Consider the following 70,627-nt stretch of genomic DNA (forward strand, 5'->3'; position numbering starts at 1 on the left):
CCCCCCAGGAGTCCTGGAAAGAAAGGCATTGGAGTCTTCCGTTGCAGGCCAAAGGGTGAAGAAAGACGTGTTTGAGTGTATGTGTTTGTGTTGGCGAGTTGGCGGGTGTGGAGAGAGGAGTGAAGTGGGACCTGTGGAAGTGCACTGTCTCTCATTTTATACTAACTCACAGCTACATGCCCAGTGGCTGACACCTGGGGGCGCTCAAGAAATATTTCGGGGACGATTCAGATTCTACGTCCGGACACGCGGGCTGTGATTTGAGGTGGAAAAGTACTCAGACAGTGCCCACGTGCGAAGATAGCCGCTCCCCAGCGTGGAAGCAAGTTCTCGGGGGCCGGAAGGCCACAGCGCATCCCACAGTAGCCTGCAGAGCTCCGCTTTGAAGAAGGTAATTTACGCCGACGTGTGTGCCGAGCCCCCGGGAGGGCGCGATCTGCACAGACTGGGATCAGGGGTCCGTCTGCGGAAGAGCTGTAAGGCTGTGAGAACTGGGCCCTAGAACTGGTGCAAAGGCCCAAGTCGAAGTGTACACTGCGGGGGTGGGGCGCAGCGGAAAGGGGGCGTAATGGGGGGTAGGCTCTGAGCAGCACCTCCCACCCCATCTTTGAGCTACAGGAAGCCTGCCGGACACACTCGGCTGCTGGCGCGACTCGGGACGCTGCGTTGGAGCTCTGGCAGATCTGCAGGACTTGCTCTCCTCTCCTCGCGGCTGTAAGCGGGGCGGCCGGATCTCATAGACCTCTACAGACTTGACCCCGACCGCTCACCGGTACGCCCGGCATCTTTGCGGAGGGAGCACTATGGGCACTGTGCGCGCGGTGGAGCGGACCATTTTGCGGGCGGCCTACTTTGCAAAGGCGTGTTCTCTCTGGATCGGTGCACGCGACCAACTTTGCGAAACGCGCGACCCATTTTACATTGGGCCCCCGGGGTCTCCGGCCCGGAGACAGTGCGCGGGACAGTTGGTCGCAGCCAACTGCAGGGTGCTCTGTTCCGCGACGGTGCGCTTCTCCACTTCGGAGAGCGCATCGAGCCGGGGGCGGTACGAGTAGCCGGGCCGGGCCCCGCGAACTGTCCCGCGCGACTCCGCCCAATACCGTGCCGCAGCTTTTACTTTCGTTCTGTACAGGGGCCTCAGACGCTAGCTACGGAGGGACAGCGGCGGCCGGGAGCTCTGTCCACTGAAGAACGGTAACTTCGGCCCCCGCTTCGGCTTTCGTTTTTCCCGCTCAGCGGCGGCGCGCCTCCTCTGCCCCCAGCCCCGCTTCCGTCCTTCCGCTTATCCCGCGCGTTGTTCCTTCCGCCGCGAGCACTCTGCCAGTCTGCCAGGAGCCGGTCCCTTGCAGCTCGTCGGCCCGATCGCTTGCACTGAAACTTTGGGGAGAGGGCTCTCCGCGCCCCCAGCATCTCTTGCTTTGAGCTGCTTGACCTCCCTTCCCTCCCAGCCAGTGGACTTGAGTCATCAGTTACTATTGGAAAAGGAGAGGTGGGTTTAGAAGAGAAGGAGCGGATCTCTATCTCTCAGGGCTGACAGCGAGGACTCCCGTGCCAAACAGCCGTAGGTTCCAGTCCCCGCGTCCCTGCTTACCAACCGTGGGGCCTGGCTCACGGTTGCAGCCGGAATGGAGGGAGCTGATCATGGTGCCTAGCAGTGCCTCTGTCAGGGCTTATGCTGCCTGTGAGCTGAGGTCTTTATTGTTAGGGCAGCCTTGTGCTGGACCCTAGGAGATCCCTTGAGGAAGTAAAAAAAGTCAGGCCTCTCAGGCTACCAAGTGACCTTATAACCTTTGACCATTGTATTCAAGGTTGCCATTTATGGGGCAGTAAAATTACTGGTAGGTGATTGTGTGTCATTTCCAGGCCTTTCCCTTGAACTTCTGGACTGGCAGACATCTTGGCCCTAGCTTTTGTTTACTCACTGTCTGCTACCTCCGTAAGGATCTACCTACAGCCTGACCTTCATCCTCAATAGACAGGTGCTGCCCAGGTCCATGTCTGTCTTGTCTTAGCTGTGTGGCTTTGGGCAGGTGACAACTTCTCTGAAGAAACCTAAGTTTCTTGTGCAGTGAGGGTAAAGGCTCCAGTCACCTAGCAACGCGCTGAGAGCATCAGGTGCCAGTGCAGGGCTTGAGCGCCCAGCAGAGGCCCTCTTCTCCCAGCACCAGAGGAGAGAGGTGCAGGTCCTCAGGGCTGCTTCTCTTGGAGCCTTTAAGAAGATTGTCTTCATTGGGTCTAGAGTGGAGTGCAAGTTGTACTACATCACTTTTTTGAGGAAGTAGCTGCATTCCCTCCCCCCATTAAACAAGTTCAGACAGTAGCTGGGAAGCTACTTCCTACCAGATGTGTACCCAGTGGCCTGTGAAGCTTGTAGAGAAATAATGACTAAAGGGTTTTCATTTGCAGTCTCCATAAAAGCTGCTTAAAATATGAATATAATTTTCAAATACCAGTGAAGGTTGGCAGTTGAATGTTTTCTTAGTCTTGAGCGCAGCAGACAGTGGTGATAATAGGGAATATTTATTGAGCGTTTAGAATGGGCTACACAGTGCTTAGCATTTATATGCATTGTTCCTTTCAGCCTCATTTTACAGATGAGGAAACTGAGGCTTGGAGAGGTTGAATATTTTGTTCAAGGTTCTACGGCTAATGGGTGGAGTAGCCAATTTAACCTTTGATCTGCTGTTCACTGTGACTCAGCTCTCTATGGCCTCCCTGGGTCCCTTTGGTCCTGTTGTGTATCCTATATCAACAGTTTATTTAGGACACTGAATAATTTCAAAGTTTGAAGTACATTTCAAGTATAACATTTTTAAGGAAATATTTATTGAGTTCCTGCTGTGTACCTGGCACTTTTCTGTGACTAGAACAAAAATAATAATAATAATGATTAAGATAAGCTCTCAATCTGCAAATAGAGTCGTGGTGGATAATGGCAATCGTTAATACTCAATAATAACTAACCTTGAGTGCCTGGTACTTTTAATACTTTATGCACATTAAATATGAATTTATTTAAGAGAAGGTAGACGTATTTAACCATGGAGTATGCAGTATCCCGTGAATGGCTGACTGCTCTTTGAGCCTGCGCCCCACAAAGGGGACACATACAGGAAAGCAAGGCCAGATGTGGCCTCTCCAGGCACGAGAGAGCTGAGATGGGGCTGGGTTTTTTTGATGGGCTGAGGATACAGGGAAAAAAAGGGGTCAACACCAAGTCTTGGCTTGACTGAGATGATGTGGCCGAGGTCAGGCGCCCCGCTCGGTCCCTGCCCTCATTCTGGGGGAACTTGATTTCACTCAGAAGTCAAACCCAGCTTCACAGGCATGAGAGAGTCACTGAGTGTTTAGCTTTATAGACTTAAAAGAGTCCAGTCCCACCACGCTGGCTTGTTTTAGACATATACTCTGGCCGGTTGTTAGAAGGGATGTTTGCTGTTCCCGTTCCCTGCCGCCTACTCTCCCACCCCCACGCCAACAGTGTTTTGCATTAACCCAGAAATATGCTATAGGTTTCACACAGGCCCTTCAGGGAAAGCTCTGGAAAGCCTCCCACTGCTGAGCCATAGGAATTGGCCTGAACTTCACCCCTCCATAGCCGAGGCCGAAGGTCCCTCCCAGTGGCCACGGAGGAATATGAGCTACACCTCTCCTTTGATGGAGTAGGTTAGGCGTTTGCGAAGCGTGCAGTTTCTTCAGCCTTCATCAGCCCCGCCCCCCCCACTTCCCCTTCTCAGATCCCAGGTCAGACATTTCCTCCCCTGAGAACCTTCCTGAACGCCTCTGAGGCCCAGTGCCCTGGTCTTCACACACACCGCAACAGCAGCCTGACATTTATAGCACGCTTTTATGGGGAACAGCGTCTCCTCCCCAACAAGGCCGGACCAGGTCAGTTTGCTACAAAGTATAGTCACACGTCCTAGCAGGCAGCCTGGTGCAGTAGACATCGCGTAAACATTGATCTAATGACTCTTCTTAGCAGTCCCAACAATATTAAAGAGCCACTTTGCTGAGCCCCACCCCCGCCGTGTGTGTCTATATATATAGATAATGGTCACATCATTTTATCTTCATACTGCCTAGATTCAGCCTCTAAGATTAGTGATACCAAAAGGCTCAAGGCTTACACACCATGTGTTGAAGTTAGTGTCTTTTTCTGGTGGATCTTCTATAACTCAAACTTGCTAATTTTGAAAATATTTCAGTGCTTTGCTAAATACTAATCCACAATGAAAGGTAATTAAGTCAATATAAAGGAGATGAAATAAAAACTATTGAGCATTTCTGTGTGCCTGGATTTACCTTTATCTCTGGGGACGGGCTTATCTCTTTTTTTGAGAAACATTTTGAGTCCGAATCGGAAAAACCTAACTGCCTCCAAACTGGAAACACACTGGCGGTGATGGCGGGGCATTTGTGATGTGCTGAGAAACAGGAAGGCCACCGGATCTCCGATGGCCTCTGTACAGATTGGGTGTGGAACTGTCCCTCCCCCCCAGTCCTCTCCTCACGGCCCAGTACAGCCCTGAGGTGAGCTGGAAGGTGACATGACAGTGCTACTTGGAGCTCAAGGCCACTAGGTGGATGCTTTGGCGCCTTGGTCACCTCCCGGCTAAGCTGGACTCCTTCTCCCCCTCACCTTCCAAAATCCGTTACTTGTGCTCTGGGACATAATATCTTCTGTCAAATCAGTGCCTTCTTGTTTTCTGATCAAGTGAGGATGTGCCTGAGGGAGCCCAGTCAGAAGGCAGGCCTACACGTGTCCCCTTGGGTGTGCCCTGTGCGATGGCTCAGAGGTTGACACCAGTGGAAATTAGAGCCTGGAGAGTTGTCCCTTCATTTTTGAGAGGCGATCCCTTCACGGGAAAGGAAACAGATCTTGATGTAGGGGAAGTGACTCTAGAATAGGCTCTGCTTCTGACGAGCTGCATCACTTTTAGCTTTCTCTTCTAGCTTTTTGTTCAATCAATATTTATTTAATAATCACCTCTGTGTGCCAGGCACCTGCGCCACGATGAACTTACGTTGTCATGTTTGAGCTGAGCAATAAGCCAAGTGCAAATGAACAAGACAAATGCGAGGGCTGTGAAGGGAATGGGGATTGGGTGGGTGGGCGGTGTTGATGGAACAGGAGTAATCAAGGAGGACCTCTCTGCAGAGGTGCCATTTACACCGAATTCTGAAGATGGAGAATTAGCCGCCAGGGCAAAGATGGCATGTTCAGCAAATATGTGGGTGACAACTCCTAGAAACAGAACCAACCATGAGCCCAGACAGAACCTGACACAAGCCTGGTGTGGCCCAAGGACACTAGGGAACGGGGAGCTGATGGTGGGATGGTGAGGCAGGGCCCTGGGGTGCTTGTTGCTGGCCTCAGGTCTGAGTCCTACTATATTCGAGTTATGTGGCCTGGGACAAGTTATTAACTTTTTTCAGCCACAACTTCCTTATCTAACAGTGTTATTAGTCATAAGGATGATCTAACAGTATGAGTGGGAGTATTGAAAATATAATGTTGATAAAACAATAATGAATCTGAGTTTCTATTCCTATATTGTCATTTTTATGTCTTAAGAGTAGGGGGAGTATTAGGTGAGTAGGGGATCCTATGGGCTGATAGATTTCCCAGATCAGGGGTCAGCTTGCCTGTTTTGGAAAGGGCCAGCTAGTAAATCTTTTAGGCTTAATGGGCCTGTTATCTGTTGTCACAATTACTCAACTCTGATTGTGGTGGGAAAAGCAGCCACAGACAATTCATAAATGAAGGGGTGTGGCCATGTTCCAATAAAACTTTATTTGCAAAAATAGGTGGTGGGCCATAGTTCAAAGGGCCTTAAAATCCAAGCAGATGGGGTTAGATTTGAACTTTTAGATCATAGGGGTCTCTTGAAGATGACTGAGCATCAGATAGATTTGAGGAAATCTGTTTTTGGTAAAACCAGGCAAAGTCCTGTGAAATAAGAAGTGAGCTTTACACTGCAAGTTGTTCCTTTCCTGAACTGGGCCTGGGCAGTGCAGGCAAAGGATGAACACCTTATCACCTGTCAGGAATCGAGGGGAGTTGCTTGTTGTTACAAACCTTGATGGACCTTCCCCAGCTCCTCGTACACAGGGAACATTTAACAAAATTGTGGATGCTGGATTTTGCGGGGGCTTGGTTTGCTTCCCCGCTGTACGCCCCTCCCTGGAACAGTGCCTGAAACAGAGCTGGCATTCAAGCATCTGAATGAGTTGATGGGGCGGGGGCCCAGCCCTGGAGTCTCAGTGTTCAAGACTGCTCATCCCTAGGCTTAAGTGAAAACCATGTCACCTGATGAGTGCCATTTAAAGACATCACACTGGATTCCAATTTTCTCTTTTGTTTTTCTTCTCTCAGATGGCAGACGATCAAGATCAAGGCTCTGTGGAGAGGCAGGGAGCTGGGGATTCGGGAAACGGTGATGCCGTTGACGCCAAGCCAGACCGGTCCTCGTTTGCCTCGCTCCTCAGGTGAGTTTCCTTCCTGCCTGGGTTAAGCGGGGGCCCTGCCACTCGCCCTGACACGCCTCTGCCACCTCCAGCCACCCGTGGGGAGGGGGATATTCAGAAACGGGGGTTTAGGCTGTGCACGGGAGGTTGGCAAGGACCCTGCTGGCCCCGTGTGACAGTGCTAGCGTCCCCTGTGTATACGTCTGTGTTTCTGGGACAAGCCCAGGTGTGGGGGCAAACCAAGCCACGGGGGTCCCCTGTGCAGTGGCTGTGTGTCTGGGTGGCAGCTGCCCAGGAGTGAGGGGCTGTCCTGGCCAGAGGTGATCTGCAGCCACAGCCCTGGGAGCGGAGGCTGGGCTCCCTCCCACCCTGCGCCTTCCGAGGCAACTCCACTGAAGCGGGAGCATCCTGCCGCCTGAGTCCCCCTTTTTCCTTTATTGAGTTCACTTTTAAATTCTAAATCTTACAATTAACGATAGTAATAATCATGATCCCCGTCTTTATTAAACTCTTGTACGCCAGCTCAATAACGCCTGTAATGCTTACAACCCCAGGAGATGGTTCTGTTGTTATCACCATTTAACAAGTAGGGAAACCGAGGGGCTAAGAGGATTCATAGCTTGCCTTCTGATGACAGTTAATGAATGGTAGAGCTGGGATTAGAACCCTGTTGGTGCCAGTTCTGCTCACCCAACGGCTCTGCTGTGCTCTCCGTTTAGAAGTAGGGGGTCACAGAGGGGCAAGTGAGTGGGGCTTCCTGACAAGAGGCAGGAGCAGTCTGTGGGTCAGAAGCATCAGACTTCTTGATAACTCCCCTGCCAGGCCCCCTGGCGGGGGACAGCCAGGGGGGTTAAGGTTAAGGTCAGAGAGTACTCCCAGGCAGTGCTCAGGAGGGGAAGCCCAGAGAGAGCCTGGGGTCAACCATCCCAGAAAAAACTCAGAAGGAGGGAAGACCCCAGCATTCTGGACCCAAATTCCATTGGCATTGACTGCCATTGAGGGTCAAGAACGTCCAGTGAAATGACCAGGAAACACAGTTCCAACTTCTGAAAACTTTTCCAAGCCATTAGGTCAATTGGTCCAGGCTATACCATTCCCCACGGCAAGCCCCTTCAAGCAGGGGCCTTTCAATGTTTTTGCTCACAGACACCTCCAAATAATGTAAAACTACATACCCCCCTTACACACTTTCAAGGTAATGCATAAATTACATGACAAAGTAGTTGCAAAAAATGTAATACTATTTCAGTTTCCCAACTCTTTTGAGTATTTGGGTTAAGCAGGTTGCCTCTAAATGAAAGAGAAGCAGAAATTGTGTAATAATATTTCATAAGTCTTAGTAAAGTCGTTTGGTGTACTTCCTAGAAATTACAAAAAAAGGAATGGTGTATTGTCAGTATTAACATTTAAAAGTCATTCCTGTAAATGTATTCATTAGAATCTAATCCATACTATTACTTTCTTCTAGACTAAGTTACTTTTTCAGCTATTAATTAACAGTTGATCTGAACAAATAAATGTTGATAAATGATCAGTATTATGGTCAAGAGAAGAAATGTTGACAATAGAGAATTTCTATGTTTATTTGAGACAAACTGACGACATATGCCAAGGTGCAAGACCTCAGGTTCTCCAGAAAATAACAGTTTTACAGCTTCTTTTACACATTTGAAATTAAGGGAAACACATAGAGGTGGAGAAAGCAAGGCAAGGATTGGGTTACAGGATAGTTAACAGGATTATGCGTTCTCTTGGGGGTTAATGCCTGCTTCGGAGGGGTATTACTTCTGGCATTTCAAAGACGTGTTAACCCAGATGCACAAGAACACTGGAAGGGCTGGCTTAAAACCTCCCACTGAAGAAGCTATAGGCCTGGATACTTCTGGTCAAGATGGCACCATAGGTAAACGTAGTACTCACAATCTCCCACAAGCACGTCAAAATTACAATTAAACTACAGAACAGCCATCACCTGAAATCTAGCTGAACAGAAGTCCTATAACTAAGGATATGAAAAAGAAGCCACATTGAGATGTGTAGGAGGGACAGAGATGCGGAACAGGGCGGTCCCACACCTACAGGTGGCAGTTAAGAAGCAGGAGGGATATCGTGGCTGGAATGTGCCCTCTGAGGGGCGAGGGCTTCTAGGCCCGTGGAACACCAATGCAGGAAGAGGAGTCCTCACAACATCTGGCTGTGAAAATCAGTGGGGACTCCGTCTGGGTAAAACGGGGCGCTGCTGGCGTCCCAGGTGTCCCCTTAAAGGGCTGAGTACAGACTCACTCACTCTGAGCGCCAGAATAGGGACAGCAGCCCGGAAAGCACCCGGGAAAGCACCCAGGAAAGCACCAGGGACACGCAGGGAGGGACTGAGTTGTCTGGCTTCGGGATGAGAACTGGAGGGACAGCTATCTGGGGACAGCAGGCACCACCGTTCCTTTGTTGAGCCCTCCCTGACCTAGCCTGCCTGTCTGAGTCTCTGTTAACCAGGCTAACACTGCTCTCGCCCCATCCTGGTGATTCCTAGGGGTTCCGGGGAATTGCCTGAGGCCCAGTTTACTCACAGGCCAGAACCTTTCTCAGCAGCTTTTTTTCACAGCCAGCTGGCCTGAGCCAGTGCTGAGGACTTTCATAAAATCTCTGAAAAGTCCACAACCCTCAAATAAGCAGTGTCTGGCTTCAGCGTGCCCTGTACCTCTTGCCAGGTGACCCCAAACTTGACAGTAGTGGCAGCTGGCCTCAGTTGGCAGCAGAGCCTCTCTCAGGTGCCTACAAACCCAGTACAGGCAGCTAACAACCACTGATAACTTTGTAGCTCCTGCCAAGTGGTTCTGGGCTGGGCAAGGGCACCTCCCAAGAGGCCCCAGAACCAACACATCCAGTGGCTGGCTTCATACTACACCAGAGCACCACCCAATTAGCCCCACAAACAACATGTCCACAGGGTAGACTCAGCACGCACTAGAGCCATGCAAAAGTGACTCCCGCACCATGGGGTCCACCCCCACACAACAGTTGGCCAACCACTGTAGCCAAAGCCAGTTTTCACAGTCGGTCAGCCTGTGGGTTAGTCCTACCCATTGACAAACCACAAGCAATCAAGGCTTATCTACAACAGGAGGACGCATACAACCCACACAAGGACACCCTTGGAGCACTTGGCTCAGGTGGCCAGGGAGACTGTATCACTGGACCCCACAGGACACCTCTTATCTAAGGTCACTCTATCAAGATTGGGAGATGTAGCAGCTCTCCATAATGCATAGAAAAAAACACAGGGAAGCAGCCAAAATGAGACAAAGAAACACGTCCCATATGAAAAGACAGTCCAAAACTCCAGAAAAACGAAACAAATTGGAGACAAGCAGTCTACCAGGTGCAGAATTCAAAACAGTGGTTATAAGGATGCTCAATGAACTTAGGGAAAGAGTTGATGAACTCAGTGAGAACTTCAACAAGGAGATAGACAACATAAAAATGGAGATAGAAAACATAAAAAAGAACCAGTCAGAAGTGAAGGATATATTAGCAGGAATCAACAATAGATTAGATGAAGCAGAGGATCGAATCAATGATTTGGAAGACAAGGTAGTAGAAAATACCCAATCAGAAGAGCAAAAAGAGAAAAGAATAAAAAAAAAAATGAGGATAGTATAAGGGGCTTCTGGGACAACATGAAATGTACCAACATTTGCCTCATGGGGTCCCAGAAGGAGGAGAGAGAGAGCAAGGAATTGCAAACCTTTTTGAAGAAATAATGACAGAAAACTTCCATAATATGGTTGAAGAAATAGACATACAAATCCAGGATGCACAGAGTGTCTTAAACAAGATGAACCCGAAGAGGTCCATGCCAAGACACATCATAGGTAAACTAGCAAATGTTAAAGACAAAGAGAGAGCCTTAAAAGCCGCAAGAGAAAGACAGCTGCCTAAAAGGGAGCATCCATAAGACTGTCAGCTGAGTTCTCAGCAGATACTGTGCAGATCAGAAGGGACTGGCACAAAATATTTTAAAAAATGAAAAGCAAGGGTCTACAATGAAGATTATCCGGGAAAGCTATCATTTAGAAGTGAAAGACAAAGAACTTCCCAGACAATAGAAAAACTAAAGGAGTTCATCACCATCAAACCAGTATTACAAGAAATGTTAAAGGGCCTTCTTTAATAAGACAAAAATATGAATAATAAAATGGCAATAACTACATACCTATCAATAATTACCTTAAACGTAAATGGATTAAATGCTCCCATCAAAAGAGAGGGTAGCACAAGACTCACACAGACTGAAAATAAAATGATGTAAAAAGATATTTCATGCAATGAAAATGGAAAAAAATGAACTTATGAGGGGAGACCCCAAAAACCCCAGAATTTATTTATAAAAAAATTGTGTATTTATTCTTACATGTTTAAATTTCAGTCACCTCCCAAGTACTCTCTATTTGATGCAATAAACCTATCAAGACATTTTTTCTACTGCTCAAAACAGTTTTGGAACTTGTCAATTTTGATGCTTTTTAGTGTTCTGCTTCTTTTTTTTTTTTCACCTCTTCCACATCATGACAACTTTTCCTTTTGACAACCTTTTTCATCCAGGGAAACAAATAAACAAAAATGTCCCTTGGGGTGAACAGGGAGGGTAGGGCATAGGGCATGCTGTTTTTAATCAAAAACTGCTGAACGCTCAGCGCGGTGTGAGCAGGTGGTGCTGATAAATCACCCATGATGAAATGGGGAAACATGTTGAAAGGGTCTTCAAAAAAAATTCACTGGAGCTGAACACAGCCTCTCATAACAACGCCAGCTGGTACACCGATACAGATGGGTTCCTAAAACACTCACCTAGTGGAGGAAGCCTGTACTACAAGGGGCCTGCCCTCCAGAAGGTAATTCCTGTTTTCTTTGGGTCCCCCGGTATACCAGACAAAACAGACTTTAAAACAAAGACACAGCAATTCTTATTCCAGCTATTTATCCGAAGAAACCCAAAACACTAATTCAAAAAGACATATCCATTCTGTGTTCATTGCAGCTTTATTTACGATAGCCAAAAATATGTAAGCAACCTAAGTGTCCATCAATAGTTAAATGAATAGAGGAGATGTGGTGCATATATACAATGGAGTATTACAGCCATATAAAAGAATGAAGGCTTGCCAGGGCAGTAGCAGGGATGGACCTAGAAGGTATTATGCTAAGTGAAGTCAGACAAAGACAGGCACCACTTGATTTCACTTAAAAAAAATATAAAGGAACAAAGAAAACTGAAAGAAACTCAGATACAGAGAGCATTTTGGTGGTTTGTGTGGGAGGGGTGTTGGGGGAATGGGTGAAAAAGTGGAAGAGATTAAGATATGCAAATTGCCAGTTATAAAAATGGCCACAGGGATGTAAAGTACAGCGTAGGGAATATAGTCAATAATAGTGTAATAACTGTGTATGGTGCCAGCCTCATTAGGGTGATCTCTTTGTAAGTTATAGAAATGTCTAATCACTATATTGTACACCGAAAATAAAGTAATGTAATATTGTACATCAACTGTAATGGAAAAATAAAAATTTTTAAAAACAGAAAAGAAGTTATAGACCTGAGGTGTGACTACCCACCATGACCTGCCTGGTTTAGAATTTATGATCAGATCACCCTGTGAGGTTGCTTTCCGTAGGACCACTTTTATTCATCCACATTATTACATTGTTAAGCACCAAAGTGATTGTTAAATGGAAATGTCATTGAAATTGCAACTTACAATGGAGTGGGTTGGCTTTTAAAGTTAGCTTATGAATAAATGGACAAATAATACTTATTGCTAGAAAGATAGAGTGTAGTATCACCTCTTTTTTCTATTTTTTATTTTTAGAGGTAGAAGTGTTGAAAAACAATGAATAAATACATGGGATGGCAATTTTATTATAATAGTGTCACTTAGTTCTTTGAATTCCTTCCAAGTTCTCTGCCAAAAAATGACAACTCAATTAGCTCTTCCTTCAGTTGTTTTGAAAATTAAGAACTGAAAATTACCTGACTTTCAAAGAATTGTTACTCAGCCCTTAGAGACATTTATATTTTCAGTTTCTGGGACTTAAACCAAAAAGGCTTTATCAAAACTTCTCAAACAACTGTTGGTCAAACCTGTTTCTCTTTTACTTTGAGGCAACATGTTTAACCTAAAGACTCCAACAAAGATAAGATAATTACAATAGCATTAACAAACATTTGTTAGTGTCCCTTTTCTGAAAATGCTTTTAAACTAATGCATATATATATATATATATACACACACACATATATATGTATGTATTCAGTATTTATTTATTGTTAAAACCTTGGTGCTGCAAATGCAGCTCATTCATTTATGGAAAATATCTGCTGTGTAATCTAGTTAACAAAGCCAGTTCTTATGAAACCAGTCTGCCACACCAGACTTGCTTTCAGTCATTAAAGGTCTGATACCATTATTTTTTCCTGTCAATAAATGGGCATCCCTGTGACAGCTATCTTGTTTCTGAATTCCAGTTCTTGGATGGAGGGTTGGCGGGGAGGGATGGATGGAGGGATGGATTCTAATTCTTGGATGGATGGATGATGGGGAGGGAAAGGGGGAGGAAGGGCACCCAGCCCAGTGCTGTGTTTTCCTCCTTGAATCAGTGTTTGCTTTAGCTGAACAGCGATACTGTCTTTGGGTATAATCAGGGGTTGAAAGAGGGAACATTATTATGTAAGAGTCATGCCACTCCCATTCTATTCTACTATGTACATGTTTTTCAACATACAATAGAATTGGGAACAGCCCGGTGTGCCCCCAGATGGCCCCACTTCTGAGGCCATCCTCGGCCCTTATCACACCCTTGGGTAAGTAGGGAGCCCCACCGCAGTGCCTGCCTGATCCAAGGAGACTCACGGACACTGGAATCTGAATTGGCCCTTTGTCAGAGGACATGGAGGTTTTCACATCGTCTCAGGTTCAGGGTGGGTGAGAAGTCTGCCCTTCTTTTATGTAGGGGGAGGTGGGAGACTGGGAGAGGGGAGGTGGTGTCTTATCCGGGCCAGTTTTTGGAAAAATACAAATGGAAGTTGAGGTTCTGGTAATTCATTCCCTCAAAACTATCTGCCTGATGCCTTGGAAAGTCTTCTAGCACCCGATTTAAAGACTTCTGCCTTAAAAACTTACCATTTTGCAAAAATAGATGTATTCCGTGGTATGGGTTTTTCTTGTTGTTGTTTTTTTTCTCTTAAGTCCTTTGGAAAGGTAAATAAGCCTGGATAATTTTCTATATTCTAGTTCACTATGCCTTTTTCATAGCATGGTTGATGTTGACATCAAGCTTCAGATTATCAAAGTAAGCAGTAAGCAAAATATTTAAATTAAATGTCCTTTTCTGAACTGCTTATTTTGTTTTTTACAATAGAGGAAATTTCAATAATATTTAAAATAAGCAAATGAGAACTGTATGCAGGGCATAATGGCATAGGCAGTAACTACGGAACAGTGCCAGAACCCTGTGTTGCCAGATATTCACGTGTAAGCGAGATCAGAATTTTTCCCATGGGGACGTTGTGTAGCTCCAAGCACCTGCAGCACTTGTTCCTTCTGCTTCAACAGAGCTATCAGTGCAATAAATTGCTTACTTTAGTGGCATGAAGAGTAGGACATGATTATTGGGTTATTAAGCAATACTGAGCTACACTAAATGGCAGTCTAATGTGCTACTCTTCCCAAGAGTGAAATGCTTGTTGCTTATTTTCTCTACCTTCACTGAGCCCGCTCAGAACACCTGCTAAGGAGGCAGTTTGAATAAAATTCAATCAGGATTTATCACATACCCTTAACATTTAGATTTTTCCATCTGTGTTCTTCAGAAGGGGAAAGTTTCTTTCATCTAGGAAAGTATTACTGGCTTTAAAATTAGCCACTTGGGATGCCATTTTTGGTTATTAGTTTATCACTTTATTCATTCGTTAAATAGTTAAGGAGTGACAGAGTGAGAGTAGTCCCTCACATCAAGTCCCATAGTTGGTTAGTGGCATGGCCAGGATTTGAACCTGCATGCGCCTGCCTCTCAAACCTTCAGTCACCACAATCTACTGCCGCCTCTATGCGTCAGGCTCTGTGTCAGTCTCTGGGACTGCAGCCGTGGACAAGGTCAGCAGGGCCGCTGCCTCAGACACTCCTGGTCTTGCCAAGAAGGCAGACATGGAGCCGGGGGTGGAGGCGCGATGCCTCTAGGACAGGGCAGAGCAGGGCACTGGAGAACTAAGATTAAAAAGAGCACCCAGCCTGATCTTGGTGGCCAGAGAAGGCCCCCTGGAGACATGGCATGCGTGCTGAGACTTGATGGCAACGGGGAGGTTGTGGCGGGGAGGGGACATGTGAGATCTGGGGTCATTCCAGCTGGCAGGAATGTGGGACGTGGAGGAATGGCAGAGAGGACATGGGGGATACGGGCAGGGACCAGATTTTAGAAGGGCTTGTCTGCAGGCCACACTAAGGACTTGGAATCAATCCTAAGGACAGAGAAGTCACTAAGGGGTTTTAGTGACGCGATCCGTGACACACACACTCGTGTGCACGCACACACACAGATGGGAACATGTGAGCTGCGCTGTGCAGAGTGCTCTGAAGAGGGGCCTTGTGGGAGGGGAAGCAAGGTAGGGGGCTGTCACAGTTTTCCAGGTGAGAGTGGGTGCTCCTGATGGGAGAGGGACTGGGCAGGGGGCTGGGGGCAGCCAGACTCCAGGGGTGCCTGGGAGGTAGAAACTGAAGGAGACACAATGAGAAGAGTGGCACCCAGACCCAGGGGTGGTTGAAGTCACCTAGCAATCACTGAGTCCTCTTACTAGGAAAGGGGGCGAAGACCTTTCTATTCTCCTGTCACGATGACAGAACTGCACCAGCATTTGCCCCCTTTCATCATTCCCCTGAGTAGCTTTGCTGAGCGAGACCTCCTGAGAAACGTGGGTGGTGTCAAGAGACTTCATATGTTATGGATGAGATGTCATTGTGTCTAAACAGTATCCGTTATCACACCTGTGCCATCAACGCCTCCTATGGAACCTCTGTGCCTTAAGGATTCTAACTGGGATAGTGTATCCCACTCAAATTTAACTCACTGCGGTGGCGTGAATGCAGCATTAAAGGCTGGTTAGTTCCTGCAAATCTGGGAAGTTCGGCAGCCCCTCCCATTGTCCTGTCTGCTGCACGTGGGGCACTTTGTATGCCGCGTGTCCCGGGTGTGGGGGCAGCCCGGGGGAGCGTCACAGGCTATGCCGGGTGCTACCCGCAGCTGATAGCAGGCACCTTCTCCCTCTCATCCCATCCCCAGCTCTTTCCTCCAGGGTCTCAGAAGTACTGCCTGGTAAGGCAGCAGAGGGGGGAGTAACACCCTCCACCCCTCTCTGACTCAGGACAGACTGCCCACCCAACCTTTCTCTGGAGACTTCAAGGATTCTAGGAAAGAGAAAGAAGCCTCCTTTTCTCCCCCAAGCCTGGCAGGTGCCCAGGGCAGGGGTGGGGTTGGGGGGCAGGGGAGGCGTCGCTTGCCCTAGGTTGGTAGTTTCAAGCCCTGTCCCTCCTTGGCTTTTTGTCTCACTGCCACTAGATGGCACCACAGCATCGTTTTATTTCCATTACATTGGGCTTTGCATAATCAACCCAGCCTGTTTTTTACTTTCATTTAAAGTTTCGAGGGTGTCCCACAGCCCATTGCAAAATCGTAAATGTACTTAACACCTTTTTTTTCTGCTCATCAGTTTTTCTTCAGTGTTTGTGTATTTCATGTGTGGCCCAAGACAGCTCTTTTTCCAGTGTGGCCCAGAGACGCCAAAAGTTTGGACGTGCCTGATAGTTGTTTCTAATTTTCTGATTATTGAAGAACAATTGGAAAACATACAAGATCACAAAGAAAACAATATCCAAGGTATTCATGTAAAATTCGTAAAGCGTAGGATTTTTAAAAAATGACTTAGAAGAAATCCATTATATGCAGAGTCAACCAACATTCATTAGGAGCCCATTTTGTGGAGCAAAGCCTAGTGTCACCTGTGAACTTAAAGAAGGCCCCCTTTGATGTAAAGGGGGCCCTAGGACCCAGCACAGGTTACCTGCCACCCAAATTAATGATGCGGTCCCTGCCCTGGATATAAACTCAGGCTCTTATTGAGTGTCTAGGCACAGCTACGGAAAATAGTTAATAACAAAGAATAACTACTTGCAGGATGGTAGGGGGCAGAGTGGTAGCCAGGGGAGGCTGGGGAGAGGGAGGAGCAGGGAGGGCTGAAGGACGAGTTGGGATGTGGGTCGTCAGAGACAAGGCAATGGGTTATCAAGGGACTAAGGAGCCCACCTGCCAGGGGCTGGGAACATGTAGCCCAGGTCCCAGTGGGGTGCCATTGGCCCTCGTGCCACCGCTGGGAGCCATTGCAGGTTCAAACCTAACCTGCTTGTGTGACTGGCATTCCGAAGACAGCCTCACCCAGGAACAGGTTAGCGTGGAAGTCGGATTCCATGCTGAGCTGTGCTCAAGGGCTCAAGGGCACATCAAAGGAAATTAAAAAGAAAAAAAGTAGCAAATGCCCTCTCAAATTCCATGCACCCCCCGCACCCCACCCCCGCCCCCTGCCTGAGTGGAGCCTGTGTGTCCCTGCCCAGGGCTTAGTTTAGCTTCTGGGTCCTGAGTGAAGAGAGCAGGAAAAAAGGCTCATTTTCAGAACTTGATACATTCTCCTTTTTTGGAGGCACCAGCTTGGATCACATGAGCTCCCTCTTCTGTGTCATCTTTGCGTTCCAACCTTCGTCCACCTGGAGTGTGTTTAATAAATGCCACTTGGCTGGGACTCTTCTTTCTTGGGATGGCAACTTGGGTTTCTCCCCTAGTGAGTGTTATATTGTAAACAAGTCCCTATAAAAAATGTGTTATTTATGTCATTATAAGAAAGACTCAGGTGGCCTGCCTTTTTTGTTTGGAGAAAGAAAAAAATGTTAGAAGCAGCAATGCTTTGGAATTGGAGGGGAAAACAACAAATAAAGCAAACCTTAACTCGTTCCAAAAAAATATTTTCCAAGTGAAAGCCGTTCAGTCACAAGGTTGATTGAAAGAGACCAGATAGATCTGGGCCCCCTAAGAGGAAAGAAACATTAGAACATAGCTGGGGAGTGGTTACTTTTTTAGTAAAGGAGGATTTCCAATCCTGATTCCACAATACTGGATGCCTGTCTCCCAAATCTGTATATAAAGAGTAATAAAAATTTAGTACTATATCTGAGGCAGGGACGATACCACTTGAGTGACAGTGGAGTCAGACAACCCAGTTTCAGATCCTGGCCCTGCCTCCTACTCATCAGTTGAGGGACTGTAGCAAGTCCTGGGGCCTTTCTGTGCCTCAGTTTCCTTGTCTGTATAATAGGGGTGTGAACAGCCGCCCACTGGATGTTGTGAAAATGAAAGTAACTGTCAGCCTGCTGACTTAACCTGATGAAGAAATCGTAGCATCGTAATATTAAAGTTGGAAGACTCCCTAAAGGGTAATTTACCCAATTTCCTTCTATAACAATCAAAGGACGTTAAGACCAGAGAGGTGATGTGCTCTACCCATAGTCACCCAGCAGAGCCAGGACCACGTCCCAGGCCTAAGCTGGAGTCCAGTGTCCCCCCGCCCCCTTACATCAAGTGCCACCCACAACAGCAGTGACATCAAACTAGTCAGCCACATTTTCTTTTTACTGATCACTGTATCTTTTGATGACACCCAATTCTTAAAAAGAAAAAAAATACATGAGTTGGTCTTTTTGAATATTTAAAGTGTCAAAGAGAAGAGGTAAAGAATTGTTGATTTCTTTTAGTACCAGCCTCCTTAGATTAGAACAGCATATTCATGAGATGTAGGTGAATCTTGAAATTTCCGAGCATGTTTCTGTTTATTTATTTTAGTATTTCTTTTATTGTTGTTCAAGTACAGTTGTCTCCCCTTTTCTGTTCAGCCACATCGGTCCACCAGCAGAGCGGTTTTTCCTTTTACCCAAGTGGGCCAGCAAATTTAATTCTTCATTGAAGTGGGGGGGCAGGGTGTGTGGAGAGCGGTTCCCAGGGGACAGGCCGCGGACTTCCTGCACAAAGACGGCCAAGGGCATGTGTCCAGGGCAGCGAGCCACACGTCGGAAACACAGTGACGGGGTGGAGAGCCTTTGAGGCCGTATGATTGTGCAAAGTGTATAGAATACCTCCAGTTATTTTAGGTCCTCGCTGTTCTGGAGGGGACGAAAAGGTAAGCTCTAAGGTTAAAAGACAAAAATGAGGATTGGCAGTAAACGAGGTTTTCATAGTCATAGAAATTTTAAAACACTCATAGTATAAAACAAAATCTACAAGTGGAAAAGGGCTATGAAAATAGGAGCTGTTGCTTCTCAAGGGAACACGTGGCCACAGATAGAAAGCGTGCATAGTGGCCTCACACGTTCCAGCCAGGAGCTTGGGGCTGGAGCTGACGGCTTTGTGCCTGGCCGGCATCTGTTACGGTGCGTGTGCATATGCTCAGGGGACAGTGACAAAGATGGATGAGGTGGCTGTGTAAGAGTGAGGACTGAAGTGTGGCAACTGTTCCCAGTTCGCAGGCACGCAGACCCCACCACATCTTCCACTCTGTTTTAGGCTCTTTAAAGAGAATTCAGTCCTTTTATTTCCCATGAATGATTTTTTTTTTTTTAGAGTCCTCTGTCAATTTTTGTTGTCAGTTAATAAAAATTAACTGGGCCCACTCTGCTTCTTTATTTGGGGGGAAGACGGAAACGTGGAAGAGGAGTACATTCAGGGGGAGAGAATCTTTTTCTTTCCCCGGCCTGTTTTAAACTAACTCTGCTTCCCAGGGTATTTGTGCAAACTGAGTTTCAGAGAAAAATGCACAGAGCCAGTTTTCTCTCTTGGTCACAGGCCTGAGGTGGAAATGATTAGAAGGCCTGCCCGGAGTGGCAGCCATTGGACATTGACTTCATCAGCTTCATACCTTTCACTGATTGTGACCCTGAACCAGGAAATAGAGAAAAGCTTTGCTGAGCTGTTTGTTTTTACCAAGTGTCAGGTTTTTATGTGTTCACATTTCCCCCTTTGCATTTGGAGGGGCGAGATGGGGAACTATGACTTCTGGGTCATTTATTCAAGACCATTGAACAACACTTGAAAACTGAGACACCTGATAGGCCTCTCTAGTCTTTTGTTATTGGCATTAGTACCTTGAGGACTTTTAGAAGGAAAAAAGTAACCTAATGAGTCTAAGCTGTTTGTTTGGTTCACCCGGAACTCACTTCTTGTTTCGTTCATTTACTTACGTATCATTTTCACGTATTCTGCTGTATTCCTGTGTGGGCTGTCTTTCGCCAGCTTTTGTAGAGTGGGCCTTTCGGGGGCCCTGTGGGCTCCTCACTTTCAATAGCTGTATAGCATTTTGTTCTAATTATTGGTCCCTGGCCTAGCCATTCCCCAATTGTTTCCAGCTTTTTGCTCTAAAAGATGGTGCTACTGGCTGCATCTCGGTGGAAATTTGAGTCTTTTTTTCCTTTGGACCTCATGCACAGAGCCAGTCTCTTTGCCCCTGGGGAGCTGTTGCGGGGCGGGGAGGATGCTGCCGTGGGGAGCCTGGGCATTTCTGCAGGGCAGCAGAGAACGGGGAAGCCAATGTGATTTTTTTCAGCCCCCGTGTGAATGGTCCTGTCGAACACTCCAGCGGTTAGCTCACTGCTGATTCCGTTGCAGGCCTTCGGGTCCGGCGGGCTGTGCCAGGCTCCTCTCTCCTACTGAGCTCCAAGCATGTTGAGTTTTTATTATTACAGAGAAGAGGGAAACTCGCTGCCTCTCATCGCAACGGGGAGCCTTGTTCTGATGCCAGTGGGGGTGCTTTGGGATGGAGCCACGAGGTATATGGCCTTGCCCCTTTCCTTTGCTCTCTCTGTCTTGCTCTGTGCCTCCATATGGGTATGTCAGGGCTGTTGGGAATGCCCTCTGTTGAAGTGTTGAAACCATGAATGAATCATCCCGAAAATATTTAGACAAAGCAGCTACGAAAACCAGAGCCCTGGTTCGGAATGAACCAGCCCTGGCGAAATGTGTGCCTGGGGGTGTGTTTACTTTCGAGCTGATGAACGTCTGCACACAGACAGAGCTCCTGGGAATTTTAGTCACGGAGAAGATAAATCGGCAGCGGGCTCGCGTGCAATGTCTGGCGAGGTCCTTCCGAATGCAGAAAGGGATAATTCACGTCTCGAGCAGGCCGGGGCATCTGGGAGAGAACGAAAACTGTACTTATCCACGCCGGTGATGGGGCAAATTACAGTTGCACCCAGAATGGATTAGAAATGTTCACATGCACTTCCTGAGATTGTTCACCATTCACTTCTTGGTAACGAAAGCTGACTGGCTGGTTTTTTCTGCTAATGTTTTCTGACTAGACTTTGCTGTAGACTCTTCAAGGAGGTCTTTTTAGATAAATAACCATCTGAGCGTAGGTTGTCAGTTTTTCCCTCTTGATTTTGTTGAAATGACTGAGTTGGCCTCACACTGTGAAATTTGAGGCCCCCCCAAAATGGCTGTCTACCTATACAGTTAAGATAATCCAGTTCCTTGCTGATAAGCAGTGCTGTGGCCTGATCTGTGTTCCAAGCAGAGATTCGAGCGTGTCTGAACGCATCTGGGAAGGGAAGATAATGGTGCTCGCCCATATTGGGGAGGACATGCAGCCCCAAGAAACAGTAAGGGGGGTCAGGAAGCATCGTAGTGAGCCGGCCTGCTTCTGTAAATGGACTGCCCGTTCGTGCGCACTTAAAATACAGTTACTAAGTCATTGCACCAGGCTCTCATAGTTGTTGCAGTCTTGCTTATCAGGCCCCAAACACAGTGATTTCCTAGCCAGGTTTATTTTTTTAAAACCTGTAGCCCATAGTGGAGCAGATGAGCCTTTAAGAGGATTTAGAACTTTCAGTTCACTGGTCTGGTTTATCGTGAGTGTCACATTTAACAGCAGGTTCCAAAACAAGAACACTGTTTTTCTTTTTAAATTAATAATCTTGGCCAGGGTCTTCACAATGTAAAAAAAAAAAAAAAAAAAGTCAAGATAAAGGGAAGAAAAAAAAGGGAGAAGGAGGTAATATGGGAAGTGAGAGGATCTGGCTTTAAGATAACCCGGCCCACTTTACCGGTTGTGTTTTTTTACGTCTCTCGCCTGGACTTTGCGGGATACATGGGGTGCTGACCACCAAGGCCCTTGGAGAAGCATAAAGCGCTTACACCAGCACTGACTGAAGCGGCCTAGGGGTGCCCAAGTGGTCGCCCTGCCGTGTGCACCATTGGTCAGATTTAGGAGAAGGGCTGCTTTCCATGGATCTAAACGTGAAAGAAGCTCAGCGTGCCCACCTCCTGGGGTCTGTGTTCTCCCTTGTTCCAGCCTCTTCTGCTGAAAGGCCCTGTATAAAGAGGGAACAACAAGAACAGCCACTTTTAGAAAATCTTATCTCGGGGAGATGATGGGCAGCTGAAGAAGTTTCTAATCTGGATCTTTGAAAGCTTCTTATTACCCTTCTCCTTCCCCGCCCAGCTCCCACCCTGGGAGAAACGGCCCCCCAGCGGACCCCTGGACTGCTGTTAGCTTTCTGCTGTTGACCGATTAATTAGCACAATCTCGTTGGAGCCTTTGAGGCCCTTGCTTCTGTCCAATAGCAGTTGTTTATCTGATGACCTGCTTGGCTCTGGCAATTGATTTCCAAACAGACGATAACTCTTCGTGAGAGGCTAGCATCGGGGTCACCCAGTCTTCCTCCCTGGACTGTGCTGAGGGTGAGTGACAGCACCGCCAAGGCCGCGCTGGGCGCTCACCTGCTTCGTGCAAACCAGCGAGAACAAGGATGCCATTGCAGACAACGTGGCATTTCCCAGAAGCATTTTGATTGTGTTGATAATTTCAGTTTAGTGTTCAGCTCCACTGTTACCACGGGAGACCTTGTAGGTTTCACAGGAAGTCGTAAATCTCACACGTGGCCCTAAACACAACCTGCCTGCGGCCCAAGGGTACCTTCCCCAACATGTGCCTCCCAGGGCACATTTCTAGCCAAGAGCCAAGGGCCCACAGGCTGCACCCACATGAAGAGTGTGTTTGATAGGGTAGGGCCAGCTGGTGCTCCTCCCTGGGAGTGGGGATGGCGGGCACGCTCTCTGCCCCTGTGGGCTCTCAGAGCCTCTGGGGACTTGACATAAGAGTGGAGACAGCAATGAAAGGCCAGAGCCAAGAGCGCCCATGCAGTGGGCAGACAGCTTAGTGCTGAGACCCTCAAACTTCTGAGGCTGGGAGCATCTCAGGAAAACGCCTGGCCCAAGATGCTGCTTCTCTAGGTCAAGGGCGAAGCCTGTGAGACTAGGCGGTGCTCAGCGTCAGGCCTCAGAGTAAACCTGGCCATTACCCCTGTCTAGCTTTGTGATCTTGGACAAGCTAGTTTAATATTTTTCTGTGAAACAGGGTTAACGCTTCCGAGATGTAAAGATTACATGAGATATATATGTAAAGTTGTAAGTTTAAAAGGCTAGGGAGCCGGGTAAAACCACATTGGGAAACAGAAAAATGGAGTGTCTAGGGACCCCTTTCAATAATTAGCATAAAACAATCTAGCAGTCCTCAAAATAGGTCAGATCTTGGAATCCATTTGCAGCAAGTGACTTTTTAACTATTAATAATTTTATTTCAGTCTTTTGAAATAATTAACTTACATGTATTAACAGGCATACAGTCAAAATTCTTTTCCCCATTTTTCCTGCTATCCTTCCTGCTCCTGGCCACCCATAACACGGTAATAACAACTTACTACATGCTGCACACCGTTCTGAGTACTTTGTCAACATGAACTTGTTCATAAAGCTCTGAAGCAGATGCTGTATCTCTGTCCTTTTTTTGAATGAGGAAACTGAAGCACAGAGAGGTTAAGTAACTTGCCCTCTGTCACTAAGCTATGTGGTGGAGCAGGGTTTTCGACCTACATGGCCCAGGCCTGGAATCCATAGATGTTTCCATTATATCCTCCTTCAAGAGTTTATGAAAATGCAAGCAAATATAAAGATATTTATTTTCCCCTTCTTCCCCCCGCAAAAGGTAGCATGTTGTTCTCATTGTTCCGCCCTTTTGTTTTATTTCATGCTTGACACGACTTACTGAAAGTCATCAGAACACAGAACTTCCTTGTTCTTTTTCACAATACTCTGTGGTTTTGATCAAAGACCCTGCTTTTATGGCTCAAGCAAGAAGTAGAGACTGTCCTTGCTGGTCACTGTGGGAGCGAATAAACTGAATAAACGTATGTTTGCCCCAGGTTCTTTAACTGAGGGGTGCTATTACGGCTCAACATTGGAAATGAGAGAAGCAAGGGAAAAAAAGGAAGAAAAATTGTCAAGCCAGAAGCGTCTCCAAATAGTACTGGATGTCACACACAAAAGAAATATTTAAGCAAAAACAGTTGTCCTGTGTTCTTGCAGAATCAGCGACCAGATTCTACCCTAAAGTAGTTGTCTCTCAGCAATCAGCTCCCTTCCTAAATGTGAGACTGTGGGGAATTCAGACCTCGGCATTGAGAATTGGCGAAATGGAAGGAATAGCACAGTTCTCACAAGGGGGTGAAAGAGAGAGAAGCCCTAGAAAATGCCCTGAAGCCTCACAACTGTCGGGTAGCAGGCTCTAATCTCTTTGGACTCTGATCATTACAGGACGCATCTATGAGCGATGGACTTCAGCCCCATTCCCCCCCCCCCCCCCCAGCGCGATCTCCCTGATCCCTTCTTGGTAACCACTTCCTCCTTTTATTTATCTCTCCAGTTACATGCTTGACGCTGATCCTGGGGGTCTGTTCCCCACAGTTCAGCTGCAGATGGGGTTTTCCCAAGGCCAGTACCTCTTAGAGAAATTCAATAGGCATGAATTGACTATCACTTCCTAATACACTTCCGTGGTCTGGGAAGACCTGGGTGTAACAAAAAGCTATTTTGGTTAGAAGGAAAAATTGATATTGGCTGACTCAAACCCAGGAAAAGGAAGCAAATATTAAGTTCATTTTGAAAAATAAGAGTTCAGATGAGGGGCAGAATAGGTAAGGGGAATTTTCCTTACCTCCCTTTTGAGATATTTACCGAGAAGAGTCACATTTCATATTCAGGGGTTTTTTTTGTTTGTTTTTTTTCCCCCATTTATACTAAGTATTTATTTGTATGCCGCTGCCAGTATATATGAAATAATCATCCTTGTGAAGTAGAAATTCATGAAAATTCAGAGAGGTAGATGTTAAGGACTGACAAAAGCCGAAGTTTGTATAGTGTGGCACGTGTGACAAGGATAATAAGCTTTTTGTACAGGCTTCCGATTTAGCTCTCTTTGAATATTCACTGGTTCATGAAAAGTGGTTTAGAATACCTTCAAAGATTCATTTCATTACAAGAAGGAACAAACTTTCTGGGGTCTGAAGGGACTGGTACTTGAAGATACTCCAGTTAGCAGGGGGTCATGTTGGGCATTCTGCGGACAGAATTGTTTCACATCTGCAGCTGCCTGGGAAACCTTCACGCGGCTGAGCCCGGCCTCCAGCCGGAGCTGTTGAACCACTTTCTTCATAGCGGTGACACTTGAGGAACCAGACATGGTGCACGCAACAACTGGGCCTATTTGGCTGTGGGTCCGCGGGACCAGACAGCAGGGCAGCCCATGTTCAGTTTTAAGGCATTTTTCATTAACCATGGAAAGCGTGTTCTTTAAAGTGTATGTGTCTTTATTTCCCTATTGTGTTCCTTTAAAAAAAAAAAACCAACAGTTAATTTTTCCGAATTCTATTTTGATAGAAACCAATTCCTTTTTTTTTTTTTTCCCACCTAACTTACCCAAGCCTGTTTTTCTTTTTCTTTAAGATTTTATTTATTTATTTTTAAAGAGAGGGGAAGGGAGAGAGAAAGAGAGGGAGAGAAACATCAATGTGCATGTGATACATTGATTGGTTGCCTCTCACACTCCCCCAGCTGGGGACCTGGCCCACAACCCAGGCATGTGCCCTGACTGGGAATCAAACTGGCGACCTTTCGGTTTCCAGGCCGGCACTCAACCCACTGAGCCACACCAGCCAGGGTCAACACTATTTTTCTTATAAAAGGTGCTCACTGGTTTTTTTTTGCTCATGATGGAGGACGGACTGATGACAGCTTAAAAGAAATCCCATCTTGTTTATCACTCTGATATCGTAGTATGGTTTGTTTTAAAATACTCCATATTGCCAAAGACGACAGTAGAATTTTATCTCTGAAAGAGCTTTAGTGCATTACCTGCGCCCTCCAGCCTACCAGCTTCAGTGCTACTCTTACTAGGGTCTTTGGGTGGCCTTAAGTGACCTGCAGACCTGCCAGGAGTCAATGGGAAAATGCAGTTGAGAGTACACAATCCCAGCCGTAGTAAGTTGGTGCTTGTCATTGTTAGGACTTACACAATGGATGTGGTGACACTCCCTCCACCTACCTCAGGAGCATCAACTAACGACCAGAGATAGTGTGCCTGTGCGAGGCTGTGTGCAGCTATTTTCACACGCACAAAGGACACTCTTAGTAGGGATCAGGGCAGCAATAAGGAAGTCCATCTCATACGGCAGGTCCTTCCATAGTGCAGAAACGCGATTTGCTGATACTCCTCTGCGATTTTTTAGAGGCCTGGGAGAGGAAAAGGCTTCATGGGACTAGCTGCTCCCACCAATTCCCCATCTAATTTTGGGACAGTCACAGAAGGTTCCATTTTGCAGAAGAAGAGGCTGATGCTCTGGGAAAGGCATCAGGTGCCAGGTCCCAGGGGAGGAGGGACGCAGACCCCTGCCTGACCCCAAGTCCAGTGCCCTCTGGGGGCTGCCTCTGGGGCAAGACGTGGGAAGAGAACCTGGCGTCACCTGTACCTGGACAACAAACAAGGGAGGGAGGCATTAGGAGAACAGATTCAGGAGACTTCTCTATTAAAAATAAACTGCTGTGGGAGAAATTCAGCCTTACAAAAGTGGAGGAATCTGAAGTCTTAACATACAGAGCTCCTCTGTAATCTGGACCAAGGCATAAGGGGGTAAGGGGAAGGCCATGTTCTTTCAGGGATTCTGAGAAACCCCAACAAGTAAGAGTGAAAACCCAGAGTGAAGCGTCCTTGGACCCACAGTTGCCAGGTAATATGCTTAGTTTTCAATTTCACTTCTTCCAACATTGACAAGAGTTTGAGCAGAATGGTGGGTGGATCATTCTAACAAATATTCAAGGACATCTGCCTCTGGAACACGGACTTGCAAGTCTGATGGTCCCACTTTGCCAACCACAAGCTGGGTGACCTTGGACAACCCCCTGCTTCTCTGTGGACTTCAGTTTTCATATCCAAAAAGTGAGGGAATTAGACTCCATTCATTCATTCATTCATTCATTGATATAACACTTTTTTTTAAACCTAATTCCCCTCACTAGAACCTCTTATACAGTATTTAGTAGAAGTAGCAAGAGCGGACATGTGTGATTGTTCCTGACCTTGGTGGGCAAAGCATTCATTCTTTCATCATTAAATGCGACGCTGTGGGTTTTCCATAGACATCCTTCTCAAGTTGAGTTAGTTCCACCGCCATCCTAGTTTCTTTAGTGTTTTTGTTTATAACAGGGTGTTGGATTTTGTCAAATGCTTTTTCTGTATCAATCAAGTTGGTGGTATGGTTTTTGTTCTTTACTAATATGATGTATTACATTCATAGATATTTGGAAGTCCACCCAACCTCATATTCCTGGGATTGATCACATTGGTCCTGGTGCATAATCCCATTTATAGATTGCTGGATTTCACTTGCTCATATTTTGTTAAGGACTTGTTGCATCTATATTCATAAGGGAGATTGACCTGTAGTTTATAAAAAATACTTATTGAGCAACTTATCTGCCAAGCATTGTTCTAGGTAGTAAGGATTCAGCAATTTTTCAGAACAGATTTTTTAAAAGGACCAAGTTTTATATTGTTCAGTTTTGTATTTGTGAGGTTCATTCACGAGGCTTCATGTTGTCATGGTTTTTCTTCATTCTTATTGTTGTCTGATGTGCCTTATATGAACATTCATCAGGTTATCCATTCCATTGCAATTAGACATTTGGATTATTTCCTGTTTGGGGCTATTATTCCACATGCTGTTGTCATGCTATGGCGACATGTTTGCTCACTTTGGGGTACATGCCCAGGAGTAGAATTGCTCTCTCACAGGTTATGTTTAAGCTCAGTTTTCATAGAATTCTGCCAGTGATCACAGTGGATGTATAAAGTAGGCTCTTACCAATATGTGACAATTCTGCGTGCTGCAAATGGTCACCAACACGTTGCAGCCATTCTGGTATTGTGTTGTGATTTTAATTTGCATTCCTCTGGCTTCTAATGAAATTAAGATGCACGTTCCTTTTATTTATTTATTTATTTATTTATTTATTTATTTATTTATTATTCTCACCCAAGGACATGCTTATTGATTTTAGAGAGAGGGAAGAAAGGGAGAGAAACATCAATGTGAGAGAGAAACAGTGATCAGTTGCCTCTCATACGCACTCTGAATGGGAACCAAACCTGCCACCTAGGCATGTGCCCTGAGCTGGAATCGAACCTGCAAACTTTTGGTCCATGAAACAATGCTGCAACCAACTGAGCTACACTCGCCAGAGCAAGACGCACGTTCTTTTTAAATGTGATTATTAAACAGAGCCATCTGTTTAGCCCAGGTCTTTTTGTCACAGATACTGCAGCTTTCTTAGGCAGCTTTCAGGTTGGTAGTGAAAACAACAAGCCACTACTGTTCAGACTTCTCAGAACCACAGCCCCTGACTGGCTTTTTATTCCTCCAGTGTGAAGAAGAAAAGTGGCTCTAGGAAATCAACCAAGACCACCCACGATGGAGGGCCTACCTATGTGTATAGCATGAATTTTGAGAAAGTGGGCAAATGCATCATAATAAACAACAAGAACTTCGACCCATCAACAAGTAGGTGTTCTGGGCATGGGCTAACCTTTCCTGTTCTCTTCCACCTTCTTCAGCTGGGGTTAAGGTTTGTATCAGACCTTCAGAAGAGCATGCTGTGCCCATCTGCTGTGGCAGACAGCCCCTTCGTAGATAGTATTTGCATGTCCAAGAGAAAGGGATGCAGAGAAATCGGGAACTTTTAGTCTGGGGTCCTACCATGTGTGTGAGCTAAGAATCGAAGGCAGCTGTTTGGCCTTGACTGCAGCAGAGAGTTACCATCTGGCTGCATTTGGTGCCTGGCCGAATGATGCCGCATGCAGTACTCAGCCAGGGATTGCTCATCATGAACCGCTGCTTGATTCCCACAGGTATGAGCGTCCGGGACGGAACAGACAGAGACGCCGAGGCTCTTTTCAAGTGCTTCCGAAACCTGGGTTTCGACGTGGTCGTCTATAATGATTGCTCTTGCGCTAAGATGAAAGAGTTGCTGAAAAATGGTGCGTGCCTCCCCCCAACCCCCCCCCCCCGCCCCCCGCCCCGCACCCTGCCCCGTGTTCTTCCTGCTCCTGATAGGGGCGGGGCCCCAGCCAGTCTCTGGAGGATGTTTTGCAGGACACAGGGATTTTAGCAGGGGAAGCCTTTCCTTCCTCCACGCCTCCCATACCTGTCTCCAGGGTAGTGGGTCTCTTTTAGGAAACATACATCTTTCCCTAAAAAGATGAAGTCAGCTTATATAATAGCAAGAGAATAAACAGGATCTGTCTCTACAGAACAGTCTCGATTTCAAAAGGCTAATTCCTAGAGAAGTCACAAACTGACATCATTCTGCCTACCACACAGTTACTCTTAAACTTTTCCCTGGTAGATACAGAAGAATAATCCTCATATACCTCAGAATGACTTTACCCCCTCCCCCAGCCCCTGGCAACCACCATTCTGCTTTCTGCCTGTGAACTTGACTCCTAGGTACCTGCTAAGGTCTTCATCTTTTGGGGACTGGCTTATTTCACTTAACATGATGTTTTATTTACCAAATACTTGCACAACCCTTATTGCGTGGGCTGCCTTACAAATATTAACTCATTTAATAGGTACTGTCGTACCCATTTTATAGACAGGGAAACCAAGGCACAGATTGGCAAAGGAACTTGCCCTGTGTCACAGACCTAAAAAACAGTGGAGTCACCCCCGTCAGCACCCCAAAATGCTGCCTCCCAGCAGCTGCCTGAACCTCCCCCGTGGGTGGGGCTCACTTTCTCAGGAGATAGCTCCGTTCTGGTTTCTGGCTGAGAATTCTAGAATCTTCACTGGACCTCCTTCACTCTGGAGGGCTGTTCCTCCCCACAAACAGCTCTCTGTCAGAGGGAGCTGCCAGGCTGGAAGGGAATCCTACCTCTGAGGTCCCACAGGGCTTGTTTTAACTTTCTGATCTTTGAATTGATTGCTGGCAGCCTCTGAGGAGGACCACAGAAATTCAGCCTGCTTCGCCTGCATCTTACTAAGCCACGGAGAAGAAGAATTAATTTATGGCACCGATGGCATGATCGCAATCAAGGAACTGACGAGCTATTTTCGGGGGGACAGATGCAAAACCCTCTTAGAGAAACCCAAACTCTTCTTCATCCAGGTACTCCCTCGTCAAAGCCAGTCGCACTGAACACGGGCAGAGGTTACAGAGGGACTTGTATTGTCTTTACAGATCTCTGTGCTTTTTCAGTCGGGGGTGTGCCAATTTGGGTTTTGTTTTCCTACCTCTAAATGCTTGGCTTCTGTGTTTGCTGCAGACCACAAATCATGAGGGTTTCTTTAAGACACTGCAACACTTTTATTGGCTCTGCTGACCAATTCAGCACTCATTTAGTTGCTCATCCGATCATGGCAGAGCTCCCAGTACAGGCCAAGCACAGTCCTAGGCACCGGGGCACAGCAGGGGACAGCACACGTTTCTGTTCCCAGCCCCACAGAGTGATCTCTGCTTTGCTGTTTAGGCGTGCCGGGGGACGGAGTTGGATGACGGGATCCAGGCCGACTCGGGGCCTATCAGTGACACAGATGCCACTCCCCAGTACAAGGTCCCAGTTGAGGCCGACTTTCTCTTCGCCTATTCCACAGTTCCAGGTATGAAGTCCCTTGTCTGCTCACAGGACCGTGCCACTCCACTATCAGCGGGTAGGCTTGGGGCTGTATTCGTTTCCCATTCCCGCCGTGATCAGTTACTAAAAACATTGTGGCTTAACACACACAAATGTATGACCTTAAGGTTCTGAAGGTTAGAATTCCAGCATGCGTTGGCCGGGCTGCGTTCCTTCCCACGGCTGTAGGGGATAAAACCCACGTCCTTGCTTTTTCCAGCATGTTGGAACCTCCCACGATCCTTGGCCCTGGCCCCCTCCCTCCAGCTTCAGGGTCAACAGCCCCACATCCCTCTGAACCTTCCCTCCTCACTTCACACCCTGACCACAGCTGGGAAGGGTCATCCTCCTTTAATGACTCCTGTGATTAGATCAGGTCCACTTGGATAGTTCAGGATAATCCCTTAACCTTCGTCACATCTGCACAGTCCTTTTTGCCACGTCAGGTGACACAGGCACAGGTTCCCAGGTGAGAACATGGACATCCCTGGGGCCAGTATTCTGCTCACTGCAGGGATCTATTCACTCTTCTCTCCTAGAAAGCAGGATTCCCTCGTGTATTACTACTGTTATCATCGGCAGTTATAAGAGCAAACATTCCTATAGCACTTTAAATTTAGAGCGTGTTTCATGTCTTTTACCACATATCCGTATAGCAACTGTATAGGTAGTTAGGAAAGGTGTTATCGCTATCCTGATTTTATAGATGAAAAAAATGAGCTTGGGTGAGCTTAAGCGATATGCTGAAGGTCACAAGGAGATTTCAAGACACGATAAAGCTAGATAGCACAGGCCAAGATTACAGGAGTACACCACAAGCTATAAACAAACACCGCAAAATGCCAGTGAAGAGATAACCTGCTCTCTGTTTGCCTGAGTCACTTCAGTGAAAGGTGTTCCTTTGTTTCATCAGCGAGGTAAAAACCATCACTAAGTCAGAATGCTTCCAGCTATCGAGTAATCTGTAAAGGGCTTGATACCAAGGTATTAGTTATAGTAAGTCACCCAGTGTTTGGAAAACCATCTCTGACAGGATCTACAGATCAGGTTTTGTGAGAATGATAACTTCACAAGCTTTAAAGTTTAAGAAAATAATCTGGTCTTCCTGCTCTTGAGAAGGAGGTGGTATAACGGTGACATTTGTCTGTGAGCAGACTCAGAGGTTGGGTGGTAGGTGCTCTGAGCGGGATTGGGGGGCAATCAAGGAAGAAGGGTGAACCCTCAGGAGACAGGTGACAGAGGCTTCCCTAAGAAAAAAGAGAGCCGTTATAACAACTAAGTCTTGAAAAATCAAACAGAGGAAAGAGAAAGATGGCTTACCAAAACGAGTGCTGAGGGGTCATTCATAAAACTCCTGAGACTACACCAAGGGTATGTTAGTCAGCCCAGGCAGACGTAACAAAACACCACAGCCTGGGGCGCTTAAAACAACGGAAGTGTATTTCTGGAGGCTGGGAGGCTCAAGATCAAGGCGCCGGCTGATTTGGTTTGTGATGAGGGCTCTCTTCCTGGCTTGCAGACCGCTGCCTCCTCACTGTGCCCTCACGTGGCAGAGCAATTGAGAGAGAGAGGTGACCACCCAGGATGCAGGGTATGGGCAAGTTCAAACCTGGACAGGTAGACAGGGAGCCCCATTGTGGTAGGCGCTGTGTGCTGTGCTAAGCAGCCTGAACTTCGCCATGATATGGGGTGCAAGGGAACTATTTCAGGTAGGCGAGTCACAGGGTAAGATTTGTGTTAGTACAGTAGGTATCTCAGAGACCACGCAGGACAGGGGTTAGAGGAGACAGACCTGGGGCAGTAATGCAACGAGAGGGGAGTGTATGTCTTAGCCTCAGCAGGTTCCTGTATTGAATGAGATAATTAGGTGGCACCCCCTCGCAAACAAAATGCGTTGTCCTACCGCTAACACCATAGAGAAGTCCACGTGCTGGTAGTTGCTCTATGTACTAAGAATTCTGAGTGCACCTCAGTCACAGTACCAGATAGGTTATTTCTGTTTAGTATACACTTATTTAATAACTGATTATTATAAATGATAATGACAATAACCCAGTTCTCATCAAATCGGTGTAACCAATTGGCTGGAAGGAGCACAGCTCATCACATAAACCAAATACAGCTTACATTTCACCCCACCCTTTTAAATTGGGGTATGGGGGCAGTGGAATCTTCTCTTGCTCCTAAATGAAAACTCCAGCAGATCCATAGCGTTGCTGCTTATGCTAAGCTGCTAGACAATATATAGTCAGAGGCAGTCACAATACTGTAGCTAGTGTGTGCAGGCTGAGAAAATAATTAAAATCCTGCACCTGGCTTGGCTTTCAGTTTCTCCAAATTCCAAATCAGCCCTGCTGTCTGGCCAAGGTGCTAAGGGACCTTGATCCTCCAGCTTTCTCACCTCCTCCTTCACTTACAGATCCCTTTTTTAAATTCTCCTGCGGTCAAAGGTGGGAGGGAGGTAGAGAGGGAGGGTAGTGAGTTAAGGGTAAGACCCAGGTGCCATGTCACTTGGCTTCTTGTGCTCTGGACCAATGACATGCCTTCCTCTTGGGCATTTTCATGAGCCCCTAGGTTCCCTGGGCCGGCTTCTCCTTCACCATTGGATTTGCTTCTCCGTTCTTGGCTCTGCATTGTGATTCTTTCCTCAGCTCCTGATCATCCTCCTGGGTACTTGTCCAGCCTCTTTCTGCTGAGGTCTCCTTGCCCCTACAAGAAACCCTGTTGGATAGAACGCAGGGCAAACCAGCAGCCAGCTTCCTCTGCCATAGACCACGTGTGGTCCACGAGAAACATATGCATGCCTCACAGAGCTGGCCCCTCAGAGCAGCAGACGCTCCTGGCTCTGTCCCTAAGCCACCTCTCACTCCCAGATTTCTTCAGCGGGAACCAGCCTATAATTCTCCCTCATCAGCAGGAACACATCTCAAAATTCCCTGAGGTCCCCTGCTTGGATTAAAAAGCAGCACTCACCCCAAAGGGTGGTCAGGGATTCCAGTTACGGAGCATTTGCCAGCACGTCTTTTGGGAGGCTCCCTGCTCAGCGTGTCTCTGACAGGTATCAGTGCTGACATATATTGTTGAGTGTCTTCAAGCAGCCCTTTAAACCTGAGATGCCTGCTCTCTGACTGCACCAGTGTAATTCTCTTTAGAGACTCGCAGGCAGGATGGAGGGAGATGTTTTCAGAAAAGCTTGTGTGAAAGCCCCAAACACCAAGAGCTACTCTCAGTGGTGAGCAGGGCCGTAATCAACTGATTTGATGATCTTTCTCTCCCTTTGAAGGCTATTACTCCTGGAGGAACCCAAGAAATGGCTCGTGGTTTGTGCAGGCCCTCTGCTCCACCCTGAACGAGCATGGGAGAAGCCTGGACATCCTGCAGATCCTCACCAGAGTGAACTACAGGGTGGCCAGGTACTGCGAGTCTCAGTCCAACGATGCCCGCTTCCATGCGAAGAAGCAGATCCCCTGTGTGGTCTCCATGCTCACCAAGACGCTCATCTTCTCAAAATGACCATTCCAGGGGTGCGATTTAGCTGAAAAGCAATCGATTATTTGTTGATGGATATTTTTTTGATGCTCTTGAAATATCTGTAAATTCTAAAGGATTTTTATTTCAGGAAAATCTGTTGAATCAACGGAAAGAAACTCTGGTGCTGTCTTATGTCCTCTGAATTTCCACGATGTTAATCTATTTGATGACTTTGTAATTTCCTCTGAAGATTCTTTTTTTGTTGTTAAGTATGCTTCCTCCTGTTGTCACACATAGCACATACAACAAAAATGACCTCTGCAGATGCCTCTTGGCTGCGTCCACTGTGACTGGAGGTGACATTGGTGGACAGCCAGAGTCATATTTGTACCTGGCAAAAAGAGTCCCGGTGCTTGACAAAACACAGCCAAGCGGGTATTCACCCCCCTGTATTGCACAAGGTCGGTAGAGAGTGTGATTTGAGTTTTTTTCCGTGGCTTAGGGCAGATTCTCATGCAGATCCCCAACTAAGTTACAGGGGAAAATAATTTAATGACTGTTAAGTATGAGTCAGGATCTGGCCAGGAAAACAAAAGCCGTTGTAGGTGTTTCAATAGAGGGAATTGAATAAAAGAAATTGACTTACAAAGATGATAAAAGAGAAGCCAGATACAAGGAAGCTGTTACCTAGAGCTGTGAGGCAGTGTGTTTCCCTGAGTCCAGAACCGGAGATCACTTATCAGAGCTGGAACCACAGTGAGGGGCTGCCTGGTGGGAGCTGGGACCCACCAACGAGGAGGAGAGGGGCTATGGAAAATGGAGCCACGGCAGGGTGAAGCTGCTGCCTGAGGGGGAAACTCCAGGTGAGGCATGCATGGAGAGGTACCCTGGCGCAGTCTTCTGCCCTGGAGTCTTCCTCCAGCACCTACCCTTCCAGCCCCGCCTGGAAGCCAGTTGACAAGGGCCTTGGGAAGTATATTTCCCTGCAGTGCAGTGAAGCAAGGGAGAGTGAATGAGGCAGGGGAGGAATAGGGAGTGAGTGTAAGCGTGCCCATAATGTGAACAGATCTACTTATATTCCCTGACATCCTGATATTCTGCCGTTCAATCATTCATTCATTCAGTTGTCAGATAATCTATGTATTGCCTGCTATGTGAAAAATAATCTATTTTAGCTTTAATAGATACCTGAAACTTTTTAGCTTTTTTCAAGCCTTATTCTGAGTACATTTTTTTCTTATCTCTAATTCTCTACTTGGAAATTTCATAGCAAAGATTTTTGCACTTTGTTTTCAATATGGCATTATCTTTTGAATTGGTAAATTACTACTTTATTCTGTCTAATAGCTGGTTAACAAATGTTCATATTTATTGATTAAAATATGGTTGCTTAATTTCTAACCTGCTCAGTATCCTTTCCTTTGAAAGTGTTTTTTTGTGTTTTCATGGCAGTGGGAAAAGGAGAAAACAGGAAAAGAATTGCCCTTAATGACTTGACCTCAACACAAAATAAAACTCACATTTTTTTCTGAAGCTGGAACTAATAAAATAATAAGTAAGCACTTAGGAATCACTGAAACTCTTCACATAAAGGGTTAATCAACTTATAAAACTATTTGTGATGGACTGCCATTTATTAATTTGGCAACAAATTACATGGTATAAAACTATCTTCTTCCAATAAGAAAACTAATTTAGGGTCAGCTTATTAGACTCATCCTTGGTTTCCTGCCATCTAAAATATACCAAATGTTCAAAATTTAAGTGGAGATCAGGAATCAAGAATTAACATTCATCTAGTCTACTTTCGCCAGAATTCACAGGCTGTTCTTTGGAAAACAGACAATTCTATTAAAGGTCCTTATACAAGTAAATATGCCTGTGTACATTGTAACTTGAAATAAAAATCATAGCACTCTAGCTATTTGCCTTGGAATCTTTATTGAAGAGAGAAATGATCTCATGTTCGTTTTTTAAGGAGTTAATTTTTTAAAATTCTCTGAGCAGTTCATAAATAATGAGTATTACCTCACGCCCCTTAGATCAGAGCTATAAGTCCTTATTAAGAAAGAGCATTTGTCCTTGACAACTTCATCGGGCAGACACTGATCAAGACTGCAAATCCTATTGCAAGACAGGCATGTGCTCAGTCATCTTTGTTGTTAAACTTGATCTTCTTATTACCTGAAATTATGATGTGTGATGACAAGTTACCCTAAAGGAGCTCTCTCTCCTGGTAAATATACATTGCTAGTTTTTATTCTTATTTAGAACCCAAGCTCCCCCTTGCAAGAGTAGTAGGCAGAGCACGCTTAGCATTCAAGGAGACAATGCCTGTCTGCAGTGACATAATCGGCCCAAATCTGGGTTTCTCTTTGTTTTTTCTCTTGGTGCCACTAACTTAAAGTGTCAGCTTTAGGCCCTGCCCTGAGCTTTCTTTTTTCTTTTAATTAATTTATTTACTTTTTAAATACATTTGTCTCTGCCTTCCCCCCACCTCTTTCCCTTGCCCCCTCCCACCTTCCCTCCCTCAGCTCTTCCCCTTTGGTTTTGTCCATGAGTCCTTGCTATATGTTCCTTGACTTTTCCCTTCCCTTCCCTTTCCCTGCCCCCCCTTCCCTCTTGTCTCTGTTGATTTCTTTTCCTTTCAGTGTTGCTGGTCATATTTTCCTTGCTTCTTTGCATTGTTGGTTAGGTTCCGTTTATAGGTGAGATCATATGGTATTTGTCTTTCGCCCCCTGGCTTATTTCGCTTAGCATGATGCTCTCCAGTTCCATCCATGCTGTCGCAAAGTTTAGTACTTCTTTTTTTCTTTCTGCTGCGTAGTATTCCATTGTGTATATGTACCATAATTTTTTGATCCAGTCATCTACTGATGGGCATTTAGGTTGCTTCCAACACTTGGCTATTGTAAATTGTGCTGCTATGAACATTGGGGTGCATAGGTTCTTTTGTATTGGCGTTTTGGTGTTCTCAGGGTATAGTCCCAGCAGGGGAATCGCTGGATCAAAAGGCAGTTCCATTTTCAGCTTTCTGAGGAAATTCCACACTGCTTTCCATAGTGGCTGCACCAGTCTGCATTCCCACCAACAGTGGACTAGGGTTCCCTTTTCTCCACAGCCTCGCCAGCACCTGTTGTTTGTGGATCTGTTTATGATGGCCATTCTGACCGGTGTGAGGTGGTACCTCATGGTGGTTTTGATCTGCATTTCTCTGATGGCTAGTGATGCAGAGCATCCTTTCAAATGCCTCTGGGCCCTCTGTATCTCCTCCTTAGAAAAGCATCTGCCCAGGTCCTTTGCCCATTTTTTGATTGGATCGTTTGTCTTCTTGGAGTAAAGTCGAGTGAGTTCTTTGTATATCTTGGAGATCAAACCTCTATCTGATGTATCATTAGCAAATATATTTTCCCAAATGGTTGGCTCCCTTTTCATTTTGCTGATGTTTTCTTTAGCCGTGCAGAAGCTTCTTATTTTGATGAGGTCCCACTTGTTTATTCTTTCCTTTATGTCCCTTGCTTTAGGAGACATATCAGTGAAAAAATTGCTGCGTGGGATATCTGAGAGTTTCCTGCCAATATTCTCCTCTAGGACTTTGATGGTGTTGCGACTTATATTTAAGTCTTTTATCCATCTTGAGTTTATTTTTGTGTATGGTGTCAGCTGATGATCCAATTTCAATTTTTTGCATGTAGCCATCCAGCTCTCCCAACACCATTTGTTGAAGAGGCTGTTATTGCTCCATTTTATGCTTCTGCCCCCTTTGTCGAATATTAGATGTCCATAGAGACCTGGGCTTATTTCTGGGCTTTCTATTCTGTTCCACTGGTCTATGGGTCTGTTCTTGTGCCAGTACCAGATTGTTTTGAGTATAGTGGCTTTGTAGTAGAGTTTGATGTCCGGTATTGTGATCCCTCCTACTTTGTGTTTCTCAAAATTGCTGCGGCTATTCGAGGTCGTTTATGGTTCCATATAAATTTTTGAAATGTCTGTTCTATTTCTGTGAAATACGTCATTGGTATCTTAATAGGGATTGCGTTGAATCTATAAATTGCTTTTGGTAGTATGGACATTTTAAGGATATTAATTCTTCCAATCCATGTGCACGGTATATGCTTCCATTTATTTGTGTCTTCCTTAATTTCTTTTTTCAATGTTGTATAGTTTTCTGCATACAGGTCTTTTGTGTCTTTGGTTAAATTTATCCCTAGGTACTTTATCTTTTTTCGTGCTATATCGAATGGTATATTTTTTCTGATTTCTTCTTCTTCTATTGCATTGCTGTGTACCCTTTGATTTATTGTTGTTGTTTCTCCAGTTCTTCAAGTTAGTTAGTGTCTTTTGAGGACTTTGTCTTTGGAAAGTCTTGTTCTTACTTTTTCTTCTCTAAGCAAAGTTTCCATAAATACTCATAAGCTCATTATGTTCATAAACTGCCCAAAATAGTTCTCAAAACAAAGTGCTACAGTTCAGTGATTTCTCGTGGTTTACAACCTAAAAAAAAAAAAGACCCCGCCCCCTAGGTCTTTGGTCACTCCAGGTTCTTTTGCGCCCAGCCACTGTGTTAGGAACTGTGACTCTCAACACCAGAGTTTGGCAAAAAGGAAAGGAATTATTTAATTCAAAGTTATGCAAGTTTAGAATAATGGCGGAATTCTGCCCTTAAATCTCACTCCCTTAAGTAACAAAGATACACCCACAAACACACAGTCCTGCCCCTCCCCGCCGGCTTTGCCCAGCCAGGCCAGTCTCAGAGCATGCCAGTCAGAAGTACTGCCTTCCAGAAGAAAGAAAGAAAACACCCACCAAAACACAGAAGCCTGCTGTTCAGTTCTCCCAATTCCTCGCAGTAATCTGTGCTCAGCTGGGCAGGCCCCCCGCGGTTCTGCGCACCGTCCGCTGTGCCGTCGTGATCTCCAGTTCTTAATCCAAAATCACGTGGCACCTCCTCCTCATGGCCTGCCAACGACAGTCCTTTCACCCCTGTTTTACCTGCATGGTCCCACCAGGTTCCCACATTGTTTCTCATTGTCCCACAAGATGGTCCTCCTTTTTGTCTGAATCCCAGCCTGGACCCTCCTCCGTAACCCCAATTCCGACCCCTGCCACAGTTGGCTACACCTGCTAGCCCTCCCATGCGGTCTGCCTTTCTTGGCTGCCATAGTTAGTTGGGCAGGCGTGGCCCCAGAGCACGGAGTGAACCTTCTCCAAGCTCTCAGGCAGGCACTTCACGGTGGGGTGGGGGGCGGGGAGCGCCTCCCAGCTACATCGCATCGTGGGTCAAAGTCACACAGTCTCCCAGGCCCAGGGAGACCATGAAGCTAGCCTGCTGTTACTGACATGCAAAGTAACTCTCAATCCCTGTGCTGCTGCTCTTCCCAACACCCCAAACTAGGCTTGGTGGGGGGTGCATGGGGTCTCTCAGGCTGCACCCAGCTCTGAACTTCGTTACACACGGACACTGGTTGACAAATCCTTTATTCTGTCCAGTCCTGCTGCGTGTTACCTGAAATCTTTGTTCAGCTGCTCTGGCTTCCAAGGATCGCCTTTCGACTTCCTAGGAGCTGTCTAGCTTTTCATCTTTCAGGCCCTTTTCCAGCAGACATCTGGCCAGGTGAGGAGCTGCCCTGGCCACTATTTGAAAGCAGCAATTCATCTGTGCCATTTGGCGGGAAGACACACAGTGGAACCCAGTTATCACTAATTTCTGAAGGAATGTGATCCTTATCAGTTCTTCAAAGATATGCAGATCGCAGATTAAAGCTTCCTGTTTACCTTGTGAATAATTTGGTGTATTCAATGCAGAGTGTGTGTGTGGGAGCTTGGCCCTGCCCCAGGTCTACTCAACAAGAATCCGACTCTCCACCAGATCCCCAGAGGGTCTGCGTGCGCATTACAGTTTGAGAGCAAAGATCACTTATTTACACACTTTTGCTTCCCATGGACACTGAACATAGAGCTGATCAAGCATATGCCTACAAAGAATTAGTGAAAGGGCGTCTGTTTGGGGGCTGTCATGGAAGATATGTTTTCAAGTATCTCTTAACCTTCAGCAAATCCTCTTGTAAAAATACAGGATGCCCTTGATTTGCATGGTATACTTTCTATGCCTGTCTCCATGTTATAATAAATGAGCCTTCTGCTGAGTGATGTAATAGGAATGTTTATGTTCTCAAAATGTCTGCGAATGTGAATCGTGGCCTTTAAAATGTCTTCATAAACAGAACAGGACTAAGGGAGCCTTCTTGCGTGGTTTTGCTGGCGGTCAGAGTTGTTGTGCCTTGAAGCCACAGTCTGTCCCTTCCCACCCTATCCTTGCAGCCCCTGGGCCACCAAGAGAATTCTCTCTCCCTGCCAGCGTGCCCTCAGGCCATAGATTGCAGAGTTGATAGACCTCAGGGCTTTGTTTTGCATCAGAGGGCAAGTCATTCTTTTTGATTTATAAATCATTAACACAAACACACCAAGCACATGTTTGGAAGGCCCCGCAACACCGCAGCAGTACTGATGTGGCCACAGAAACTCCGCCAGCTTGCAGGACCATGCGTGAATAGCCCTCTGAAAGTACGTGATCAACCTTTGAAAACACAAAAGCCAAAAATGATGAATTAGCTTTAGTGTGACTTTTGTTTTATGTGTCATTATAAATATTTATGGTACTACAATTTTCTAATAAATTTGTTTTATGTATTTAAAGCCAATCCATACCAACAGATTTAAGTTTGGGAGGGTCATGGGATGAAGATACACAGGCTGAGCATTTTTTAAGCTTTGAGGGTGGATGGCATGAAGTTCGGGAAGGATTTGAGAGAGAGAAGTAAGTGTGAACAGCTTGATAGGTTTAGTCTGTATTGAGTTGTCGAAGGCATGTCTCAGTTGGCACAGCGACAAACTTTTATCTCAGGATCCAGGGTGAGCAGGGGGGTTTTAACCATTAGTACTTAGAAATTTGAGTTCCCTCTGAGTTCCAATCGTAGCCTGTCATTTGACCATTTAATACCATTTCACCTGAGGTTATCCTTCAGTTTCCCTGTCAAACATGATGTTAGTAATGTTGTGAATGTTAAATGATATAGTGTATGTGAAGTGCTTAGCACAATGCCTAGCACATACCACCCAAAATGTAGGTATCAAAGACAATGAGGATGGCTATGATGACAATCTATAAGATGACATGAAGCTTCTGGAAAGGGCAAGGATAGAAGATATTCCCCTGCACCCTCCGTTCACTCTTTCTGCTTTGAAGACTGTTTTCTTAATCACATCTTCTAGTCTGTGCCTTTCAAAGTGAGGCTTCTCAGAAGTCTGGGAATCACACCAAAGACTGCTGTATGGCGCAAACATTTAAAGAGTCCTACTAAATGTCAGATGTTGTGTTGGGGTGGAACTAAAATGATGGCCAAGAAATGATGCTTTCCCCTAGGAAGGTAAACACATCACGCCTGTGAAACAGTAACCGTTGTGTGTGTTACTCTAGAATACAGATGCGGGGACATCCTTTTGCTTGGAACCCAGAGAGGGGTTCCCAGAGGATTTCTCTAATCCTCTTCTATTCCAGTCTCCCAAGGAGGCTGAGAAGAAGCAACAGAGAAGGGGAAATGAAGGTCAGCAGGTAGATGGTTCCTTTGATTCTCAAAAGCTTGAGGGTGCCTGAGAATCCTAGAGGATCGGTTTATGAAGCGGACTCCTGTGCCCAATTTCACCCCCATTGTAATTCATTACTCCTCTAGTGGAGACCAGGGGTCTGCACATTTAACAAATCTGCCTGAAGGTTCTGATGTAGGTGGTCCTAGGACGACTTGCTTTATACTGATGCCAGAGGCTCCCTTGCAGATCAGCATGAGCAGCAGCAAAGCCTGGATTAAACATCTGGAAAAGACCACCACGGGGCCAGCAATGCACCGGCTACTCACAGACCCCATGTCTTAATCAGTTTGGGCTGTTATATAGCATTTTACCATGGACTGGGTGGCTGAAAGGACAAACATTTATATCTCACAGTTCTGGAGGGTGGGAAGTTTAAGATCAAGGTGTTGGCAGATTCCGTGGACAGTGAGAGTCTGCTTTCTGGTTCATAGACTTTACCTCTTTGCTATATTCTCACATGACAGAAGGGGCGAGGGAGCTCTCTGCGGCTTCTTGTATAGGGTCCCTAATCCTGTTCAGGAGGGTTTTACCCTCATGACTTAATCATCTCCCAAAGGCCTCACTTCCAAATACCATCCTGTTGGGGGTTCGGTTTCAACATATGAATTTGAGAGGGGATACTAACATTCAGCCTACAATACTCAATGAGCCATCCTACCTCCAGTTTGAACGGCAAAGGAGTCAAGGCTCAAAGGATTCTACTTCTCAGAACTAGAGGACCCTTGCCCAGGAACTTTCACAGGCTGAACAGTAACTTCAAGCCCAGGGCAACCTTTGAGGAAGCCTGTGAAGTGTGAGGGAGGAGCGGCCCAGCAGACGGTTTGCCATGAATGGGTGCAGGTGCCCTGGCTGCTCCAGCTGGTGTCCGCAGGCGCGCCTCCTCTTTTTCCCTTCAGATCATTCAGGCAATCGTTTCTAGATGAGAAGAGCTGCTCGTGTTTTCCCTTTGCTCCAGCACCTCGTAGGTCCCACAATGCGACGTGCTTCCTTGAACGACCTTACCGACATTTTTCAAAGAACTTTCCTCTACAAACACCTTTCCTAATTAATAGTAACTAGATTACTGTTGAGTAGGGAAGGACAAAAATAATTCTCAAGTGGGCGTTTTTTGTACTAGAGTATAGGACCAGCTCTTAGAAGTTTAGGAACATTGGCTTTTGCAAATTATCTTTTCTGAAGCTTCCAGCTGTATTTATTAAGTGCTGACCGTTTGTTAGCACAGAGATAAAAGAAACAAAATCTTTTCCTTTGGTGTTACTAATTGCAATTTTCCTTGACATTAGGACCCCACTTTCCTCTCAAGACATTTGCCAGCATACATTAATTGCACAAATATTTACAGACTGCTAAAGCACAGGGGCAGCTTATACCTAAAAAGATATGGAATGCTTGGGGGAAGAAAAGCCTCTTTGACACATTATATTTGTGGCCGGTTACCCAGAATCAGCATAAACCATCTGCCCCTCAGACTCATTAAAAGTGTTTAAAGAACATTGTCCCTGGTTGATTTAGTAGTTCCTTGGCTGGCAGTGGCTGCTGAAGCCTTTCTTTAAGAGCCTGTAGGTGACCTTTCTTCTTTTATTTTTTTCTTCAAGGTTAAAAATAAGGTTTCCAAAAATACGTGTGCCTCTTATGAATTGTTATATTGTCAACACCTTAAATCTTCGAGGCCACCCACAGGGCATGAGGGAGGCTTGCCCGATGGTTGTTCCAGATCCCAGGAGCTTCCGAAAGCTACGGTGAGCGCGCGGGGGTACTCGAAGCGCCCAGTCCCAGGCTCTCAGCGCCATCCCGTTTTCCTAGCTCGCCCCTCAAGGACGAGGGCACCAGTCAGACAGCCCTGCCCACATCCCGGCTTTGGCACTTCCAAGTTGTATGGTCTTGAGGCATCTCTCAAGCTCTCAAAGCCTCTGTTTCTCCACCTTAAAATGGGAAGGGTCCTAGGGAGGAAAAATGGGAAGGAAAGGGTACTAACCTGCAAGGGTCTGGTGAAGAGTAAATGAAACACTGAGAGCAAAGCACTGAGCACAATACCTGGTGCACAGAAAGTACTGGAAAAGTGTTTGTTGGTGTCTTTAAAACCAGCCTGACCTAATATATCATTTAGGCCACCGAAAGATTAGGAAGGGGGAGAAAAGGAAATGCAAGAAGATTCCCATACACAGAAGAGGCTCTTTCTGAGGGTCCTGGCTACTCCCGTGAAGGAGAGGGGGATGTCAGGTTGCTGGGAGGTCAGAGGAAGGCAGGAGAATGGCGGAGCTGGGAGGACAACAGAGGAGAGGCCCTGAGTGTAGGCATGTCCCATAAAAATGGGTGCCCAGTTAGGCATTTGAGAAAGAACAACTTTCTCAATGTAAGTTTGTCTCTAATACGGCTCAGTTTAGCTGAGCATTCTGTTTTGGGTTTTTTTCAATATTGTTTTGTTTTGTTGTTGTTACTGTTTTGTCTTTGTTGGCTTGTCTTGCTCGGTCTGGCCACCGCAGCCCTAGCTCTGCAGACCGCTGCTCCAGCTCCACCGCCCCCTCTGGCCCTGAAGGCCCACCTCCCGGGGATGCTGGGAGGAGCCAAAAATACTGTGTGGAAAAGTCTTCGCAAACTCTAAGGAACTGTAAAATCGAATCAAGTTTCCTTGGGTGGGTGTTGTTACGAACACTGAGTCATCAAGCAAAAGCCAGGCCTCTGTGAATTTAAGGACATGTATGGCAAATTCCAAGCAGTCTGGGGAGTTTGCTTATTCTCGAGAGTCCAGTGAGAGGGACTAGATGGGATGGTTCTCCATTGTGGCTACATCTGGAATCACCTGAGATCTATTCCAGTCCCAGTACCCAGGCAACAGCCCAGACCAACTGAGTCAGGCACCCCGAGGGTGGGACCAGGAATCAGTGTTGTTAAACCTCTCCATGTTATTCCAGTTTGCAGCTAAGCACCATCAGCAGTGGGATACACCTGAGAAGGGGTAGGTTGAACAGTCTAGAAACTCTGGAGCCCGGGGAGGGGCCTAAGAGATAGATACTCTTAGGAGGGAATCTGTAAAGATAGATACATTCCATCTGCTTACAAAACTTAAATTTTAAAGCATTTTAAAGTTACATAAGGGCAAAGGAGCAGGGCTATTTTTAAAACCAGGAGATTTTAATGTGAGCTAGAAGCAGTGGGTTAGGTCAGAACACCAGGCAAGAAATTTCTATAATTAATCCAACTAGCAGTGAATAGCCACATACCTACGGAACAGTGGTCCCTCTTATTTGCGAGGGGGAAAGATCTATTTGTGATTGAAAAGGGCTGTGTTGGAGGACTTGTACTTTCAGCGAAGTCACAGTCGCTTCACAATTTCTCTTCTAAGTTATGACAGGATTAGTGGGAGCTGAAGATCAGTTTCTCTTTCAGGCATAAAGACATAGAAGGTGTGGGTGGTTATATAAAAATGCACTAATTAGTGTTCTGAGTAAAAGACACCTACGTGAGAAGCTACCACCAGTCTTTGACTAACTGTGACAGACACCTACAAGGAAACAACCATATGTATGAACACAGCAGGTAATAAAGCAGTCTTAGTCCTCATAGGATTTCTATTTTCCCAGAGAAGACAAATAATATAATTTCATAGAGTGAGAAGTGTGATGAAGAAAGATAAAGCAGGATAAGTAGCTCAGGAATGGTAAGGAAGGGCAGGTTAGAGTAGGTAGAATGGCAGGGAAAGGGGAGGCCTCTCTGAGGCCCACGTTGTAGTAGAGGGAAGGGGTGACTCTGTGAAGAAGGAGGGTTCTATGCAGAGCAAGTAGCAGGTGCAACAGCTCAGAGGCAGCTACCACCTGGGCATGTCAGAGACTTCAAGACAGGCAGTGCTGTAGAGCAGGATGATAGGACAGAAGGTGAAAGGCAGGCAGGGCCAGATCATGCAGGGCTTTCAACTACGGTGAGCACCTTGTATTTCATCCCCATGCCATGGGAAGATATTGCAGGGATTTGGGCAGAGAAGCGACAGGATCCAGTAAGCTCTTAGAAAAGAGACTCTGGAGAATGGATTTGAGAGGAAGTGTAGAAGCAGCAGCAGGGAGCCCCGGTAAGAAGCTGTTGCAGCAGTGGCCCAGGCGAGACCGACGGGCTGGAATGGCCGGGAGGGCGTGGGAGGTGGTTAGACATGGGCTTTATCTCGAAAGTAGAGCCAGCGGATTTGCTGACAGATGTGAAGTGGGAATGTGAGAAAGGGCTAGAAATCGAGGGTGTCTTCTAGGTTTATGGCTGAAGCAGGTGGATGACATGGTTCTGTTTCTTGAGACTGGGGAGAGGTTTGGGGGAGGGGTGAGAATGGTAGAAATCAAGATTTCTGTTTCGCACAAGTTGTTTGAGTTACCCACTAGACATCTATGGTAGACCTTTATGTTAATGCATCCAATATACATTCTCTCTGTATGATTTTCCTATTGCTACCATAACAAATTATCACAAATTTAGTGGCTTAATACTAACTTACTCTCTTAGATTTTTGGAGGTCAGAAATGTGAAGTCAAGGCACTGGCAGCGCTGTGTTTCTTCTAGAGGCTTCAGGGGAGATCTGTTTCTTTGCTTTTTCCAGCTTCTACAGGATGCCCACACTGTTTGGTCTTTGACCCCTTCCTTCATCCTCAAAGCCAGCAGAATGGCAACTTCTCTCTTCCCTCTTACAAGGACCTTTGTGATTTTATCAGGTCCATCCGGATGAGCCAGCGGAATCTCCCAACTCAATAGCCTGAATTGTCTCACATCTGCAAAGTCCTTTTGCCACGTGAGGTAACATATTCACAGGTCCCAGGGACTAGGATGTGGCCGTCTTGGGGTGGGGGGTCATTAGTTAGTTTACCATATGTCTCTATTTCCTTATCTTCAAAACCTTGACTGAGATGAAAATAGCAATGTACCCAAGTTAAAAACTACATTTCACGGACCTATTTGCAAGTAAAGGTGACAAGAGCATTTTTCCCGAAGGAGACTATAACAGATGCTGGTAGCGACCACCCATTCCCCCTCATGCTAATCACGTCAGTGCAGGACCCTACCCCCAAGTGCCAATACCCACATGTCCCTCTGGATCCCTCTGGCCGTCTCACATGCACGAGAGGCCAAAAGTGCCAGGAATTAATGTCCCCATGATGACTGGCAGGAGTTTGTCTATAAATACCCGTCATCCTTGGATGGAGGAAGCAAGGCAGGTGTTGTAAACTGGCTTCCAGAGTTTCCCAGTGAGACTCAGCTGCACTTACCCTCAGCAGTGACTTACCGGGTACCAAACCCTGTATCAGCTGGCTTCCCTTCTCCACTGTGAACCAGGAAAAAGCATATTTGGCCTGCTTCCCTCACAGAGTTTCTGTGTGAACCAATGCTTTGTAAAAGGTAAACTTGCAGACTTCATTGAGATGGTGTTATTATGAGACCCACAAACTATGAGGCCTTGTTAGGAGGTCACCTGGTTACTCTCCACCCCTTCAGGGGCGAAAGGAGACACACCCAAGTGTCCCAGTGAGTTCACACAGATGAGAAACAAACTGGGTGTTCTGGTTCTAGACCTGGTCAGTTTCAACTCCATCGTGACGCTGATGGCCAGGTTCCCTTTAGATGGTTTCTGAGCCTTCTGTGGCTTCTACACACTCCTGTGAAACTCGGAAAGAATGACCTGACACGCACATTGTCACTTCATAAAGTACGTTGGAGAGTCTTCAAACTCAGAAGGGAGCTCACTCCCTCCCATCAGAGGTGGGCTAGCGCACAAACTCCTGTGCAAATCACAGGCAGGATGCCCTTGAGTTATTTGACAAACACTTATAAAGTGCTTACTACCTGCCAAGCACTGTTCTAAATTTACAAATATCTGCTCATTTGATCCTCTTCACAATTCTACCAAGGAGGTTCCATGCATATCTCCATTTTAAAGATGCGGAAACTGAGACGTAGAAAGGTTGCGTGAGTTCCCCGAGATCATAGAGCACAATAATGACCTGGCTGACTCCATGCTTGAAAATACTATGCTGTGCTGAACCCTCCTCTTCCCTTCTCTTCTAGCCTTCCTCCTTTCTCTCCTCCCAAACTCCCTCCCCTATCTCTATCCCTGGACCAATTCCTAAGGCTTAAGCCATAGCATCTTTCAATCGCAATGATTTCCATCTACACAAAACCAGCAATATAATGCAAACTGACTTAAACAGTCAAGAGAATTTTTTTTCTCCTAACAGGAAAAGATGGGATTCAAGCTCTTGCCTTGCTTCCCTTAGGTGCCTTGTTCCAGAGAAGAGGTCCCAGGGATGCCTAGCAGTGATGTCATTGTTGTTGCTCCTTCCTTGGTGACACTGATAAAGGCATATTCACTGATCATGTGGAGAATGAATATACAATGTGTGGGGAGACAGCCTCCATGTTGATAAGTCTTCGGCTGTGCTGCAAGGGCATAATCAAAATCAGAGTTCAATGGGTACTTTGAGATCTTTTACAAAGGGGCAGAAATGAAATTATGAGACCCAAGAAAATGGCAATCTATCCAGGGTCACACAAATGGCGGCAGAGCCATTCAAGACCCACTGACCCCAGCCCAGGACTCAACACAGTATAGGGTACGGAAGGGCACGTGCAGGTTTTAGAGTCAAGAAAGATCAGAATTTGATTTCTGTTGGTCACATTCTAGCTATGTGACTTGGAGCAAGTTTTTCTCTCTAAATTTCAGTTTTCTACTTCTAAAATTAAGAAGTCATAATTTTTATCCTGCCAAATTGTTGGGATTAAATGAGATATTATGTGTAAAAGAAAAATTCCCAATAACTGTTGGGTATCATCATGTAATAGTAACCATTTGGTTTGTTTTGGTTAAGACACAAATACAGCTAAAGAGCCCTGTCTTCCTTTTGTATTAAATACTTTATTGTTGTTCTATTACAACTGTATCAATTTTCCCCCCTTCGCTCTCCTCAACCCAGCCCACCTCCCGTGTCCACCGTCAGTCCCCACCCTACTGTCCACCTCCGTGGGTCATTCATACATGCCCCTTGACTAGTTCCTTCCCCTTCAAGAAGCACAATTAGCAAGCTCATGGAATAGTTCATCTGATATTTCTTTTTAAAATGTTCATTTATTTTTTTAGAGAGAGGGAAAAAGGAAGGAGAGAAATACCAATGCGAGAGAGAAACATCAGTTGGTTGCCTCCCACATGTGCCTCGCCAAGGGTCTGAACCCACAACCCATGCATGTGCCTTGCCTGGGAATCAAAGCAATGGCCCTTTGCTTTGCAGGATGGTGCCCAGCCAACTGAGTCACTCCAGCCAGGGTGCTCCTTTCATATTTCAAATGAACAACTGATTGCTTTTTTGCAATAAGTATTATACTGATACAGTGTTTACAGGTCACTGGAGATAGTCATAGTAACAATGCTTGCATTGCATAGGTATGTTTACTTTTCACAAGCCTAGTATTTGGAATCTATGCCAATTTTTGGTGGATTGAAATTTCTTATATTATAGGTGGCATCTACAACACAAATAGCTTTCCTAGGCACCTACAGAATATATTAAGCTTCTTCCTCAAAAAGCTTTGTAATACTATTAGGAAAATGCAACCAAAAAGCCTAGAACAAGTGGGCTGAGCAAGTGAGTGTGTAGGTGAATGGACACATGCATGGATGGATGGATGGATGGATGGAAAGTTCATCTGTTTTTCTTACTGATTTATAGATATCCTTTCCAAAGAGACACAATGTTAAAGTAATTTTCTCTCTCCCACTTTTTGGTTAGGTCTCTGGATTATAATAAGAGGCTGTTGGTAGGATTCTAGTTCCCAGGTAATTGGAGATGAGCATAAGATTATTATGAACTACTTAGAGCAATAGCTAGTAATATCTGGTTCAAAACCAAATGTGAAAATACCAAAGGCTATTTCCACAAGAGTCCAAAGCTGACCTAAAGAAACATACAAGGAAATGTATCCCAAGAAATTCTTTCTCTTCAACAACCTGTCTTGTGCAGGAAGTCAATGATAAACTAATCATATCTGAATGTCTGAAGTTGAGCTATGTTTTCTAAATAAAGGAGCTTGTACCCTGTACCCTGTGTAGGATACAAAAGGGAAAAACGAAGAAATGATCTTCATTCTATCCTTACAGTGGATCAAACACTGTGCCACATGATTTTAAAATATATATAAAATCTTACTTAACTTTTAAAGAGATCCTGAGGTCAACACTATCCACCCCGTTTTGAAGGCAAGAAGCCTTCAACTAACCAAGGCCACTCAATGAACACCTGGCAGAGCTGGTCCAGACTCAGTTACACTAGTAAAGAAAATAATTAAAATTCTGTGCATTCACTTCTACAGGTGATCAAAGAAGATAAAATTTATTAGCCACTTCCCCTTCCCACTCCAAAAAAATTTAGTATAAATGAAAATATACCAAAGTCCCAGATACCACGCGGCGGGTCTAAGAGTGGCCATTCCCATTAGCCTGCCTAGTTCTAAGGACTGTTGGGTGGCTCTGCAGAATCTCCCTGGTGTCATCCTGTTGATGACAACTTCATTATGGTTAAGTAAGCAAATCTTCCTGTAGTTCCTTGGAGTGTACAGATGTGTTGGAGAAGCCAGGCTTTTGGTTCCCTATCCAGCGCAGAGGACTCTTTCCTGTCATCGCCAGGCAGATACTGGGGGGATACAGGTGGGTAGGAAACAAGGGAATTGTTTTCATGGAAGTCGCTGCAGGAGGTCAAGGCTGGACTGGCACTATTATCAGTCACTATGAGTCATTGTGACTACGATCCAAAGTGTGGCAGGGATTTTTTAAAATGATTTCTTTGGTGGTTGTTGCTGCTGTTGCAAGACAGCTGGAATGCCAAGGGCAGTTCTGTCCAAGGCACAGGAAGAAGCATTTGGGCCACCAGCCCCCATTTCAACGTGCGACAAGAGTCAATCCTGCCCTAAGACAGACGTCAGGGAACTTCCTGTTGGTTCACATTTCAAACAGAGCTTGTGCTTCAGTCCTCCCCTGGCACTCAGTGCAGAGTGAGCAGGAACAAACTCCAGAGACCCAAGGAGAGAGCACTTCGCTGAGAGCTGAACCAGTGACCTCCTGGCTTCCGGTAAGTACTGTTTGGTGTGATTAGTTTGGGTTCTCAGGGCAGTGGTGATCTGGAAGCTTAACTGAACAAAACTGCTTTTATGGGCTCTTTCTTCATTGCCTTTGTGGGCTGTACCTTCGGAGAGAAACGGGACCTCTTGCTATCACATTCATCGAACCCCAAATGACAGTCCAGTGACCGGATCAGGCAACATTCAATGATCCTGAATGAGATCAAAGAGCTAAATCTGAGAGGCTTTTTTTTGTTTGCAGGCAATGACAAGAAATGCAAGCAGACCTATGAAATGACTGAATTCTTCTTTTTTAGCTAGGAGGGAAAGGGGTTCAGACACCAACTCTCGAGTTAGAATTCTGACTCTGCTGCTTTTTAGTTATGTGATCAAAGACAAATTGCTTAATCTCTGGCAAGTGCCCTTATCTGTAAAATGGGTATTGTATCATTGTAAAAATAGTGTAAGACTTATAGTATTGTTATGTGATATATACATAATGAGATTTCATATACATGAGTTTGCTTATGTCATATAAGTATTGATATGATACATTGCATACATATGTATATAATGGATTTCATATATATGTGGATATATACTAGATCTCATATATATAATATAGAATTTATATAAATAATACGAAATATCTGTTTTCTGTGACTGAGCATTGGTGTGAGGCAGTGTGGGGCTTTGCTGGGGCAAATGTAGGTTCATTTGTAAAACAAGCTCCCATAGCAAAGTTCTGTGACACAAAAACAATAGCGTATGCAAACACGTTTATAATTTGTAAAGGCTATACAAGTTGTTGTCTTACTGAGAAAAGGGATTTAAGATTTTTGGCTTTTTTAACCAAGAGCTTGTGGTAAACACACTGCTTGAAAGTATCTTACTCTCAGCTAATTACTCTTGCACAGTCCCCTCACCTGACCTTTGAACTCCAGCACTCACTAGGCTACATGCTCCGTGGGAGAGGTGGCCAAGCCCCGCGTACATGGATGGGAAAGGGGTGGGCTGAAAACCCCTGGTCCCCAATTCTGCTTCAGGCAGGGAAATTCCTAAAACTGGAAAGAACCTAATGGATTGGATGCAAAATCTCCGGGGTAACTTTTTTTTAAATGTCCATGTTTTTTAGGGAGGAGGGGGTGTGGACAGAATTGAGGCATGTTATATTCCTCTTCCTTGTGCAGAATTGCTGTCCCAGGGAATGGGGGACTTGGCCTTGGTGGCCTGGTGCCTTTCTCAGGCATTTCAGCTCATTGCACAGAACTATGTGGCCCCCTTGCTCCAGCGCAGGGCCCGGAGAACCAATGCCTCAACGTACACCTCAAGACGCCCCAGAAAGGCCTTATTTGCTATTTCACTTGTTAGTTGTTCGTTATCTGTTTGCATAGTCATTATCATTAGTATATAGGGATACCTCACTCAACAGAGAAAACATTTTCTCTGGTTTTGCAAGGTGTGAGCTCAGGGTCCAGGAAAACCCCACAGGTCTTCAAACAGCTCTCACGCACTTCTGGCAAGCCCCCTGAAGTAGGCTTTGAGAACTTGTGCTTTTAACCTGGAGACTGTTATCTATGTTTCTAAAAAACAGAGAGATAAAAGTCTATAACTATATAAATGTATATGATTAAGGAATTGCTCTGAGTCATTTATGCCTAGGAGGAAAGAATGAATTGGTGCAGAATAAAAAGAGAAATCGGGAGGGAGGAATGATAACATGCCAACGGAGGGCAAAAGTCCCTTGGCCTCCTCCCAGTTCACTGGGGCTGTCCCAGCACTGCCCTGTTCAGTGCTTCCTTCTATTATGAGAGTCTTATTCATACAAGACTTAAAAAAAAAAAAAAATGGTCACTAACACAGTCCTGTTCTAAAGACCTCACGTGCCCTGGGGCCCTTTCTCCTGTGGGGTTCCCCTTCTCCCAGGGCCCCATAGTGATCGTGGGGCCGCTGGCAGCACTGTCCCGAAACGCTGCCTCCCCTCAGCGTCAGTGTCACAGTGTCAGCCTCCGTCCCCAGAGTCAGGCAGCCTTGGGAACGGGCCACCCAGGAAGCTGAGGCATTTACGCATATATGCCCTGGTCCTCGCTCTTAGGTTCCCCCTGGAGGAAGTGAGTTCCTGGCATGGAGAAGGGCTTGTCTTGGGCTTCCTCTTGGCCAGAAAGGCTTTCTCAAGCATATTGGTTCCAATGCATCCTGTTCTTATCCGTCCTTCTTGGTGTTGCTTCCTGCCAGGGGCTCTCTTATCAGAGCAGGAGCAAAGTGCAGGGAAGACAGTTCCTTTACATCCTAATGACATTTCCACAGAATTGCCACTTGGTGAGCCCTGCTTGGACATGTCCTTGTTGCCATGGCTACCATCAGTGCTGGGCATTTGCAGGGAGGAGGCAGATAACCCATCTCATCTACATGCATGGGCACCATCCTGATACTTGACAATCAAGTGGCTAATCAGCGAAATGTACAGTTTGGGGACTAACAACTATTTAATTCTTCATTTTGTCAGGTGAGAACAGACCACCACAATGGAACCCAAACCTCAGAAGAGTCCAGGTACCCAAGGGGCATACTCTCAGAAGGAAAAACCTTTCTATTGAAAATGGTGAACAATTCCCATCAACCTAACTGGGATACAGAAGATGGTTTGGGCAGGGATAACAGGGAGCATCCTGGGACAATGGTTCTTAGTTTGGAGAATGTAGCCGAGGCTATTGGATTCAGTTAACTATGTTGTAAGAGCTCACCTATCTAGAAACTTGGCATTTTCTGATTTTCGTGGGCCAATTTGTTCCATTTGTTTCTTGTTACATTGATGCTTGGAGATGATACTAACAACAAACCAGAGCCTAGAGAAGACTGGGGAAAGATTTCCTTAATTTTATATGAAATTTCTCACTTGGAGAACCTGCCTAAATTGTCATCAGGTCTTATTATGATGGTAGCTCAAGGTGTATTATTCTAATGCTCATATTTGAGTAGTTATTTGCAGATGAGTGATTAAAAGACCTGAGTTCAGGATGAAATAATTTAGAAATCAAATTCTCTAATTCAATTCAAAAATATTTTTGAATATTTATTCAATGCACCTATCACTAGCAAGTTACTGTGCTTCACGTTGCAGAGGACATACAGATTAACTAACGAGTCATTGTTCTCAGTGAGTTTATAATTTGTTGAGAAGTCAAGAATACATGTGCACGTAACTGTATTGGGAGGTTAAGGTAAGCACACACAAGCAGGCTGTGCCAGGAGCCATGATATATGAGCACAGTGCTATGAGAGTCTGAAGAAGAAAAAGCGTGCAAGTGGCTGTGGGAATCTGGAGAGGGATGAGGGAGAAGGCATTTAGGTGGATGCTAAAGGATGGGCAGGGTTTTAAAAGAGACTGAATAAGAGAGTTAATCTCAGCAGAAAAGGATGGCATGAGTGGGTTGAGGTGGGAGGTGGTAAAAGGAGAATGTAGCTATTAGATAGGACAGGAGAGAGTAGACGATGAGGCTGAGGAAATGTCGCACTATACTGGGCCAGACTTTGACCTCACGTGGCCAGGAACCCTTGAGACATCTTAAGCACAAGAGTGGTGTGATCAGATTCGCATTTTTTTATTTTTATTCTTTTTATTTTCTATTTTCAACTACAGTTTACATTCAGTGTCACCCTCATAAATTCAAATTAAGTCACATTATAACACTAAAGTGTATATAATGCTGGGCGGGTCTTGGAACTATCAGGAAAGCACATTGTAAAATATATGATTACCTAACCACTATGCATACACCTGAAAGATTCATATTTTAGATTGGTTGTTTTTTTTTTTTTTTACAAATTGTGGTGTAATTGATATATAATAAACTGTACATATTTCAAGTGTACAGTTTGATACATTTTTATATGTGTATGTGACTGGGAAACCAGCACCACAGTCAAGAGAGTGAAAGTGGCCATGATTCCGGGAAGTTTTCTTGTGCTTGTTTACGATCGCTCCCTCCAGCACGCAACCCCTATTGCTCTATTTCTGTGGCTCTAAGTTCATTTCCTAGAGTTTTATATACATGAATCACACAGCATGTGCTCTTTTTTTTCTGGCTTCTTTCACTCAGCATAATTCTTTTGAGAGTCATCCCTTTTGGTGCATGTATCAGTAATTTGTGCCTTTTTGTACAGAAGAGTATTTTACTGAATAGTATTATATGGATATGCCACAATTTGTTGATTTACTCACTTGCTGCTTCCAGTCTTTGCCTGATTACACAAGGAAAAGTGGTATAAACTTCTGTGTAATGTTTTTTTCCTAAGAGTATATTCTCTTACCTAGGAGTAAAGGGGCTGGGTATGGTAAGAGTATGGTTGACTTTCTTTTACAAATTTGTTTCTTTCATTTTTTTAAACTGTTGTCAAGGTATAATTGGCATACAATAGGCTGACATGTTTAAGGTCTACCATTTGATAAATTTTGACATATGTATACACCCAAAAACCATCAACAAAATCAAGATAATGAACATATCCATCAGCCCACAAGTTTTCTTTTCCCTTCTCTTCCACCATTCTTTGCACCCACACTTCCTCAGACAACCACCAATCTGCTTTCTGTCTATAAATTACTTTGCATTTTATATATTTTTATATAAGTAGAATCACACAGTATGCACACTCTTGCCTAGCTTCTTTCACTCAACCTAATGCTTTTCAGATTCATCTATGTTGTTGCATGTATCAAGAGTTCATTCCATTTTATTTCTGAGTAGTATTCCATGTTATGAATATATCACAATTTATTAATTCATTCACCTGTTGATGAACACTTGGGTCACTTCTAGTTTTGGCTAGTTCAAATAAAGCTACTATGAACATTCATGACAAAATTTTGTATGGTCTTATAGCCCTTTACTTAAGAGTTTAATAGGTCTTTAACTTTTTTCAGAAAAAAAATTAATTAAGCATTTTAAAGTGAACAATTTAGTGGCATTTAGTACATTCACAGTGTTGTGAAACCATCACTTCCAACCAGTTCCAAACATTACCATCGCTCCACAGTAAAAGTCCTTACCCATTAAGTAGTTTCTCCCCCTTCCACTCTCCTTGTTCCCCAGCCTCCATCAACCAACAATCTGTATTCTATCTCTGTGGTTTTATTTATTCTAGATATTTTATATAAATGAAATCATGCAATATGAGACCGGCTTCTTTCACTAAGTATATTTTTAAGGTTCATCCACGTTATAGCATATATAACTACTTCATTCCTTTTTAATGGCTGAATAATGTTCCATTATATGTATAGACCACAATACTTTATCCATTTAGCTGTGATAAACATTGGGATGTTTCTACTTTTAGGCTATTGTGAATAATGCTACTATGAACATGCTGTATATATACTTGTTCAAATGTTTGTTTCCAGTTCTTTGGGTTTTATACCTAGGATTGGAGTTGAGGGATCCTATGGCAATTCTACGTTTAACTTTGAAGATCCACCAATTTTTTTTTTACATTCTGCCAGCAGTGTATGAGGTTTTCAAATTCTTTATATCCTCACCAACATTTACTATTTTCCATGTTTTGAAGTATAGCCATTCTGGTGGGCATGAAGCTGTTTCTCAAGGAGGTTTGGATCTGCATTTCCCTAGTGACTAATGTTGCTGCATAACTTTTCACATGTTTATTGGACATTTATATATCTTCATTGGAAAAATGTCTATTCAAGCTCTTTGCCCATTTTTTAATTGGGTCATTTGTCTTTTTGTTATTGCATTGTAAGAATTCTTTATATATTCTGGATACTAGAATCTTATTAGATATATGATTTGTAAATATTTTTCTCTCATTCTGTAGATTGCCCTTTTCCTTTCCTTATAATGTTCTTTGGTGCACAAACATTTTCAATTTTGGTGAACTCCCATTTACTATTGTTTCTTTTGGTGCTCGTGTTTGATGTCATATCTAAGGATTCACTGTTAAATCCAAGATCATAAAAACTTGCCCCTATGTTTTCTACTACAAGTTTTGTGGTTTTAGCTCATATAGTAAGGCCATTGATTAATTTTAAGTAATTTTTGTATATAGTATGATAGATATAGGGCTCCAGCTTCTTTTTTTTTTTTTTTTTTTTTTGCATGTGGATACCCAATCATTCCAGCACCATTTGTTGAAGGGACTAGTCTTTCCTCAATGAATGGCCTTGGTGTCCATATTGAAAACCAGCCACTGATATATGGGTGTATTTCTGGACTCTCAATTCTATGTCATCAGCCTATGTACTAGCATCATGTTCTTTGATCACCTTATAGTTTTCTAGTAAGTTTTGAAATTGGGAAGTATGAGTATTCTAATTTTGTTCTTCCTTTTCTAAATTGTTTTGGCTTTTCAGAGCCCCTTGCAATTTTATACAAATTTGAGGTCAGGCTTATCCACTTTGGCAAACCAGTCATTGCAGTTTAAATGGGAATTACATTGAATCTCTGTGGATCCAAGAGGCATTGCCTTTACATCTCTGTCAAAAAATCAGTTGCCCATGTATACATGGGCTTATTCTTTGAGTATCTATTTTGTTCTACTGATATATTTGTTATCTTTATGCCATGTTGTTTTGATTGTTATAGTTTTATAGTAGTTCTTGAAATCAGGTACTGTTAGTGTTCTAATTTTGTCTTTTTTCAGAATTATTTTGGCTATTCTAAATAGGGAGCATTTTCATATAAATTTTAGAATCAGCTTGTCAATTTTAAGATTCTGCTAATTCTACAGAATGTCATTAGAGGCCTCTAAGACAAAATTTTCATAAAATATTGATATTTACTGAACCTTCTAAATTTAATACTACCATAAAGCACCTCTATTATAGGCAGATTGAAGACTGGTTTATGAGGGGGGACTCAATAAACCAGAATGATCTTCGGGAGGGCGGGCCCCTTGTGGTACAGGCTTCCCCGCTCAGTGAGTGTTCTGGGAACCCATCTCTATCAGTGGACCAGCTGGCATTGCTATGAGAGGCTGTGTTCAGCTTCAGTGGATTTTTTCTGAAGACTCTCCCAATACATTTGCCCATCTCATAAAGGGTGATTTATGAGTGCACCTGCCCACACCATGTGTACAGCAGTTATTGACCAAAAATGGCATGACTGGTCCCTCTCTCCACCCACCTCATCCTCCCTATTTACCCAATTTTGCCCCGAGGTACTTTTGTTTTTTGTTTCCCCAGATGAAAAAAGTCCTCAGAGGGAAACATTTTGCCGACATGGAAGAAGTGGGAAAAAAAACACTAAAAGGCATCAAAATCAAATTCAAAAACTATTTTGAGCAGTGGAATGAAGGCCTTGATAGGTGCATTGCGTCTAATGGAGCGCACTTTGCAGGCGCGACAAAAGAAAGGGAGGGAAGTGATGGCGGCTGCCCTGGAATCCCTGATTCTGCTTTCATTGGATAGAAAAACTCTAATTCTTTAGGAAAGGCTGCCTTTTCCTAAACCAAGAACAAACTAGGACTGTTGTCTGATGTGAAAGCGAAACCAAACTTTTTTGAATTTTTAAAAAAATTTTAACATTAGCTGTGTTTTCTAAATATGAAAGTAGTTTATGTTTCTTGCAGACATTTTGGAAAACAGAAAAAAATCAAAACTGCATGTAATTTCCACACTTACAAAGAAGCATTTAATATTTTGGAAACCCGTGTAACCACTTTTACCACCTCATTTTCCATGATAGGAAGGTTTTTATTTTTTGTTTTTTTTTTAAACCTTGCTCCTGTGGCTGGTGCTTCAACAGGGAGACCAAAATTTGCTCACATTTAAGAGCCAGCAAAGTGCTTCAGAAACAGGGAACCCACCCTGGCTGGCGTGACTCAGTAGACTGAGTGCTGGCCTGTGAACCGAAGGGTCACTGATTCGATTCCCAGTCAGGGCACATGCCTGGGTTGTGCGCCAGGTCCCCAGCGGGGGACACACGAGAGGCCACCACACATTGATGTTTTTCTCCCTCTCTTTCTCCCTCCCTTCCCCGCTCTCCAAAAATAAATAAATAAAATCTTTTTTTAAAAAAAAAGAAAGAAAAAAACAGGTGTGAGCAGAATTAAGGTGCTTCTAAATGTCAGCTGAATGAAGGTCCCTGCTGTGGGTGAATAAGAATCACCCTTTGTCTTTAGGTCCTTTCAGGTCCTTTGTTTTCCTGGCCTATTATAGATGTTTTGTTTGTTTGTTTGTTTGTTTGTTTTCCTTAACTGAGTAATTGGGAGACTTTTCCAGAAGTAAACAATGTTTTCCAACTGAAGCAATTCTTTTCAGAAATTTACAGGGAACAAACTGAGTTTCTGTTCACTTTCTTCTATTAGGCAAACAATTTCCCTGTTACTATGAAAATGAAGCCTGCAAACACGAATACTTTATTAAGTCACCGCCCCCTCAGCTTTTCTCCTCAGCGGTAAGTGTTCACTGCGATGTTAGCAGGCCTCCCAGCAGCCTCTTGCGCAGCTTTGTAAATCCTTTTTTTCCCTCTGAGATTTAACCGAGATGCAAAATGTTTTCATTTTTCAGCCCTCTTGGAAAAAGCGTTTTTTTGTTCTGTCAAGGAGTGGGGAGAAGGACTTTAATCTTTCTTATTACAAAGACCATCAGCGCCGAGGTTTCATTAAAATTGATCAGTACGTATCCAACTGAGAAAAAGTTTATAACAGCAAATACTAATGTGTTGCATGCAAACTAAAATTTAAATCATTGTTGACAGGAGCAAGGGCATCATCCTTATAATATTTGTTGCTCAGAAGAAACTAAAATGGGGAACATCTGAGTAAAAGCACAATAATTAGTTCATATTGTATATTCTAGTGGTAAATTATTAATTAGTAAGCATTTAGTTACATAAGACTTTGCACTTAATTCATAGATGAGTGAGAGCAAATGAAATTATCATTTCATAAAGCCAAGATAGATTTTGAAAAATATTTAGATTGGCTTGTTTGTCTTTAAGGAATTAAGTACAAAAACATTAGAAAACCTGATAATTTGTGGAATCAAGAAATCAACTAAAATAAGAATTTTTGAATTACGTTTTATGCTGAACAAAGTGTTTGATGAGCCAGATCTAAACTTATTTTCTGAAATGATTAGATAAATTTCCAACCATGGAACAAAAAACCTAAAGACTTATTCAATTTGACTCCTAACATAAAACATTAGTCAGTTCTTCCTCATTTTGTATTTGTATCTGTGTAATACTTCATGTTTATATCTAATAGAAATTCCCATGTAGAAGTTGGCATAAGTAACCCTGAAAAAATGCAAGCTGTACAGAAGATGTTTAAATGCCACCCTGATGAGGTGATGTCCATCAGAACCACCAGCCGAGAATACTTCCTCATTAGCTGTGACAAGTGAGTAGGAAGACAACACAGTGTCTCTTGACTGCAAAACAAACAAAAAACATTTTAAATCTATAAACAGTAAACATGCTTACAACAGAAACCCCTGGTCACAGCCTTAAACACCACCTCGGCAGTCTTATTTGTTAAATATACCTTGAAGAGTCACAGTGTGCATTTCCTAAGGCTGCCATAGCAGGGCGCCCCAAAGAGGGTGGCTTAGAATGATGGAAGAGGATATCTTCCCAGTTCCGGAGTCAGAGTCCAAAATCAGGGTGTCTCAGGGCCATGCTCCCTCTGAGGGCCCCAGGGAAGACCTGTCCCAGGCCTCTCTGTCTCCTAACTTCAGGTAGATCCTTGGCCTGCGGCAACAGCATAACTTCAGTCTTCATGGGGCCTTCTCCATGTGTGTGTGTGTGTGTGTGTGTGTTGGTGTTCAGTTTCCCCTTTCTATAAGGACACTAGTTGTATTGGATAAGGATTCTGCCTTACCTCATTAGGACCTCATCTTAACTAATTACATCTGCAGCAACCAGACCCAGGGTTTCCAAATAGGTCACATGCTGAGGTCCTGGGGACTGGGATTTCACTATGTGAATTTGGGGGAACAAAATTTACCTGTAACAGTCACCATCACCCCAGATGCATACCACAGACAAGAAGCAAAACACAAACATCAGTACAAGTGTGGTGGGGGAAGGGTATAGGCACCCCTGAGGGAGTCCTCGGTTTTAAGAATGTGCCTGGTGGATTCTTCCTAGACGATTATCTGCTTGACAGAGAGGCTAAGGTTGAGCAAGGACGCTGCACAGAGGAGGCAGCGAATGCTAAAGCCAAAGTATGAAGAGCCTTGATCTGTTTCAGGTCCACCCAGAGGCAAAAAGCTTTCTTCTAAATGGCCATGAGAGCCAACAGAATAGAAAAATGTGACTTATATAAAGCTTTTCAAGCACATTCTTCCTAAACACACACATCCTCTGGAAGGAGGCACACCTGCATAGCTACACAAAAATGGCGCCGACAGGTGCGGGCTCTTGCAGGAACACAAAAGGAATCAGTGTCAAAGCGAAAGCTACGAACCCTGTGATTACTCCTGTTATTTTCTCCGTTTCTTCCCATTTCTCTGAGCTTCTCTCACAGAGGAGGCATGAGGGTTAATTCTAGTGTGTGAGTGTGGAGGTGGTAAGGAGCCAGGGGGGTCATTCAAACTACTGAAGAAAAAAACAATCCTTATTTCCCGGGTACCTGCTCCGACTGCCTATTCCAACTTTAATAAAAGAATCCTTCTCCGGTTCAAAAAGAGCGAAGGCGCTATTGTTGCTACATGCCAGCTGAAAGTTTACTCCTATCAACAGGGAGAAGATTAAAGACTGGGTCTCCTTCATGTCATCATTTCGCCGGGATATGAAAGCAGCACCCCAGAATGCAGAGGTGACTCTCCATCGCTCATAAAATAACAGGGCACCTGAACACAGTCCTCTTTTCATAAGGGAACAATGGTAGCTTTTTTTTTTTTTCCTCCTTAGCAACTGGCATTAATACAAGGAATAAATAAGTGAGAAAATGTACATCCTTGTTATTTTAATGATTAACAATGGAGAAAAACACTTTCAGTTTTGCAAGAGAACTAAAATATAGACACTTCAGATTTTCATTATTGAAGTAAGAGGAGTGAAAATTAACTGTGGCATTTTTTTAATACCAGCTGAAACAGCAGTATTTTCCATCATTGTTATTCAAGGTACATAACAGCTACCTTTGGAATGACTAAGTCTAGGGTGGTTTCTATAAAAATGCTTTTCATTTATCTTGCATTTTCAATATAATGTCTCTTTAAGGTAAGGTCTAGTGACTTTAAGTTTTTTTGTTTATTTCCTATGAACCTTCGCTAATTCACACAAGTCCTTTTAGAGGGCAGACCTTTATAAATGAAACTGGGCTCTAGGTATTCTTTTTTTTTTGACATGTTTTCCAACAAAAGCAGGAGCCAAGGAGGAAGGGAAAGCAAGGTGCTTCTTACGAGTTGACTGGAATTATTAGAACAAAAGGGTGGGTATGGACAGCCATAGGGTTGAAAAAAATAGGCGGAAGGAAGTTCAGGGCACCTCTGGTGGCTGAGAGTCCTTGAGGGTTTGGAAACAGGGGAGAGACAAGACCACCTCCTGTCTATACTGCCAGCAGTATAAACGTCTGAAAGGCCAGAGGCAGGGAGCCCAGGAAAGAGGCTGTTGCTTCATTCCAGAAGAGAGATCGATGGTGCCCTGATTCCAGTATTTCTTTTTTGTAAGCAGGAGAAACGCTCATTGGGTAACATGAGGCCCTCTTCAGACCCCAGCCTTCTCCTTGGTTCTTCCAGCACATTGGAGACCGTCAGCTCCACCTCACGAAGAAATACTCTTCCAGATGTGGTAAGCAGACTTGCCCCATCTGTCTCAGGTGGGAGTCTGCTGATGCTTCAGCTATCTCTCCAATGTATTTGACACCTTCCTCAAACCCAACCCACCACAAGAATGATTCTTAGCCCTAATGTTTATCTTATGGTCAGTCTGTCGGCCATACCACAGATGAGCCTTACTGCTTGCCCTGCTCATCTCTAAATGGAGTCACTCATTTTGGATGCTCCTCAATATACACCTGAGCATGTTGGGAGGATCCCCACCTTGCCAGCTAAACAGAAGGCTGGATGGTAACCTTGCCCTTCCTTTCACACACAGAGCATGGATTACCTCTGTAAAAAAAAAAAAATTGCCAAAACACCACTTGATCTCCTGCCATATCATCTGTACTGCTCGGGCACAATCAGAAGTTTTATTAATTTCCTTCATTTACCCGGATCAGCCTGGCTTCTCCTTGTACATGTGTGCATGTGTATGATTTCATCCTCATTTCTAATGAAATTCATTTGAAGAAAAAAAATACATCCGCCCCTTGAAAATGATTTCCATTTTCATTGTTGTAGTCTCAGCTCTCCTGGATGTGAAATCTTTCCAGGATATTATTAATAAATGGTATCAGTGTTTTTCTCTTCTGCCATAGATACTGTTTTGTACCTTAGGGAGGTAACCATAACCTTTCCCTTCTCGCTGGGTACTAGGCATGTCTTAATATGGCATAACCTTCTGTTTTTATCTAGTTGGAAGCTCTCCAACTATTTTAAAAGCATTTTGTGGCTTATCAAACTCACCAAGCCAAAACCTCATTTGATGTGTGCAGGAAAGATGACAGGAAACAGGGTGGGGAAGACTAACCCTTTTCAGTAAATGCCTCTTGCTCTTCACTCATGATACCCATTCCCCCCAAAGATAATGTCATTGGTTGTCTCACTATGTGTACACTATGTATTCCAACCCAGTGACTTTTTTAATCAGTTCCAGCTAAGAATACCATCTGCCTTATTGGGATTTATTTTTGTTGTTGTTTTTATTGTTGTTGAAATTAAATTAGATCCCTTTTTCATCCCTAACTCAGCATGATCTGGCTCCATGAGCATGGAGCTGAATAAATAGACAGAAGGACATAACTTAAATGCATCTGTTTTTTAAATCACTTTCTTTCAAGAAATCCCTAGAGAACATTCAGGATCTTTTCAAACCCCTCTGTTCTAAGGCATTGTTCTTGGAAAAATTAAATTTTACTATTGTCCTTCCATGCAAAGCAGCTACTTCGGTAGAGTATCTTGTACCTACTGGGGAGGGAAGGCAGTAATTGGGTGAACCTAAATCACCCTGAAGCCTATAATTCTACTGCCACATCATCAACACTACCAAATTGCCTTCCTACGAAAACAATAGAAGCATGTGAGCAGAACACAAAAGGAAAATATTGAGCAGGAACTGGAAAGTTGCAATGCTTTACCCTGGGCTAATAATTACCTTCTTAGATGGCACTGGGTGAAAAATAGAAAAAAGATGGAAGTGGGGGAGTTTGGCAGAGCTTAGTGACTTAGAATACCACCCCCTGAGAGAACCACTTGTCCTGAGTTACAGGTCCCAGTGGTAGAGAGAAGCCTGAAAGATGAACTTATCTTTTCACATTGTCAGTGGTGACCCAAACTCAAGATGCTACTTCAAGGGTGGGATTCTGGGTGTAACCTTGGAAGATCCTCTGATTTTATCAATCCAGTTAATCTCTTATGGATTTCCCGGAAAACACGTGGTTTAATTGTCTCTCACAAAGACAAAGAAAAACATTAATTCTGTCTTCATCTCTTTATTCAGCATTTCATGGAAAAAAGTTCTCCAGGACTCAGACAAGCTTATCTACCACATGATATTTTGACAGAGACTACCCAAGACACAGAAGAGAGTCACTATGTCAGTCCGCGAAGTATTCTTTTAGAGGTAACCCCTTCCATTTATTGATCATTTTTTCCTCCTACAAATACTTGCTGAGCCACTGCACTGAGGTGCAAGGCTTGTTTAGTGGGACACCAAACCAATGAATCAGACACAGGTGATGTATTCAGTGCTGACACATGAATACAAGCCAGCCACGATACAAGACAGAAAGGGCTCCATGCAGAAGGAAGGTGTTTATAAAATACCCAGGGTGCATGAGGGGTGGGAGGCAGGAGGGCTGACTTCCAGACAGAAGACCAGAGAAAGTTCCAGGGAGATGACATATGACTTTACTGGATAGGCAAAATTTGGACTTGTGTGGTTGTCTTGGGGAAAGAACCATTAATATGAGCATATGTCCTGGGATGACAAAGTGTGTGGTGTGTATCAGCTAGTCTACTGATCAACTGGAAGCCCCTACTGAGTGCCTTCTCTGTGCTAGTCATGGTATTATACAAGACATGGAACTTACATCACTCTGCCCTCAGAGCTCACAGTCCTACCAGTTATCACATGATAATGCTACCCAAGAGGCATGGTCAAAGGGCTCTGGAACCAATAGAAAACACAGAGATTTTCTCTCTCTGCTGGAGTCACAGAAGGCTTTAGAAACAAAAATGCCATTTGACAGGTATATAGTGAAGAGTTCAGCTGGGCTGTATCCTAGAGTGAATGAATGGCATAGTGGGGAATATGACAGACAAAAAGAGCCAGACCATGATGGCTCTTGATGCCCAGCTGACTCCATTCTGTAGTCAGCACAGAGGCACTGATGGCTTCTAAGGTGGGAAGGGGCAAAACCCAAATTATCTTCCAGTACTATTAACCCAGGGCTTATATTTGAGGTGGATGATAGAAGAGAATGAAATGGATAAAAAAAGGGACATTTGGCATTTTCCAACCTGGGAATTTACTACAAGATGGTAATGAGTGTTCATATAAAAGAAGCATTCTGGGATCAAATAAGATACAGAAACATCACATTAAAGTAAGTTAAACAAGCTTTTTAACTGCGGAATTCTCAGATCCTTTAGTATGCAGTGACATACTATAAATATCTGAGTGGGATACAACACCCAGCCCTTCCCAAGCTCAGATGACCACAGGACCCTTCTTTCACCAAAATATTTTCAAGCTCGTGTTCCCTGGGACACGTGTTAGTAACCCATCTTTTATGACAGTCAAATCAACTAGCCACTTGTACTAAGCAGTAGTTGTATGCCTGTCATTCACTAGGTATTTAATGGGATGGAAAATGTAATAAAACAGATAAAACTAAGCTAAAAGACCCTTTTATTCCTAATTACAGTTTACATTCAGTGCTATTTTGTATTTGTTTCAGGTGTACAGCACAGTGGCCAGGCAACCACATACTTTACAAAGTGGTCCCCCCAATATTTCAAGCACCCACCTAGCACCATACATAGTCACCACAGCATCATTGACCATGTTCCTCATCCTGCAATCCACATCCCTGTGACTGTTCTGTAAAACTACCCAGTTAAACTTCTTGATCTCTTTACCTTTTTCATCCAGCCCCCGCAACCCACCTCCCCTCCGGCAACCATCTCTGTATCTATGAGTCTTTCCTATTTTGGTTATTAATTTTTCTCTAGACTCCACATATAAGTGAAATCATAGTCGATTCATGCTGTTGCAAAAAGCAAGAGTTCATTCTTTTTTTATGGCCAAGTAATATTCCACTGTATATATGTATATGATGCATACAACTTTTTTATCCACTGGTCTATTGATGGGCACTTGGGTTGCTTCCCTATCTTGGCTATTGTAGATAATGCCACAATGAACATAGGGATGCTTTATTCTTTCAAATTAGTGCTTTGGGTTTCTTCAGATATATACCCAGAAGTGGAAGCCAAAAGACCATTAAAAAAAAAATTAAGCACAAAACTGTGCAGTACAAGTTCAGAGAAGGGAGAGACTAGCAGTAGCCACAGCGGTCAGGAGGCGCTGTGGGACCTCAGCCAGGCCTGAACACAACTTTTTTAAGCTGAAAGGGGCATTCCTGGGAAGGGAGCAGCATGAGAGTGGGCACGAGAAGAGCACCCATTCTCATGGGTGGGGTGGGCAGATTGGCTTGACTGGAATGAGCCCCTTCCAGTTTTGGGCTGACACTGAATTTGTTAGATAGGAATCAGAAAGCCCTTTGGGTCTGGAGCAACAATTGCCCCACACGGCTGCCCTCGTTCTGATGGGCTCGTTGAGAACCTCTGTGAGGCAGCATTTTCTACGAGCCTTTACAGGCTTCCGTAGCCACTTGGGTCACCTGGGAACATAGCAGCCTTAGGCCAGCTCTGCATTATATGGCAACATGATTTCACAGTAGCACTGGTTGGGAAAAAGAATTCATGTCACTAAGTGCCTGCGAAAGAAACAGAAAAATAAATAGCAATTTAGTCCCTTAAAACACTTTGCACCGGGAGCATGTGGAACCCAGGAGAAGAAAAGGGACTTTGTGTGGACCTGGAGCTGGACTGGCTCAGTCCCTCAGAATGAGCACAGTGGTTCATCCAATGGTGGGTGCATTTCCTAGTTCAGGGCCCAGGGCCAGCACATGATGGAGAGAAAGATACCTGGCTCATGGGGAGACCTGCATCCTTACGTTTCTTCCTCTTCTCTGTAGTTGGATAAGATTATTGCTGCCAGTGAATCTGATGAACCCCTTGGACCTGGTAGTCCAGACCAGGACTCCAAGAAAATTGAGCATCACTACATGTCGATGAAATCCTGGTGAGTAAAACTGCTGTGTTTTAAAATTTTATTTTAGCTAATATACTGTTATAGAAAATTACTATTGAAATATTAATGCAAAAACATTATCATAGACCAAATTCTACACATTGTTCGGTAACCTCAACATAAGACAGGGTGAGAATTGGTTTCTCTCCCCACAGAAAACCATTAGTGACCTCCTCAGAACATTTTTCTGTCTCCTGAGGAAGTTATTTTCTACTTTGCATTTATCTCACACTCTTCTGTCTCCCAACCCTCCCACCGTAAAGGGTGACTCTGGCTCCATATCCACTTTTAGATGGAAAGTTTGTTGGATTTGATTCTAACTGTGACAGTAGTTTTGATGGCTGAACATACTTCAACATCCTGCTAACAGTCACATGGCTGTTAGATGCTTAAATGTGAGAGTTGTAAATAGATGTGCTAAAAAAGGGTTTGTGTTCACTTTTTATACTCTAGTTTGTTCAAAGACACAACCGATGAGTCTGCTGATAGCAAAGAGGATTCCCAGACTGTTCCAGAGAGCCAGAACGGGGAGCTTCACCTACAGGAACAAGACTCAGGAAGCGACTCTCACCTTTCACCTGCCAAAACAGAAGCCCAGGCCACGAATGACAAAAAGGGGTCGGCCTCACTAACTGTTGTGCAGCTGACTATATTAATCAAGTAAAGTTCTAATTTCTCAACCTGGGTGGGCCCTCAGAGCAAGGCAGCCTCCCTTATTTACTCAGAATTCGAATTTTAAAGCAGTTCCTAAAAATCTCAAAGTCAGCCAAGAACCTACCCAGCTGCCCCTTGGCACTGACGTGGCGGTCAACCACAGTGAGCAGCCGAGCTGGGAGCGGCACGATCTCCTGGGCCCTGGGTGGCATTTTCAAATATTTTTTAAAAATTCTCCCTTGGCTAGTCTTTCAGGTCTTAGATCACACTGGTCCGGGGAGCATGTCACCCAGCTTTTACTATTAAAATTATGGGCATGCAGGTCACAAGAGGTATGGTTCTAGAATGCGAGAAGGAGGACATTTACATGTTAGGTGATGGCAAGGGTCTTTGGTGGGACTGTTCTCAATTTTAACTCTTTTTAGTGTCTTCTAGGGAATCATTTCCAGCTGAGAAATGTGCAAACTGTCCTGACATGGGCAGCTGCATAATCAATTCAGTCCATTTTCCCCTCCCCATTCACATTGTCTCCCGTCCACTACCCCGTCCCATGAGGGGGAGGGGAGGGCTTCAGGGGATACTTTTCAGTGACTTAAATTCATAGTCTTTCTGAATGTTTTGGATGCTCCTTAACTGGAAAATGCCACCTCCCAGGAGGCCAGAAAGGTTACCCAGAAAGGGCAGCCGAGAGCCAAAAGACAGCTGCCTGATTTGACTTTTACAAATGTTTCCTCTCGTAGTAACGTTCCTGACGAAAGCCAGGTGGAGAAGCTGAATGTGTTCCTTTCTCTGTCTGACATTACCAATTACTTGGCTCTCACAGAAGCCGCAGGGCGGATATGGTAAGGCTGGAGATTTGAGGGTTCTGACTATAAATTGGTTTGGAAGATACAAAGACAGCAATTACACTTTGAAACACTATAGGTGGCAAAACCAACGGGAGATAGAGGACTGTTTTTGGGGGGTTTTTTTTGTTTGTTTTTGCTGTTGGTAGTGGGTCTTTGGTTGAGGCAGAAATAAAGGTATTGTTGTGGGAGAGTCAGCAGGGAGGTGGATGGGTGTAGGAGGACCCAAAAGTCCAGAAAGGAGGAAATTTCTGATTTTTTTCAAGGTGAGGAAAAATGGGCTGGAATATGTACAGTCCAAGGAAATTATCCCAATCAGTGGGCAATGAGTATTTGTGAATGAATGAAGTTAGCAAAGCCAGTAAGAATCTAAGGTCTAAAAGGAAAGGACGTATCAGCATTTAGACTTCAAGACACCAGCTAAAAACCTGCTGGTCAGGGGCAGACACAACAGACTCTGTGATGGGGAATTTTCTTGAAATAATCACTGTTTATTTGATTCGAATTCTCTGAAAGACTTTGTGATTCATTTTCATGGGAGATTACATTTTTGCAAGGAAAGAAAGCCCTTTCATGTAACCTAGATGTTTCACCCCAATTGTCTTGGAAGTTCTGCAAGGGGGCAGGGACCACAACCTTGCATTTTCCCACATTTCACACAATCTAAGGCTCAATAAACACTTGACTAAAACTGTGGACTTCTCTGCACCTGGGCTTTCCCCTCATTAATTTGTTTACTTGTTCATTAGATATTCATTGTAGAATCACTGTGTGCTGCTCACTTTCACTAAATACTTTTTGAGTGCCTTTGTTTACGTGGAGTTATGGACTTATGAACAGTTTTTTTAAAGGGTGGCCCCATACTCCTGGTGAAAAGGACAGCTGCATAAGCAAGAAAATATAAAATGCATTTCATGTGACTGTAAAACGGGAGAGATGCTCACACAGTGCAACGGAAGCCTGGGGGTGGGGGAGGGGCAATGAATCACAGTCAGGGAAGTGGAGCTTAAGAGGGCTTTGTAAAGGCTTTGGAGGACAGCTGAGGCTCCCACGGTGCCGAAAGGGGGAAGAATATTGCCGACAGAAAAAAGGAGTCCAACTACTTCGGAGGTGGTGCAACATAGCTAAAGAAACTAGTGGGAGTCCCTATGGGGTAGACTACAGCAAGGGGCCCCATCTGTGTCCCCATCCGTGTCCCGAACAGCCAGCAAGCGCCGTCTCACATTTGTGTCGGATGCTGTATCCCCCTTGCAGTGTGGCTCACTGGGAAGGCCCTCAGCGCCTGGGATGCTTATTTTTCCACGGAGATCACCTTCTGGCCGTGAATGACCTGAAGCCCCACGGCCTGGAGGAGGCTTTCTTGTTTCTCAAACGGTCAGTCCAGAAGGAGGTAAGTCTGCTGCCAGGCTCCGCCCAGGGCAAAACAATGCCAGAAGGGACAAAGTCAAGGTTTGAGATGGAGTCTGAACCGTACTCCAAACACAAATGAGACTCTCCAGTCCTCAGCCACCAAGTGTAAATAAGAGAATAAGAAGTGAAATAACACTTCCTAAAATATGTATAAATAACAAGTTTATTTTAGGGCCCTTTCAAAATTCTTTAAAAAAAAAAAGATTTTATTTATTTATTTTTAGAGAGAGAGGAGAAGGGAAGGAGAAAGAGAAGGGAAACATCAATGTGTGGTTGCCTCTTACACACCCCCTACTGGGGGCCTGGCCCCCAACCCAGGCATGAGCTTTGACTGGGAGTTGAACCAGCCGCCCTTTGGTTTGCAGGCTAGTGTTCATCCATTGAGTCACACCAGCCAGCGCTGAAAATTCTTTTATATACAGTAATTTTGGAGAGAGCATCAGGCTAGGAGACTGAACAGCTGGCTTCGG

At 44.6% G+C, this 70,627-nt stretch overlaps 3 protein-coding genes across 6 annotated transcripts in view; 2 read left to right on the forward strand and 1 right to left on the reverse strand.

The window, feature by feature from the left end:
• The first annotated feature begins 276 nt into the window (after positions 1 to 276).
• CASP7 (caspase 7) lies at positions 277 to 35,280 on the forward strand. 4 transcript variants are annotated; one of them, XM_054581758.1, is made up of 7 exons: positions 277 to 391; positions 6,377 to 6,489; positions 28,360 to 28,496; positions 28,844 to 28,972; positions 29,927 to 30,102; positions 30,464 to 30,593; positions 33,891 to 35,280. In XM_054581758.1, the coding sequence occupies exons 2-7, from the start codon at positions 6,377 to 6,379 to the stop codon at positions 34,118 to 34,120; spliced, it is 915 nt and encodes a 304-aa protein (XP_054437733.1). In that variant the 5' UTR covers positions 277 to 391; the 3' UTR covers positions 34,121 to 35,280. The 4 variants fall into 4 exon arrangements, with proteins under 4 accessions (XP_054437733.1, XP_054437734.1, XP_054437735.1 ...); XM_054581759.1 differs by lacking the exon at positions 277 to 391 and adding an exon at positions 1,122 to 1,194; XM_054581760.1 differs by lacking the exon at positions 277 to 391 and adding an exon at positions 1,342 to 1,489.
• LOC129077188 (guanine nucleotide-binding protein G(I)/G(S)/G(O) subunit gamma-5-like) lies at positions 24,817 to 25,123 on the reverse strand. The gene has a single exon (XM_054581549.1). It carries the CDS (start codon positions 25,121 to 25,123, stop codon positions 24,917 to 24,919), a length of 207 nt encoding a protein of 68 aa, XP_054437524.1. The 3' UTR covers positions 24,817 to 24,916.
• Positions 35,281 to 50,689: 15,409 nt separating the features above from the next.
• Positions 50,690 to 70,627, forward strand: part of PLEKHS1 (pleckstrin homology domain containing S1) — a 21,737-nt gene continuing 1,799 nt past the window's right edge. The window contains exons 1-12 of the mRNA XM_054581761.1: positions 50,690 to 50,811; positions 53,307 to 53,353; positions 59,126 to 59,214; positions 59,328 to 59,434; positions 60,029 to 60,163; positions 61,507 to 61,582; positions 62,443 to 62,559; positions 64,369 to 64,491; positions 67,133 to 67,239; positions 67,702 to 67,908; positions 68,643 to 68,744; positions 70,002 to 70,137. Of these exons, the coding sequence (XP_054437736.1) occupies positions 53,326 to 53,353; positions 59,126 to 59,214; positions 59,328 to 59,434; positions 60,029 to 60,163; positions 61,507 to 61,582; positions 62,443 to 62,559; positions 64,369 to 64,491; positions 67,133 to 67,239; positions 67,702 to 67,908; positions 68,643 to 68,744; positions 70,002 to 70,137 (1,227 nt within the window). The 5' untranslated portion in view covers positions 50,690 to 50,811; positions 53,307 to 53,325. The remainder of the gene's footprint in view (positions 50,812 to 53,306; positions 53,354 to 59,125; positions 59,215 to 59,327; positions 59,435 to 60,028; positions 60,164 to 61,506; positions 61,583 to 62,442; positions 62,560 to 64,368; positions 64,492 to 67,132; positions 67,240 to 67,701; positions 67,909 to 68,642; positions 68,745 to 70,001; positions 70,138 to 70,627) is intronic.

The sequence above is a fragment of the Pteronotus mesoamericanus genome, unplaced genomic scaffold, assembly GCF_021234165.1.
Source record: "Pteronotus mesoamericanus isolate MK-2021 breed Mesoamerican mustached bat unplaced genomic scaffold, CSHL_Meso_final contig_657, whole genome shotgun sequence".
In the NCBI taxonomy this organism is placed as follows: domain Eukaryota; kingdom Metazoa; phylum Chordata; class Mammalia; order Chiroptera; family Mormoopidae; genus Pteronotus; species Pteronotus mesoamericanus.

Bases quoted from the DNA above. Each gene is read 5' to 3' on its own strand.
- CASP7 (XM_054581758.1), top strand. From the start codon at position 6,377: ATGGCAGACGATCAAGATCAAGGCTCTGTGGAGAGGCAGGGAGCTGGG. The intron at 6,490-28,359 runs GTGAGTTTCCTT...TTATTCCTCCAG, and splicing joins TCGTTTGCCTCGCTCCTCAG to TGTGAAGAAGAAAAGTGGCT. The intron at 30,594-33,890 runs GTATGAAGTCCC...CTCCCTTTGAAG, and splicing joins CGCCTATTCCACAGTTCCAG to GCTATTACTCCTGGAGGAAC.
- LOC129077188 (XM_054581549.1), bottom strand. From the start codon at position 25,123: ATGTCTGGTTCCTCAAGTGTCACCGCTATGAAGAAAGTGGTTCAACAG.